We start from the raw sequence: 72,089 nt of genomic DNA, 5'->3' as shown, positions 1-72,089 counted from the left end.
TGAGACATTACTCCCATGGAGTAAAGTGCGCATGGTGACTGTTGTAATCAATCCCGATGGGATTTCTGTGTTTCATTAATACTCTGATAGTCCACAGATTGCAGAATGCCTCCAGATGTGCATCGGAAACCACTACTGGTCTTCCAGGGCACGATCAAAGCGTAGCCTGTGTGAGACATTACTCCAATGGAGGAAAGTGCGCTTGGTGACTGTTGTATTCAATCCCGAAGCAATTTCTGTGTTTCATCAACACTCTGATGGTCCACAGATTACAGAATGCCTCCAGATGTGCATCGTTAACTACTTTTGGTCTAACAGGGAACGATCGAAGCGTGGAATGTTTGAGACATTACTCCAATGGAGGAAAGTGCGCTTGGTGACTGTCGTATTCAATCACGATGCTATTTCTGTGTTTGATCAACACTTTGAAGGTCCACAGATTACAGAATGCCTCACGATATGCATCGGAAACTACTACGGGTCTTCGTGGAAACGATCAAAGCATAGACTGTTTGAGACATTACTCCCGTGGGGGAAAATGCGCATGGTGACTGTTGTATTCAATCCCGATGCAATTTCTGTGTTTCATCAACACTCTGATAGTCCACAGATTACAGTTTGCCTCCAGATGTGCATCGGAATCTACTACTGGTCTTCCAGAAAACGATCAAAGCATAGACTGTTTGAGGCATTACTCCCATGGAGGAAAATGCGCATGGTCACTGTTGTATTCAATCACGATGCAATTTCTGTGTTTCATCAACACTTTGAAGGTCCACAGAATACAGAATGCCTCCAGATGTGCTTCGGAAACTACTACTGGTATTCGAGGAAACGATCAAAGCATAGACTGTTTGAGACATTACTCCCGTGGAAGAAAGTGCGCATGGAGACTGTTGTATTCAATCCCGATGCAATTTCTGTGTTTCATCAACACTCAGTTAGTCCACAGATTACAGAATGCCTCCAGATGTGCATCGGAAACTACTACTGGTCTTCCAGGGAACGATCAAAGCGTAGACTGTTTGAGACATTACTCCCATGGAGGAAAATGAGAATGGTGTCTGTTGTATTCAATCCCGATGCAATTTCTGTGTTTCATCAACACTCTGATAGTCCACAAATTACAGAATGCCACCAGATGTGCATCGGAAACTACTACTGGTCTTACAGGGAACGATCAAAGCGTAGACTGTTTGAGACATAACTCCTATGTAGGAAAGTGCGCATGGTGACTGTTGTATTCAATCCCGATGCAATTTCTGTGTTTCATCAACACTCTGATAGTGCACAGATAACAGAATGATACCAGATGTGCATCGGAAATAACTACTGGTCTTCCAGGGAACGATCAAATCGCTGACTGTTTGAGACATTACTCCCGTGGAGGAAAGTGCACATGGTGACTGTTGTATTCAATCCCGATGCAATTTCTGTGTTTCATCAACACTCAGTTAGTCCACAGATTACAGAATGCCTCCAGATGTGCATCGGAAACTTCTACTGGTCTTCCAGGGAACGATCAAACCGTAGACTGTTTGAGACATTACTCCCATGGAGGAAAATGCGAATGGTGACTGTTAAATTCAATCCCGATGCAATTTCTGTGCTTCATCAACACTCTGATAGTCCACAAATTACAGAATGCCACCAGATGTGCATCGGAAACTACTATTGGTCTTACAGGGAACGATCAAAGCGTAGACTGTTTGAGACATTACTCCAGTGAAGGAAAGTGCGCATGGTGACTGTTGTATTCAATCACGATGCAATTTCTGTGTTTCATCAACACTCTGATAGTACACAGATAACAGAATGATACCAGATGTGCATCGGAAATAACTACTGGTCTTCCAGGGAACGATCAAATCGCAGACTGTTTGAGACATTACTCCCATGGAGGAAAGTGCGCATGGTGACTGTTGTATTCAATCCCGATGCAATTTCTGTGTTTCATCAACACTCAGTTAGTCCACAGATTACAGAATGCCTCCAGATGTGCATCGGAAACTACTACTGGTCTTCCAGGGAACGATCAAAGCGTAGACTGTTTGAGACATTACTCCCATGGAGGAAAATGCGAATGGTGTCTGTTGTATTCAATCCCGATGCAATTCCTGTGTTTCATTAACACTCTGATAGTCCACAAATTACAGAATGTCACCAGATGTGCATCGGAAACTACTACTGGTCTTACAGTGAACGATCAAAGCGTAGACTGTTTGAGACATTACTCCAGTGAAGGAAAGTGCGCATGGTGACTGTTGTATTCAATCCCGATGCAATTTCTGTGTTTCATCAACACTCTGATAGTCCACAGATGACGGAAAGCCTCCAGATGTGCATCGGAAACTACTACTGGTCTTCCAGGGAACGATCAAATCGTAGACTGTTTGAGACATTACTCCCATGGAGGAAAATGCGAATGGTGTCTGTTGTATTCAATCCCGATGCAATTTCTGTGTTTCATCATCACTTTGATGGTCCACATATTACAGAATGCCTCGAGATGTGCATCGGAAACTACTACTGGTTTTCCAGGGAACGTCAAAGTGTAGACTGTTTGAGATATTAATCCCGTGGAGGAAAGTGCGCATGGTTACTGTTGTATTCAATCCCGATGCAATTTCTGTGTTTCAACACTACTCTGATAGTCCATAGCTTACAGAATGCCACCAGATGTGCATCGGAAACAACTACTGGTCTTCCAGGGAACGATCAAGGCATAGACTGTTTGAGACATTACTCCAATGGAGGAAAGTGCGCATGGTGACTGTCGTATTAAATCCCGATGCAATTTCTGTGTTTCATCAACTCTTTGAAGGTCCACAGATTACAGAATGCCTCCAGATGTGCTTCGGAAACTACTACTGGTCTTCGAGGAAACGATCAAATCATAGACTGTTTGAGACATTACTCCCGTGGAAGAAAGTGCGCATGGTGACTGTTGTATTGAATCCCGATGCAATTTCTGTGTTTCATCAACACTCAGTTAGTCCACAGATTACAGAATGCCTCCAGATGTGCATCGGAAACTACTACTGGTCTTCCAGGGAACGATCAAAGCGTAGACTGTTTGAGACATTACTCCCATGGAGGAAAATGCGAATGGTGTCTGTTGTATTCAATCCCGATGCAATTTCTTTGTTTCATCAACACTCTGATAGTCCACAAATTACAGAATGCAACCAGATGTGCATCGGAAACTACTACTGGTCTTACAGGGAACGATCAAATCGCAGACTGTTTGAGACATTACTCCCGTGGAAGAAAGTGCGCATGGTGGCTGTTGTATTCAATCCCGATGCAATTTCTGTGTTTCATCAACACTCTGATAGTGCACAGATAACAGAATGATACCAGATGTGCATCGGAAATAACTGCTGGTCTTCCAGGGAACGATCAAATCGCAGACTGTTTGAGACATTACTCCCGTGGAGGAAAGTGCGCATGGTGACTGTTGTATTCAATCCCGATGCAATTTCTGCGTTTCATCAACACTCAGTTAGTCCACAGATTACAGAATGCCTCCAGATGTGCATCGGAAACTGCTACTGGTCTTCCAGGGAACGATCAAAAAGTAGACTGTTTGAGACATTACTCCCATGGAGGAAAATGCGAATGGTGACTGTTGTATTCAATCCCGATGCAATTTCTGTGTTTCATCAACACTCTGATAGTCCACAAATTACAGAATGCCACCAGATGTGCATCGCAAACTACTACTGGTCTTACAGGGAACGATCAAAGCGTAGACTGTTTGAGACATTACTCCAGTGAAGGAAAGTGCGCATGGTGACTGTTGTATTCAATCCCGATGCAATTTCTGTGCTTCATCAACACCCGGATAGACCACAAATTACAGAATGCCTCCAGATGTGCATTGGAAACTACTACCGGTCTTCAGGGAACGATCAAATCGATGACAGTTTGAGACGTTACTCTTATGGAGGAAAGTGCGCATGGTTACTGTTGTATTCAATCCCGATGCAATTTCTGTGTTTCATCATCACTTTGATGGTCCACCGATTACAGAATGCCTCGAGATGTGCATCGGAAACTACTACTGGTTTTCCAGGGAACGATCAAAGAGTAGACTGTTTGAGATATTACTCCCGTGGAGGAAAGTGCGCATGGTTACTGTTGTATTCAATCCCGAGCAATTTCTGTGTTTCAACACTACTCTGATAGTCCATAGCTTACAGAATGCCACCAGATGTGCATTGGAAACAACTACTGGTCTTCCAGGGAACGATCAAGGCATAGACTGTTTGAGACATTACTCCAATGGAGGAAAGTGCGCATGGTGACTGTCGTATTAAATCCCGATGCAATTTCTGTGTTTCATCAACACTTTGAAGGTCCACAGATTAGAGAATGCCTCCAGATGTGGATCTGAATCTTCTACTGGTCTTGCAGGGAAAGATCAAAGCGTAGACTGTTTGAGACATTACTCCCATGGAGGAAAGTGCGCATGGTGACTGTTGTATTCAATCCCGTTGCAAATAAAGTGTTTCAACAACACTCTGATAGTCCACTGATTACAGAATGCCTCCAGATGTGCATCGGAAACTACTACTGGTCTTACAGGGAACGATCAAAGCGTAGACAGTTTGAGGCGTTACTCCCATGGAGGAAAGTCCGCATGGTGACTGTTGTATTCAATCCCGGAGCAATTTCTGAGTTCACCAACACTCTGATAGTCCACAGATTACAGAATGCAACCAGATGTGCATCGGATTCTACAACTGGTCTTCCAGGGAGAGATCAAAGCGTAAACTGTTTCAGACATTACTCCCATGGAGGAAAGTGCGCATTTTGACTGTTGAATTCAATTCCGATGCAATTTCGGTGTTTCATCAATACTCTGATAGTCCACAGATTACAGTATGCTTCCAGATGTGCATCGGAAGCTACTAATGGTCTTCCAGGGAACGAACAAAGCGTAGACTGTTTGAGACATAACTCCTATGTAGGAAAGTGCGCATGCTGACTGTTGCATTAAATCCCGATGCAATTTATGTGTTTAATCAACACTCAGTTAGTCCACAGATTACAGAATGCCTCCAGATGTGAATCGGAAACTACTACTGGTCTTCCAGGAACGATCAAAGCGTAGACTGTTTGAGACATTACTCCCATGGAGGACAGTCCGCATAGTGACTGTTGTATTCAATCCCGAGGCAATTTCTGTGTTTCAACAACACTCTGATAGTAAACAGATAACAGAATGCCTCCAGATGTACATCGGAAGCTACTACTGGTCTTCCAGGGAACGATCAAAGCGTAGACTGTTGAGACATTACTTTCACGGAGGAAAGTGCGCATGGTGACTGTTGTATTCAATCCCGATGCAATTTCTGTGTTTCATCAACACTTTGAAGGTCCACAGATTACAGAATGCCTCCATATGTGAATCGAAACTACTACTGGTCTTCCAGGGAACGATCAAAGCGTAGACTGTTTGAGACATTACTCCCATGGACGAAAGAGGTCATGGTGACTGTTGTATTCAATGCCGATGCAATTTCTGTGTTTCATTAGCACTCGGATAGTCCACAGATTACAGAATGCTTCCAGATGTGCATCGGAAACTACTAATGGTCTTCCAGGGAACGAACAAAGCGTAGACTGTTTGCGACATTACTACAATGTAGGAAAGTGCGCATGGCGACTGTTGTATACAATCCCGATGCAATTTCTGTGTTTTATCAACACTCTGATAGTCCACAGTTTACAGAATGCCTCCAGATGTGAATCGGAAACTACTACTGGACTTCCAGGGAACGATCAAAGCGTAAACAGTTTGAGACATTACTCCCATGGAGGAAAGTGCGCATGGTGACTGTTGTATTCAATCCCGATGCAATTTCTGTGTTTCATTAGCACTCGGATAGTCCACAGATTACAGAAGGCCTCCAGATGTGCATCGGAAACTACTACTGGTCTTGAGGGAACGATCAATGCGATGACAGTTTGAGACATTACTCCAATGTAGAAATGTACGCATGGTGACTGTCGTATTAAATCCCGATGCAATTTCTGTGTTTCATAAACACTTTGAAGGTCCACAGATTAGAGAATGCCTCCAGATGTGGATCGGAAACTTCTACTGGTCTTCCAGGGAACGATCAAAGCGTAGACTCTTTGAGACATTACTCCCATGGAGGAAAGTCCGCATGGTGACTGTTGTATTCAATCCCGGAGCAATTTCTGAGTTCATCAACACTCTGATAGTCCACAGATTACAGAATGCAACCAGATGTGCATCGGATTCTACAACTGGTCTTCCAGGGAGAGATCAAAGCGTAAACTGTTTCAGACATTACTCCCATGGAGGAAAGTGCGCATTATGACTGTTGAATTCAATTCCGATGCAATTTCGGTGTTTCATCAATACTCTGATAGTCCACAGATTACAGTATGCTTCCAGATGTGCATCGGAAGCTACTAATGGTCTTCAGGGAACGAACAAAGCGTAGACTGTTTGAGACATTACTCCTATGTAGGAAAGTGCGCATGGTGACTGTTGTATTCAATCCCGATGCAATTTCTGTGTTTCATCAAAACTCTGATAGTCCACAGATTACAGAATGCCTCCAGATGTGCATCGGAAACTACTACTGGTCTTCCAGGAACGATCAAAGCGTAGACTGTTTGAGACATTACTCCCATGGAGGAAAGTCCGCATAGTGACTGTTGTATTCAATCCCGAGGCAATTTCTGTGTTTCAACAACACTCTGATAGTTAACAGATAACAGAATGCCTCCAGATGTGCATCGGAAACTACTACTGGTCTTCCATTGAACGATCAAAGCGTAGACTGTTGAGACCTTACTTCCACGGATTAAAGTGCGCATGGTGACTGTTGTATTCAATCCCGATGCAGTTTCTGTGTTTCATCAACACTTTGAAAGTCCACAGATTACAGAATGCCTCCATATGTGAATCGAAACTACTACTGGTCTTCCAGGGAACGATCAAAGCCTAGTACTGTTTGAGACATTACTCTCATGCAGGAAAGTGTGGATGGTGACTGTTGTATTACATCCCGATGCAATTTCTGTGTTTCAACAACATTCTGATAGTCCACAGATTACAGAATGCCACCAGATGTGCATTGGAAACTACTACTGGTCTTCCAGGGAACGATCAAAGCGTAGACTGTTTGACACATTACTCCCATGGAGGAAAGTGGTCATGGTGACTGTTGTATTCAATCCCGATGCAATTTCTGCGTTTCATTAGCACTCGGATAGTCCACAGATTACAGAATGCTTCCAGATGTGCATCGGAAACTACTAATGGTCTTCAAGGGAACGAACAAAGCGTAGACTGTTTGAGACATTACTCCAATGTAGGAAGGTGCGCATGGTGACTGTTGTATTCAATCCCGATGCAGTTTCTGTGTTTCATCAACACTCTGATAGTCCACAGATTACAGAATGCCTCCAGATGTGCATCGAAAACTACTACTGGACTTCCAGGTAACGATCGAAGCGTAAACAGTTTGAGACATTACTCCCATGGAGGAAAGTGCGCATGGTGACTGTTGTATTCAATCCCGATGCAATTTCTGTGTTTCATTAATACTCTGATAGTCCACAGATTACAGAATGCCTCCAGATGTGCATCGCAAACCACTAGTGGTCTTCCAGGGACCGATCAAAGCGTAGACTGTTTGAGACATTACTCCCATGGAGGAAAGTGCGCATGGTGACTGTTGTATTCAATCCCGAAGCAATATCTGTGTTTCATCAACACACTGATAGTCCACAGATTACAGAATGCCTCCAGTTGTGCATCGGAAACTACTACTGGTCTAACAGGGAACGATCAAAGCGTGGAATGTTTGAGACATTACTCCCATGGGGGAAAGTGCGCATGGTGACTGTTGTATTCAATCCCAAAGGAATTTCTGTGTTTCGTCAACACTCAGATAGTCCACAGATTACAGAATGCCTCCCGATGTTTATCGGAAACCACTACTGGTCTTCCAGGGAACGATCAAGGCGTAGACTGTTTGAGAATTACTCCCATGGAGGAAAGTGGTCATGGTGACTGTTATATTCAATCCCGATGCAATTTCTATGTTTCATCAACACTTTGAAGGTCCACAGATTACAGAATGCCTCCAGATGTTTATCGGAAACCACTACTGGTCTTCCAGGGAACGATCAAGGCGTAGACTGTTTGAGAATTACTCCCATGGAGGAAAGTGGTCATGGTGACTGTTATATTCAATCCCGATGCAATTTCTATGTTTCATCAACACTCTGAAGGTCCACAGATTACAGAATGCCTCCAGATGTGCGTCGGAAACCATTACTGGTCGTCCTGGGAACGATCAAAGCATAGACTGTTTGAGACATTACTCCCATGGAGGAAAGTGCGCATGGTGACTGTTGTATTCAATAACGATGCAATTTCTGTGTTTCATCAACACTTTGAAGGTCCACAGATTACAGAATGCATCCAGATGTGCATCGGATACTACTACTGGTCTTCCAGGGAACGATCAAAACTTAGACTATTTGAGACATTACTCCCATGCAGGAAAGTGTAGATGGTGACTGTTGTATTCAATCACGATGCAATTTCTGTGTTTCAACAACACTCTGATAGTCCACAGATTACAGAATGCCTCCAGATGTGCATCGGAAACTACTACTGGTCTTCCAGGGAACGATCAAAGCGTAGACCGTTTGAGACATTACTCCCATGGAGGAATGTGCGCATGGTGACTGTTGTATTCAATCCCGATGCAATTTCTTTGTTGCATCAACACTCTGACAGTCCACAGATCACAGAATGCCTCCAGATGTGCATCTGAAACTACTACTGGTCTTCCAGGGAACGATCAAAGCGTACTCTGCTTGAGACATTACTCCCATGGAGTAAAGTGCGCATGGTGACTGTTGTAATCAATCCCGATGGGATTTCTGTGTTTCATTAATACTCTGATAGTCCACAGATTGCAGAATGCCTCCAGATGTGCATCGGAAACCACTAGTGGTCTTCCTGGGCACGATCAAAGCGTAGACTGTTTGAGACATTACTCCAATGGAGGAAAGTGCGCTTGGTGACTGTTGTATTCAATCCCGAAGCAATTTCTGTGTTTCATCAACACTCTGATAGTCCACAGATTACAGAATGCCTCCAGATGTGCATCGTTAACTACTTTTGGTCTAACAGGGAACGTTCGAAGCGTGGAATGTTTGAGACATTACTCCAATGGAGGAAAGTTCGCTTGGTGACTGTTGTATTCAATCACGATGCAATTTCTGTGTTTGATCAACACTTTGAAGGTCCACAGATTACAGAATGCCTCCCGATATGCATCGGAAACTACTACTGGTCTTCGTGGAAACGATCAAAGCATAGACTGTTTGAGATATTACTCCCGTGGGGGAAAATGCGCATGGTGACTGTTGTATTCAATCCCGATGCAATTTCTGTGTTTCATCAACACCCTGATAGTCCACAGATTACAGTTTGCCTCCAGATGTGCTTCGGAAACTACTACTGGTCTTCGAGGAAGCGATCAAAGCATAGCCTGTTTGAGACATTACTCCCGTGGAAGAAAGTGCGCATGGTGACTGTTGTATTCAATCCCGATGCAATTTCTGTGTTTCATCAACACTCAGTTAGTCCACAGATTACAGAATGCCTCCAGATGTGCATCGGAAACTACTACTGGTCTTCCAGGGAACGATCAAAGCGTAGACTGTTAGAGACATTACTCCCATGGAGGAAAATGCGAATGGTGACTGTTGTATTCAATCCCGATGCAATTTCTGTGTTTCATCAACACTCTGATAGTCCACAAATTACAGAATGCCACCAGATGTGCATCGGAAACTACAACTGGTCTTACAGGGAACGATCAAAGCGTAGACTGTTTGAGACATTACTCCCGTGGAAGAAAGTGCGCATGGTGACTGTTGTATTCAATCCCGATGCAATTTCTGTGTTTCATCAACACTCAGTTACTCCACAGATTACAGAATGCCTCCAGATGTGCATCGGAAACTACTACTGGTCTTCCAGGGAAAGATCAAAGCGTAGACTGTTTGAGACATTACTCCCATGGAGGAAAATGCGAATGGTGTCTGTTGTATTCAATCCCGATGCAATATCTGTGTTTCATTAACACTCTGATAGTCCACAAACTACAGAATGACACCAGATGTGCATCGGAAACTACTACTGGCCTTACAGATAACGATCAAAGCGTAGACTGTTTGAGACATTACTCCAGTGAAGGAAAGTGCGCATGTTGACTGTTGTATTCAATCCCGATGCAATTTCTGTGCTTCATCAACACCCGGATAGACCATAAATTACAGAATGCCTCCAGATGTGCATTGGAAACTACTACCGGTCTTCAGGGAACGATCAAATCGATGACAGTTTGAGACGTTACTCTTATGGAGGAAAGTGCAGATGGTTACTGTTGTATTCAATCCCGATGCAATTTCTGTGTTTCATCATCACTTTGATGGTCCACAGATTACAGAATGCCTCGAGATGTGCATCGGAAACTACTACTGGTTTTCCAGGGAACGATCAAAGAGTAGACTGTTTGAGATATTACTCCCGTGGAGAAAAGTGCGCACGGTTACTGTTGTATTCAATCCCGATGCAATTTCTGTGTTTCAACACTACTCTGATAGTCCATAGCTTACAGAATGCCACCAGATGTGCATCGGAAACAACTACTGGTCTTCCAGGGAACGATCAAGGCGTAGACTGTTTGAGACATTACTCCAATGGAGGAAAGTGCGCATGGTGACTGTCGTATTAAATCCCGATGCAATTTCTGTGTTTCATCAACACTTTGAAGGTCCACAGATCAGAGAATGCCTCCAGATGTGGATCGGAATCTTCTACTGGTCTTGCAGGAAAAGATCAAAGCGTAGACTGTTTGAGACATTACTCCCATTCAGGAAAGTGCGCATGGTGACTGTTGTATTCAATCCCGATGCAATTTCTGTGTTTCAACAACACTCTGATAGTCAACAGATTACAGAATGCCTCCAGATGTGCATCGGAAACTACTACTGGTCTTCCAGGGAACGATCAAAGCGTAGACTGTTTGAGACATTACTCCCATGGAGGAAAGAGCGCATGGTGACTGTTGTATTCAATCCCGATGCAATTTCTGTGTTTCATTAGCACTCGGATAGTCCACAGATTACAGAAGGCCTCCAGATGTGCATCGGAAACTACTACTGGTCTTGAGGGAACGATCAATGCGATGACAGTTTGAGACATTACTCCAATGTAGAAATGTACGCATGGTGCCTGTTGTATTCAATCCCGACGCAATTTCTGCGTTTCATCAACACTTTGAAGGTCCACAGATTACGGAATGCCTCCAGATGTGCATCCGAATCTACTACTGGTCTTCCAGGGAACGATCAAAGCGTAGACTGTTTGAGACATTACTCCCATGGAGCAAAGTGCGCATGGTGACTGTTGTATTCAATCCCGTTGCAAATAATGTGTTTCAACAACACTCTAATAGTCCACTGATTACGGAATGCCTCCAGATGTGCATCGGAAACTACTACTGGTCTTACAGGGAACGATCAAAGCGTAGACAGTTTGAGGCGTTACTCCCATGCAGGAAAGTGCGGATGGTGACTGTTGTATTCAATCACGATGTAATTTCTGTGTTCCAACAACACTCTGATAGTCCACAGAATACAGAATGCCTCCAGATGTGCATTGGAAACTACTACTGGTCTTCCAGGCAACGATCAAAGCGTAGACTGTTTGAGACATTACTCCTAAGTAGGAAAGTGCGCATGGTGATTGTTGTATTCAATCCCGATGTAATTTCTGTGTTTCATCATCACTCTGATAGACCACAGATTACAGAATGCCTCCAGATGTGCATCGGAAACTACTACTGGTCTTCCAGGGAACGATCAAAGCGTAGACCGTTTGAGACATTACTCCCATGGAGGAATGTGCGCATGGTGACTGTTGTATTCAATCCCGATGCAATTTCTTTGTTGCAGAACACTCTGATAGTCCACAGATCACAGAATGCCTCCTGATGTGCATCTGAAACTACTACTGGTCTTCCAGGGAACGATCAAAGCGTACTCTGATTGAGACATCACTCCCATGGAGTAAAGTGCGCATGGTGACTGTTGTATTCAATCCCGAAGCAATTTCTGTGTTTCATCAACACTCTGATAGTCCACAGATTACAGAATGCCTCCGGATGTGCATCGGAAACTACTTTTGGTCTAACAGGGAACGATCGAAGCGTGGAATGTTTGAGACATTACTCCAATGGAGGAAAGTGCGCTTGGTGACTGTTGTATTCAATCACGATGCAATTTCTGTGTTTGATCAACACTTTGAAGGTCCACAGATTACAGAATGCCTCAGGATGTGCATCGGAAACGACTACTGGTCTTCGTGGAATCGATCAAAGCATAGACTGTTTGAGACATTACTCCCGTGGGGGAAAATGCGCATGGTGACTGTTGTATTCAATCCCGATGCAATTTCTGTGTTTCATCAACACTCTGATAGTCCACAGATTACATTTTGCCTCCAGATGTGCATCGGAAACTACTACTGGTCTTCCAGGGAACGATCAAAGCATAGACTGTTTGAGGCATTACTCCCATGGAGGAAAATGCGCATGGTTACTGTTGTATTCAATCACGATGCAATTTCTGTGTTTCATCAACACTCTGATAGTCCACAAATTACAGAATGCCTCCAGATGTGCATCGGAAACTACTACTGGACTTCCAGGGAACGATCGAAGCGTAAACAGTTTGAGACATTACTCCCATGGAGGAAAGTGCGCATGGTGACTGTTGTATTCAATCCCGATGCAATTTCTGTGTTTCATTAATACTCTGATAGTCCACAGATTACAGAATGCCTCCAGATGTGCATCGGAAACTACTACTGGTCTAACAGGGAACGATCAAAGCGTGGAATGTTGAGACATTACTCCCATGGGGGAAAGTGCGCATGGTGACTGTTGTATTCAATCCCAAAGGAATTTCTGTGTTTCGTCAACACTCAGATAGTCCACAGATTACAGAATGCCTCCAGATGTGCATCGGAAACCATTACTGGTCGTCTTGGGAACGATCAAAACATAGACTGTTTGAGACATTACTCCCATGGAGGAAAGTGCGCATGGTGACTGTTGTATTCAATAACGATGCAATTTCTGTGTTTCATCAACACTTTGAAGGTCCACAGATTACAGAATGCCTCCAGATGTGCATCGGAAACTACTACTGGTCTTCGAGGAAACGATCAAAGCATAGACTGTTTGAGACATTACTCCCGTGGAAGAAAGTGCGCATGGTGACTGTTGTATTCAATCCCGATGCAATTTCTGTGTTTCATCAACACTCAGTTAGTCCACAGAATACAGAATGCCTCCAGATGTGCATCTGAAACTACTACTGGTCTTCCAGGGAACGATCAAAGCGTACTCTGATTGAGACATCACTCCCATGGAGTAAAGTGCGCATGGTGACTGTTGTATTCAATCCCGAAGCAATTTCTGTGTTTCATCAACACTCTGATAGTCCACAGATTACAGAATGCCTCCGGATGTGCATCGGAAACTACTACTGGTCTTCCAGGGAACGATCAAAGCGTAGACCGTTTGAGACATTACTAACATGGAGGAATGTGCGCATGGTGATTGTTGTATTCAATCCCTATGCAATTTCTGTGTTTCGTCAACACTCAGATAGTCCACAGATTACTGAATGCCTCCAGATGTGCATCGGAAACCATTACTGGTCGTCCTGGGAACGATCAAAGCGTAGACAGTTTGAGGCGTTACTCCCATGCAGGAAAGTGCGGATGGTGACTGTTGTATTCAATCACGATGTAATTTCTGTGTTTCAACAACACTCTGATAGTCCACAGATTACAGAATGCCTCCAGATGTGCATTGGAAACTACTACTGGTCTTCCAGGCAACGATCAAAGCGTAGACTGTTTGAGACATTACTCCCAAGTAGGAAAGTGCGCATGGTGATTGTTGTATTCAATCCCGATGCAATTTCTGTGTTTCATTAATACTCTGATAGTCCACAGATTACAGAATGCCTCCAGATGTGCATCGGAAACTACTACTGGTCTAACAGGGAACGATCAAAGCGTGGAATGTTGAGACATTACTCCCATGGGGGAAAGTGCGCATGGTGACTGTTGTATTCAATCTCAAAGGAATTTCTGTGTTTCGTCAACACTCAGATAGTCCACAGATTACAGAATGCCTCCAGATGTGCATCGGAAACCATTACTGGTCGTCCTGGGAACGATCAAAGCGTAGACAGTTTGAGGCGTTACTCCCATGCAGGAAAGTGCGGATGGTGATTGTTGTATTCAATCCCGATGTAATTTCTGTGTTTCATCATCACTCTGATAGACCACAGATTACAGAATGCCTCCAGATGTGCATCGGAAACTACTACTGGTCTTCCAGGGAACGATCAAAGCGTAGACCGTTTGAGACATTACTCCCATGGAGGAATGTGCGCATGGTGACTGTTGTATTCAATCCCGATGCAATTTCTTTGTTGCATCAACACTCTGATAGTCCACAGATCGCAGAATGCCTCCTGATGTGCATCTGAAACTACTACTGGTCTTCCAGGGAACGATCAAAGCGTACTCTGATTGAGACATCACTCCCATGGAGTAAAGTGCGCATGGTGACTGTTGTATTCAATCCCGAAGCAATTTCTGTGTTTCATCAACACTCTGATAGTCCACAGATTACAGAATGCCTCCGGATGTGCATCGGAAACTACTTTTGGTCTAACAGGGAACGATCGAAGCGTGGAATGTTTGAGACATTACTCCAATGGAGGAAAGTGCGCTTGGTGACTGTTGTATTCAATCACGATGCAATTTCTGTGTTTGATCAACACTTTGAAGGTCCACAGATTACATTTTGCCTCCAGATGTGCATCGGAAACTACTACTGGTCTTCCAGGGAACGATCAAAGCATAGACTGTTTGAGGCATTACTCCCATGGAGGAAAATGCGCATGGTTACTGTTGTATTCAATCACGATGCAATTTCTGTGGTTCATCAACACTCTGATAGTCCACAAATTACAGAATGCCTCCAGATGTGCATCGGAAACTACTACTGGACTTCCAGGGAACGATCGAAGCGTAAACAGTTTGAGACATTACTCCCATGGAGGAAAGTGCGCATGGTGACTGTTGTATTCAATCCCGATGCAATTTCTGTGTTTCATTAATACTCTGATAGTCCACAGATTACAGAATGCCTCCAGATGTGCATCGGAAACTACTACTGGTCTAACAGGGAACGATCAAAGCGTGGAATGTTTGAGACATTACTCCCATGGGGGAAAGTGCGCATGGTGACTGTTGTATTCAATCCCAAAGGAATTTCTGTGTTTCGTCAACACTCAGATAGTCCACAGATTACAGAATGCCTCCAGATGTTTATCGGAAACCACTACTGGTCTTCCAGGGAACGATCAAGTCGTAGACTGTTTGAGAATTACTCCCATGGAGGAAAGTGGTCATGGTGACTGTTATATTCAATCCCGATGCAATTTCTATGTTTCATCAACACTTTGAAGGTCCACAGATTACAGAATGCCTCCAGATGTCCATCGGAAACCATTACTGGTCGTCCTGGGAACGATCAAAGCATAGACTGTTTGAGACATTACTCCCATGGAGGAAAGTGCGCATGGTGACTGTTGTATTCAATAACGATGCAATTTCTGTGTTTCATCAACACTTTGAAGGTCCACAGATTACAGAATGCCTCCAGATGTGCATCGGAAACTACTACTGGTCTTCGAGGAAACGATCAAAGCATAGACTGTTTGAGACATTACTCCCGTGGAAGAAAGTGCGCATGGTGACTGTTGTATTCAATCCCGATGCAATTTCTGTGTTTCATCAACACTCAGTTAGTCCACAGAATACAGAATGCCTCCAGATGTGCGTCGGAAACTACAACTGGTCTTCCAGGGAACGATCAAAACTTAGACTATTGGAGACATTACTCCCATGCAGGAAAGTGTAGATGGTGACTGTTGTATTCAATCACGATGCAATTTCTGTGTTTCAACAACACTCTGATAGTCCACAGATTACAGAATGCCTCCAGATGTTCATCGGAAACTACTACTGGTCTTCCAGGGAACGATCAAAGCGTAGACCGTTTGAGACATTACTCCCATGGAGGAATGTGCGCATGGTGACTGTTGTATTCAATCCCGATGCAATTTCTGTGTTTCATCAACACTCAGTTAGTCCACAGAATACAGAATGCCTCCAGATGTGCATCTGAAACTACTACTGGTCTTCCAGGGAACGATCAAAGCGTACTCTGCTTGAGACATTACTCCTATGGAGTAAAGTGCGCATGGTGACTGTTGTAATCAATCCCGATGGGATTTCTGTGTTTCATTAATACTCTGATAGTCCACAGATTGCAGAATGCCTCCAGATGTGCATCGGAAACCACTAGTGGTCTTCCTGGGCACGATCAAAGCGTAGACTGTTTGAGACATTACTCCAATGGAGGAAAGTGCGCTTGGTGACTGTTGTATTCAATCCCGAAGCAATTTCTGTGTTTCATCAACACTCTGATAGTCCACAGATTACAGAATGCCTCCAGATGTGCATCGTTAACTACTTTTGGTCTAACAGGGAACGTTCGAAGCGTGGAATGTTTGAGACATTACTCCAATGGAGGAAAGTGCGCTTGGTGACTGTTGTATTCAATCACGATGCAATTTCTGTGTTTGATCAACACTTTGAAGGTCCACAGATGACAGAATGCCTCCCGATATGCATCGGAAACTACTACTGGTCTTCGTGGAAACGATCAAAGCATAGACTGTTTGAGACATTACTCCCGTGGGGGAAAATGCGCATGGTGACTGTTGTATTCAATCCCGATGCAATTTCTGTGTTTCATCAACACTCTGATAGTCCACACATTACAGTTTGCCTCCAGATGTGCATCGGAAACTACTACTGGTCTTCCAGGGAACGATCAAAGCATAGACTCTTTGAGGCATTACTCCCATGGAGGAAAATGCGCATGGTCACTGTTGTATTCAATCACGATGCAATTTCTGTGTTTCATCAACACTCTGATAGTCCACAGATTACAGAATGCCTCCAGATGTGCTTCGGAAACTACTACTGGTCTTCGAGGAAACGATCAAAGCATAGACTGTTTGAGACATTACTCCCGTGGAAGAAAGTGCGCATGGTGACTGTTGTATTCAATCCCGATGCAATTTCTGTGTTTCATCAACACTCAGTTAGTCCACAGATTACAGAATGCCTCCAGATGTGCATCGGAAACTACTACTGGTCTTCCAGGGAACGATCAAAGCGTAGACTGTTAGAGACATTACTCCCATGGAGGAAGATGCGAATGGTGACTGTTGTATTCAATCCCGATGCAATTTCTGTGTTTCATCAACACTCTGATAGTCCACAAATTACAGAATGCCACCAGATGTGCATCGGAAACTACTACTGGTCTTACAGGGAACGATCAAAGCGTAGACTGTTTGAGACATTACTCCCGTGGAAGAAAGTGCGCATGGTGACTGTTGTATTCAATCCCGATGCAATATCTGTGTTTCATCAACACTCAGTTAGTCCACAGATTACAGAATGCCTCCAGATGTGCATCGGAAACTACTACTGGTCTTCCAGGGAAAGATCAAAGCGTACTCTGTTTGAGACATTACTCCCATGGAGGAGAATGCGAATGGTGTCTGTTGTATTCAATCCCGATGCAATTTCTGTGTTTCATTAACACTCTGATAGTCCACAAACTACAGAATGCCACCAGATGTGCATCGGAAACTACTACTGGTCTTACAGGGAACGATCAAAGCGTAGACTGTTTGAGACATTACTCCAGTGAAGGAAAGTGCGCATGGTGACTGTTGTATTCAATCCCGATGCAATTTCTGTGCTTCATCAACACCCGGATAGACCACAAATTACAGAATGCCTCCCGATGTGCATTGGAAACTCTTACCGGTCTTCAGGGAACGATCAAATCGATGACAGTTTGAGATGTTACTCTTATGGAGGAAAGTGCGCATGGTTACTGTTGTATTCAATCCCGATGCAATTTCTGTGTTTCATCATCACTTTGATGGTCCACAGATTACAGAATGCCTCGAGATGTGCATCGGAAACTACTACTGGTTTTCCAGGGAACGATCAAAGAGTAGACTGTTTGAGACATTACTCCCATGGAGGAAAGTGCGCATGGTGACTGTTGTATTCAATCCCGATGCAATTTCTGTGTTTCATTAGCACTCGGATAGTCCACAGATTACAGAAGGCCTCCAGATGTGCATCGGAAACTACTACTGGTCTTGAGGGAACGATCAATGCGATGACAGTTTGAGACATTACTCCAATGTAGAAATGTACGCATGGTGCCTGTTGTATTCAATCCCGATGCAATTTCTGCGTTTCATCAACACTTTGAAGGTCCACAGATTACGGAATGCCTCCAGATGTGCATCCGAATCTACTACTGGTCTTCCAGGGAACGATCAAAGCGTAGACTGTTTGAGACATTACTCCCATGGAGGAAAGTGTGCATGGTGACTGTTGTATTCAATCCCGTTGCAAATAATGTGTTTCAACAACACTCTGATAGTCCACTGGTTACAGAATGCCTCCAGATGTGCATCGGAAACTACTACTGGTCTTACAGGGAACGATCAAAGCGTAGACAGTTTGAGGCGTTACTCCCATGCAGGAAAGTGCGGATGGTGACTGTTGTATTCAATCACGATGTAATTTCTGTGTTTCAACAACACTCTGATAGTCCACAGATTACAGAATGCCTCCAGATGTGCATTGGAAACTACTACTGGTCTTCCAGGCAACGATCAAAGCGTAGACTGTTTGAGACATTACTCCTAAGTAGGAAAGTGCGCATGGTGATTGTTGTATTCAATCCCGATGTAATTTCTGTGTTTCATCATCACTCTGATAGACCACAGATTACGGAATGCCTCCAGATGTGCATCGGAAACTACTACTGGTCTTCCAGGGAACGATCAAAGCGTAGACCGTTTGAGACATTACTCCCATGGAGAAATGTGCGCATGGTGACTGTTGTATTCAATCCCGATGCAATTTCTTTGTTGCATCAACACTCTGATAGTCCACAGATCACAAAATGCCTCCAGATGTGCATCTGAAACTACTACTGGTCTTCCAGGGAACGATCAAAACGTACTCTGATTGAGACATCACTCCCATGGAGTAAAGTGCGCATGGTGACTGTTGTATTCAATCCCGAAGCAATTTCTGTGTTTCATCAACACTCTGATAGTCCACAGATTACAGAATGCCTCCAGATGTGCATCGGAAACTACTTTTGGTCTAACACGGAACGATCGAAGCGTGGAATGTTTGAGACATTACTCCAATGGAGGAAAGTGCGCTTGGTGACTGTTGTATTCAATCACGATGCAATTTCTGTGTTTGATCAACACTTTGAAGGTCCACAGATTACAGAATGCCTCAGGATGTGCATCGGAAACGACTACTGGTCTTCGTGGAATCGATCAAAGCATAGACTGTTTGAGACATTACTCCCGTGGGGGAAAATGCGCATGGTGACTGTTGTATTCAATCCCGATGCAATTTCTGTGTTTCATCAACACTCTGATAGTCCACAGATTACATTTTGCCTCCAGATGTGCATCGGAAACTACTACTGGTCTTCCAGGGAACGATCAAAGCATAGACTGTTTGAGGCATTACTCCCATGGAGGAAAATGCGCATGGTTACTGTTGTATTCAATCACGATGCAATTTCAGGGATTCATCAACACTTTGAAGGTCCACAGATTACAGAATGCCTCCAGATGTGCTTCGGAAACTACCACTGGTCTTCGAGGAAACGATCAAAGCATAGACTGTTTGAGACATTACTCCCGTGGAAGAAAGTGCGCATGGTGACTGTGGTATTCAATCCCGATGCAATTTCTGTGTTTCATCAACACTCAGTTAGTGCACAGATTACAGAATGCCTCCAGATGTGCATCGGAAACTACTACTGGTCTTCCAGGGAACGATCAAAGCGTAGACTGTTTGAGACATTACTCCCGTGGAAGAAAGTGCGCATGGTGACTGTTGTATTCAATCCCGATGCAATTTCTGTGTTTCATCAACACTCTGATAGTGCACAGATAACAGAATGATACCAGATGTGCATCGGAAATAACTACTGGTCTTCCAGGGAACGTTCAAATCGCAGACTGTTTGAGACATTACTCTTGTGGAGGAAAGTGCGCATGGTGACTGTTGTATTCAATCCCGATGCAATTTCTGTGCTTCATCAACACCCGGATAGACCACAAATTACTGAATGCCACCAGATGTGCATTGGAAACTACTACTGGTCTTCCAGGGAACGATCAAAGCGTAGACTGTTTGAGACATTACTCCCATGGAGGGAAGTGGTCATGGTGACTGTTGTATTCAATCCCGATGCAATGTCTGTGTTTCATCAAAACTCTGATAGTCCACAGATTAGAGAATGCCACCAGATGTGCATCGGAAACCACTACTGGTCTTCCTGGGAACGATCAAAGTGTAGACTGTTTGAGGTATTACTCCCATGGAGGAAAATGCGCATGGTGACTGTTGTATTCAATAACGATGCAATTTCTGTGTTTCAGCATCACTTTAAAGGTCCACAGATTACAGAATGCCTCCAGATGTGCATCGGAAACTACTACTGGTCTTCGAGGAAACGATCAAAGCATAGACTGTTTGAGACATTACTTCCGTGGAAGAAAGTGCGCATGGTGACTGTTGTATTCAATCCCGATGCCATTTCTGTGTTTCATCAACACCCGGATAGACCACAAATTACAGAATGCCTCCAGATTTGCATCGGAAACTACTACTTTTCTACCAGGGAACGATCAAGGCGTACACTGTTTGAGACATTACTCCCATGGAGGAAAGTTCGCATGGTGACTGTTGTATTCAATGCCGATGCAATTTCTGTGTTTCATCAACACCCGGATAGACCACAAATTACAGAATGCCTCCAGATGTGCATTGGAAACTACTACTGGTCTTCAGGGAATGATCAAATCGATGACAGTTTGAGACGTTACTCCCATGGAGGAAAGTGCGCATGGTGACTGTTTATTCAATCCCGATGCATTTTCTGTGTTTCATCAACACTTTGAAGGTCCACAGATTACAGAATGCCTCGAGATGTGCATCGGAAACTACTACTGGTTTTCCAGGGAACGATCAAAGAGTAGACTGTTTAAGATATTACTCCCATGGAGGAAAGTGTGCACGGTTACTGTTGTATTCAATCCCGATGCAATTTCTGTGTTTCAAGGCTACTCTGATAGTCCACAGCTTACAGAATGCCACCAGACGTGCATCGGAAACCACTACTGGTCTTCCAGGGAACGATAAAGGCGTAGAAAGTTTGAGACATTACTCCAATGGAGGAAAGTGCGCATGGTGACTGTCGTATTAAATCCCGATGCAATTTCCCTGTTTCATCAACACTTCGAAGGTCCACAGATTACAGAATGCCTCCATATGTGAATCGAAACTACTACTGGTCTTCCAGGGAACGATCAAAGCTTAGACTGTTTGAGACATTACTCCCATGGAGGAAAGTGCGCATGGTGACTATTGTGTTCAATCCCGATGCAATTTCTGTGTTTCATCAACACTCTGATAGTCCACAAATTAGAGAATGCCTCCAGATGTGCATCGGAAACTACTACTGGTCTTCCAGGGAACGATCAAAGCGTAGACTTCTTGAAACATTACTCCCATGGATGAAAGTGCGCATGGTGACTGTTGTATTCAATCCCGATGCAATTTCAGTGTTTCAACAACACTCTGATAGTCCACAGATTACAGAATGCCTCCAGATGTGTTCGGAAACTACTACTGGTCCTCCAGGGATCGATCAAAGCGTTGACTGTTTGAGACATTACTCCCATGGAAGGAAGTCCGCATGGTGACTGTTGTATTAAATCCCGATGCAATTTCTTTGTTTCAACAACACTCTGAAAGTAAACAGATAACAGAATGCCTAAAGACGTGCATCGGAAACTACTACTGGTCTTCCAGGGAACGATCAAAGCGTAGACTGTTGAGACATTACTCCTATGTAGGAAAGTGCGATGGTGACTGTTGTATGCAATCCCGATGCAATTTCTGTGTTTCATCAACACTCTGATAGTCCACAGATTACAGAATGCCTCGAGATGTGCATCGGAAACTACTACTGGTTTTCCAGGGAACGATCAAAGAGTAGACTGTTTAAGATATTACTCCCATGGAGGAAAGTGCGCACGGTTACTGTTGTATTCAATCCCGATGCAATTTCTGTGTTTCATCAACACTCTGATAGTCCACAAATTAGAGAATGCCTCCAGATGTGCATCGGAAACTACTACTGGTCTTCGAGGAAACGATCAAAGCATAGGCTGTTTGAGACATTACTTCTGTGGAAGAAAGTGCGCATGGTGACTGTTGTATTCAATCCCGATGCCATTTCTGTGTTTCATCAACACCCGGATAGACCACAAATTACAGAATGCCTCCAGATGTGCATTGGAAACTACTACTGCTCTTCAGGGAACGATCAAATCGATGACAGTTTGAGACGTTACTCCCATGGAGGAAAGTGCGCATGGTGACTGTTTATTCAATCCCGATGCATTTTCTGTGTTTCATCAACACTTTGAAGGTCCACAGATTACAGAATGCCTCGAGATGTGCATCGGAAACTACTACTGGTTTTCCAGGGAACGATCAAAGAGTAGACTGTTTAAGATATTACTCCCACGGAGGAAAGTGCGCACGGTTACTGTTGTATTCAATCCCGATGCAATTTCTGTGTTTCAAGACTACTCTGATAGTCCACAGCTTACAGAATGCCACCAGACGTGCATCGGAAACCACTACTGGTCTTCCAGGGAACGATAAAGGCGTAGAAAGTTTGAGACATTACTCCAATGGAGGAAAGTGCGCATGGTGACTATTGTATTCAATCCCGAAGCAATTTCTGTGTTTCATTAGCACTCGGATAGTCCACAGATTACAGAAGGCCTCCAGATGTGCATCGGAAACTACTACTGGTCTTGAGGGAATGATCAATGCGATGACAGTTTGAGACATTACTCCAATGTAGAAATGTACGCATGGTGCATGCTGTATTCAATCCCGATGCAATTTCTGCGTTTCGTCAACACTTTGAAGGTCCACAGATTACAGAATGCCTCCAGATGTGCATCGGAATCTACTACTGGTCTTCCAGTGAACGATCAAAGCGTAGACTGTTTGACACTTTACTCCCATGGAGGTATGTGCGCATGGTGACTGTTGTATTCAATCCCGATGCAATTTCTGTGTTTCATCAACACTGTGATAGTCCACAGATTACAGAATTCTTTCAGTTGTGCACCTGAACCTGCTACTGGTCTTCCAGGGCACGATCAAAGCGTAGACTGTTTGAGACATTACTCCTATGTAGGAAAGTGCGCATGGTGACTGTTGTATTCAATCCCGATGCAATTTCTGTGTTTCATCAACATTCTGATCGTCCACAAATTAGAGAATGCCTCCAGATGTGCATCGGAAACTACTACTGGTCTTCCAGGGAACGATCAAAGCGTAGACTTCTTGAGACATTACTCCCATGGATGAAAGTGCGCATGGTGACTGTTGTATTCAATCCCGATGCAATGTCAGTGTTTCAACAACACTCTGATAGTCCACAGATTACAGAATGCCTCCAGATGTGTTCGGAAACTACCACTGGTCTTCCAGGGATCGATCAAAGCGTTGACTGTTTGAGACATTACTCCCATGGAAGGAAGTCCGCATGGTGACTGTTGTATTAAATCCCGATGCAATTTCTGTGTTTCAACAACACTCTGATAGTAAACAGATAACAGAATGCCTAAAGACGTGCATCGGAAACTACTACTGGTCTTCCAGGGAACGATCAAAGCGTAGACTGTTGAGACATTACTCCTATGTAGGAAAGTGCGATGGTGACTGTTGTATGCAATCCCGATGCAATTTCTGTGTTTCATCAACACTCTGATAGTCCACAGATTACAGAATGCCTCCAGATGTGCATCGGAAACTACTACTGGTCTTCCAGGGAGCGATCAAAGCGTAGACTGTTTGAGGCATTACTCCCATTGGGGAAAGTGTGCATGGTAACTGTTGTATTCAATCCCGATGCAATTTCTGTGTTCATCAACACTCTTATAGTCCACAGATTACAAAATTCCTCCAGATGTGCATCGGAAACTACTACTGGTCTTCCATGGAACGATCAATGCGTAGACTGTTTGAGACATTACTCCCACGGAGAAAAGTGCGCATGGTGACTGTTGTATTCAATCCCGATGCAATTTCTTTGTTTCATCAACACTCTGATAGTCCACAGATTACAGAATGCCTCCAGATGTGCATCGGAAACTACTACTGGTCTTCCAGGGAACGATCAAAGCGTAAACTGTTTGAGACATTACTCCAATGGAGGAAAGTGCGCATGGTGTCTGTTGTATTCAATCCCGAAGCAATTTCTGTGATTCATCAACACTCAGATAGTCCACAGATTACAGAATGCCTCCAGAGGTGCATCGGAAACTACTACTGGTCTTCCATCGAACGATCAAGGCGTAGACTGTTTGAGATATACTCCCATGGAGGAAAGTGTGCATGGTGACTGTTGTATTCAATCCCGATGCAATTTCTGTGTTTCATCAACACTTTGAAGGTCCACAGATTACAGAATGCCTCCAGATGTGCATCGGAAACTACTACTGGTCTTCCTGGGAACGATCAAAGCATAGACTGTTTGAGACATAACTCCCATGTAGGAAAGTGACCATGGTGACTGTTGTATTCAATCACGATGTAATTTCTGTGTTTCATCAACACTTTGAAGGACACAGATTACAGAATGCCTCCAGATGTGTATCGGAAACTACTACTATCCTACGAGGGAACGTTCAAAGCATAGACTGTTTGAGACATTACTCCTGTGGAGGAAAGTGCGCATGGTGACAGTTGTATTCAATCCCGATGCAATTTCTGTGTTCATCAACACTCTTATAGTCCACAGATTACAAAATTCCTCCAGATGTGCATCGGAAACTACTACTGGTCTTCCATGGAACGATCAATGCGTAGACTGTATGAGACATTACTCCCACGGAGGAAAGTGCGCATGGTGACTGTTGTATTCAATCCCGATGCAATTTCTTTGTTTCATCAACACCCTGATAGTCCACAGATTACAGAATGCCTCCAGATGTGCATCGGAAACTACTACTGGTCTTCCAGGGAACGATCAAAGCGTAAACTGTTTGAGACATTACTCCAATGGAGGACAGTGCGCATGGTGACTGTTGTATTCAATCCCGAAGCAATTTCTGTGATTCATCAACACTCAGATAGTCCACAGATTACAGAATGCCTCCAGATGTGCATCGGAAACTACTACTGGTCTTCCATCGAACGATCAAGGCGTAGACTGCTTGAGACATAACTCCCATGTAGGAAAGTGACCATGGTGATTGTTGTATTCAATCACGATGTAATTTCTGTGTTTCATCAACACTTTGAAGGACACAGATTACAGAATGCCTCCAGATGTGTATCGGAAACTACTACTATCCTACGAGGGAACGTTCAAAGCATAGACTGTTTGAGACATTACTCCTGAGGAGGAAAGTGCGCATGGTGACAGTTGTATTCAATCCCGATGCAGTTTCTGTGTTTCATCAACACTCAGTTACTTCACAGATTATAGAATGCCTCCAGATGTGCATCGGAAACTACTATTGGTCTTCCTGGGAACCATCAAAGCGTAGATTGTTTGAGACATTAATCCCATGGAGGAAAGTGCGCATGGTGACTGTTGTATTTAATCCCGATGCAGTTTCTGTGTTTTGTCAACACTCTGATAGTCCACAGATTACAGAATGCCTCCAGATGTGCATCGGAAACTACTACTGGTCTTCCAGGGAACTATCAAAGCGTAAACTGTTTTGAGACATTACTCCCTTGGAGGAAAGTGCGCATGGTGACTGTTGTATTCAATCCCGATTCAATCTCTGTGTTTCCTTAACACTCTGATAGTAGACAAATAACAGAATGCCTAAAGACGTGCATCGGAAACTACTACTGGTACTCCAGGGAACGATCAAATCGTAGACTCTTTGAGTCATTACTCCCATGGAGGAAAGTACGCATATTGTGTGTTGTATTAAATCGCGATGTAATTTCTGTGTTTCATCAACACTCTGATAGTCCACAGATTACAGAATGCCTCCAGATGTGCATCGGAAACTACTACTGTTCTTCCAGGGAACGATCAAAGCGTAGACTGTTTGAGACATCACTCCCATGGGTTAAAGTGCGCATGGTGACTGTTGTATTCAATCCCGAGGCAAATTCTGTGTTTCATCAACACTTTGAAGGTCCACAGATTACAGAATGCCCCTAGATGTTCATCGGAAACTACTATTGGTCATCCAGGGAACGATCAAAGCGTAGACTGAGATATTACTCCCATGGAGGAAAGTGCGCATGGTTACTGTTGTATTCAATCCTGATGCAATTTCTGTGTTTCAACAACACTCTGATAGTCCACAGACTACAGAATGCCACCTGATATGCATCAGAAACAACTACTGGTCTTCCAGGGGACGATGAACCGGAGACTGTTTGAGACATTACTCCCATGGAGGAAAGTGCGCATGGTGACTCTTGTATTCAATCCCGCTGCAATTTCTGTGTTTCAACAACACTCTGATAGTCCACAGATTACAGAATGCCTCTAGATGTGCATCGGAATCTACTACTGGTCTTCCAGGGAACGATAAAAGAGTAGACTGCTTGAGACATTACTCCCATGGAGGAAAGTACCCATGGTGACTGTTGTATTCAATCCCGATGCAATGTGTGTGTTTGATCAACACTTTGAAGAACCACAGATTACAGAATGCCTCCAGATGTGAATCGAAATTACTACTGGTCTTCCAGGGAACGATCAAAGCGTAGACTGTTTGAGACATTACTCCAATGGAGGAAAGGGCGCATTGTGACTGTTGTATTCAATCCCGATGCAATTTCTGTCTTTCATCAACACCCAGATAGACCACAGATTACAGAATACCTCCGGATGTGCATCGGAAACTACTACTGGTCTTCGAGGGAACGATCAAATCATAGACTGTTTCAGACATTACTCCCATGGAGGAAAGTGCGCATGGTGACTGATGTATTCAATCACGATGCAATTTCTGTGTTTCATCAACACTTTGAAGGTCCACAGATTACAGAATGCCTCCAGATGTGCATCGAAAAATACTACTGGTCTTCGAGGGAACGATCAAATCATAGACTGTATGAGACATTACTCCCATGGGGGAAAGTGCGCATGGTAACTCTTGTATTCAATTACGATGCAATTTCTGTGTTTCATCGTCACTCTGACAGTCCACAGTTTACAGAATGCTTCCAGATGAGCATCGGAAACTACTACTGGTCTTAGAGGGAACGATCAAAGCGTAGACTGTTTGAGACATAACTCCTATGTAGGAAAGTGCGCATGGTGACTGTTGCATTCAATCCCGATGCAATTTCTTTGCTTCATCAACACTCTGATAGTCCACAGATTACAGAATGCCTCCAGATGTGCATCGGAAACTGCTACTGGTCTTCCAGGGAACGATCAAAGCGTAGACTGTTTGAGACATTACTCCCATGGATGAAAGTGCGAATGGTGACTGTTGTAATCAATCCCGATGCAATTTCTGTGTTTCATCAACACTCTGATAGTCCACAGATTACAGAATGCCTTCAGATGTGCATCGGAAACTACTACTGGTCATCGAGGAAACGATCAAAGCATAGACTGTTTGAGACATTACTCCCGTGGAAGAAAGTGCGCGTGGTGACTGTTGTATTCAATCCCGATGCAATTTCTATGTTTCATCAACACTCAGTTAGTCCACAGATTACAGAATGCCTCCAGATGTGCATCGGAAACTACTACTGGTCTTCCAGGGAACGATCAATGCGTAGACTGTTTGAGAATTACTCATATGGAGGAAAGTGGTCATGGTGACTGTTGTAATCAATCCCGATGCAATTTCTGTGTTTCATCAACACTTTGAAGGTCTACAGATTACAGAATGCCTCCAGTTGTGCATCGGAAACTACTACTGGTCTTCGAGGGAACGATCAAATCATAGACTGTTTCAGACATTCCTCCCATGGGGGAAAGTGCGCATGGTAACTGTTGTATTAAATCCCGATGCAATTTCTGTGTTTCAACAACACTCTGATAGTCCACAGACTACAGAATGCCTCCAGATGTGCATCGGAAACTACTACTGGTTTTCCAACGAACGATCAAAGCGTAGACTGTTTGAGACATTACTCCCACGGAGGAAATTGCGAATGGTGACTGTTGTATTCAATCCCGATGCAATTTCTGAGTTTCATCAACACTCTGATAGCCCACAGATTACAGATTGCCTCCAGATGTGCATCGGAAACTACTACTGGTCTTCTAGGGAACGATAAAAGCGTAGACTGTTTGAGACATTACTCCCATGGAAGGAAGTGCGAATGGTGACTGTTGTATTCAATCCCGGTGCAATTTCTGTGTTTCATCAACACCCTGATACTCCACAGATTACAGAATGCCTCCAGATGTGCATCGAAAAATACTACTGGTCTTTTAGGGAACGATCAAATCATAGACTGTATGAGACAATACTCCTATGGGGGAAAGTGCGCATGGTAACTGTTGTATTCAATCACGATGCAATTTCTGTGTTTCATCGACACTCTGATAGTCCACAGATTACACAATGCCTCCAGATGTGCATCGGAAACTACTACTGGTCTTCCAGGGTACGATCAAAGCGTAGACTGTTTGAGACATTTCTCCCATGGAGGAAAGTGCGCATGGTGACTGTTGTTTTCAATCCCGATGCAATTTCTTTGCTTCATCAACACTCTGATAGTCCACAGATTACAGAATGCCTCCAGATGTGCATCGGCAACTGCAACTGGTCTTCCAGGGAACGATCAAATCGTAGACTGTTTGAGACATTACTCCCATGGAAGGAAGTGCGAATGGTGACTGTTGTATTCAATCCCGGTGCAATTTCTGTGTTTCATAAACACTATGAAGGTCTACAGATTACAGCATGCCTCCAGATGTGCATCGGAAACTACTACTGGTCTTCGAGGGAACGATCAAATCATAGACTGTTTCAGACCTTACTCCCATGGGGGAAAGTGCGCATGGTAACTGTTGTATTCATTCCCGATGCAATTTCTGTATTCATCAACACTCTCATAGTCCACAGATTACAGAATGCTTCCAGATGTGCATCGGAAACTACTACTGGTCTTCCAGGGAACGACCAAACGTAGACTGTTTGAGACATTACTCCTATGTAGGAAAGTGCGCATGGTGACTGTTGTATACAATCCCGATGTAATTTCTGTTTTTCATCAACACTCTGATAGTCCACAGATTACAGAATGCCTCTAGATGTTCATCGGAAACTGCTATTGGTCTTCCAGGGAACGATCAAACCGTAGACTGTTTGAGACATTACTCCCATTGAGGAAAGTACGCATGGTGACTGTTGTATTCAATCCCAATGCTATTTCTGTGTTTCATCAACACTCAGATATTCATCAGATTACAGAATGCCTCCAGATGTGCATCGGAAACTACTACTGGTCTTCCAGGGAATGATCAAAGCGTAGACTGTTTGTGACATTACTCCCACGGAGGAAAGTGCCCATGGTGACTGTTGTATTCAATCCAGATGCAATCTCTGAGTTTCATCAACACTCAGATAGTCCACAGATTACAGAATGCCTCCAGATGTGCATCGGAAACTACTACTGGTCTTCCTGGGAACGATCAAAGCGTAGACTGTTTGTGACATTACTCCCACGGAGGAAAGTGCCCATGGTGACTGTTGTATTCAATCCAGATGCAATCTCTGAGTTTCATCAACACTCTGTTAGTCCACAGATTACAGAATGCCATCAGATGTGCATCGGAAACTACTACTGGTCTTCCAGGGTACGATCAAAGCGTAGACTGTTTGAGACATTTCTCCCATGGAGGAAAGTGCGCATGGTGACTGTTGTTTTCAATCCCGATGCAATTTCTTTGCTTCATCAACACTCTGATAGTCCACAGATTACAGAATGCCTCCAGATGTGCATCGGCAACTGCAACTGGTCTTCCAGTGAACGATCAAATCGTAGACTGTTTGAGACATTACTCCCATGGGGGAAAGTGCGCATGGTAACTGTTGTATTCATTCCCGATGCAATTTCTGTATTCATCAACACTCTCATAGTCCACAGATTACAGAATGCTTCCAGATGTGCATCGGAAACTACTACTGGTCTTCCAGGGAACGACCAAACGTAGACTGTTTGAGACATTACTCCTATGTAGGAAAGTGCGCATGGTGACTGTTGTATACAATCCCGATGTAATTTCTGTTTTTCATCAACACTCTGATAGTCCACAGATTACAGAATGCCTCTAGATGTTCATCGGAAACTGCTATTGGTCTTCCAGGGAACGATCAAACCGTAGACTGTTTGAGACATTACTCCCATTGAGGAAAGTACGCATGGTGACTGTTGTATTCAATCCCAATGCTATTTCTGTGTTTCATCAACACTCAGATATTCATCAGATTACAGAATGCCTCCAGATGTGCATCGGAAACTACTACTGGTCTTCCAGGGAATGATCAAAGCGTAGACTGTTTGTGACATTACTCCCACGGAGGAAAGTGCCCATGGTGACTGTTGTATTCAATCCAGATGCAATCTCTGAGTTTCATCAACACTCAGATAGTCCACAGATTACAGAATGCCTCCAGATGTGCATCGGAAACTACTACTGGTCTTCCTGGGAACGATCAAAGCGTAGACTGTTTGTGACATTACTCCCACGGAGGAAAGTGCCCATGGTGACTGTTGTATTCAATCCAGATGCAATCTCTGAGTTTCATCAACACTCTGTTAGTCCACAGATTACAGATTGCCTCCAGATGTGCATCGGAAACTACTACTGGTCTTCCTGGGAACGATCAAAGCGTAGACTGTTTGAGACATTACTCCCACGGAGGAAAGTGCGCATGGTGACTTTTGTATTCAATCCCAATGCAATTTCTGTGTTTCATCAACACTCAGATATTCATCAGATTACAGAATGCCTCCAGATGTGCATCGGAAACTACTACTGGTCCTCCAGGGAACGATCAATGAGTAGACTGTTTGAGACATTACTCCAAGGAGGAAAGATCGCATTGGTGACTGTTGTATTCAATGCCGATACACTTTCTGGGTTTCATCAACACCCGGATAGACCACAGATTACGGAGTGCTTCCAGATGTGCATCTGAAACTACTACTGGTCTTCAGGGAACGATCAAATCATAGACTGTATGAGACAATACTCCTATGGGGGAAAGTGCGCATGGTAAATATTGTATTCAATCACGATGCAATTTCTGTGTTTCATCAACACTCCGACAGTCCACAGTTTACACAATGCTTCCAGATGTGCATCGGAAACTACTACTGGTCTTCCAGGGAACGATAAAAGCGTAGACTGTTTGAGACATTACTCCCATGGAAGGAAGTGCGAATGGTGACTGTTGTATTCAATCCCGGTGCAATTTCTGTGTTTCATCAACACTCTGATACTCCACAGATTACAGAATGCCATCAGATGTGCATCGGAAACTACTACTGGTCTTCCAGGGTACGATCAAAGCGTAGACTGTTTGAGACATTTCTCCCATGGAGGAAAGTGCGCATGGTGACTGTTGTTTTCAATCCCGATGCAATTTCTTTGCTTCATCAACACTCTGATAGTCCACAGATTACAGAATGCCTCCAGATGTGCATCGGCAACTGCAACTGGTCTTCCAGTGAACGATCAAATCGTAGACTGTTTGAGACATTACTCCCATGGGGGAAAGTGCGCATGGTAACTGTTGTATTCATTCCCGATGCAATTTCTGTATTCATCAACACTCTCATAGTCCACAGATTACAGAATGCTTCCAGATGTGCATCGGAAACTACTACTGGTCTTCCAGGGAACGACCAAACGTAGACTGTTTGAGACATTACTCCTATGTAGGAAAGTGCGCATGGTGAATGTTGTATACAATCCCGATGTAATTTCTGTTTTTCATCAACACTCTGATACTCCACAGATTACAGAATGCCTCTAGATGTTCATCGGAAACTGCTATTGGTCTTCCAGGGAACGATCAAACCGTAGACTGTTTGAGACATTACTCCCATTGAGGAAAGTACGCATGGTGACTGTTGTATTCAATCCCAATGCTATTTCTGTGTTTCATCAACACTCAGATATTCATCAGATTACAGAATGCCTCCAGATGTGCATCGGAAACTACTACTGGTCTTCCAGGGAATGATCAAAGCGTAGACTGTTTGTGACATTACTCCCACGGAGGAAAGTGCCCATGGTGACTGTTGTATTCAATCCAGATGCAATCTCTGAGTTTCATCAACACTCAGATAGTCCACAGATTACAGAATGCCTCCAGATGTGCATCGGAAACTACTACTGGTCTTCCTGGGAACGATCAAAGCGTAGACTGTTTGTGACATTACTCCCACGGAGGAAAGTGCCCATGGTGACTGTTGTATTCAATCCAGATGCAATCTCTGAGTTTCATCAACACTCTGTTAGTCCACAGATTACAGATTGCCTCCAGATGTGCATCGGAAACTACTACTGGTCTTCCTGGGAACGATCAAAGCGTAGACTGTTTGAGACATTACTCCCACGGAGGAAAGTGCGCATGGTGACTGTTGTATTCAATCCCAATGCAATTTCTGTGTTTCATCAACACTCAGATATTCATCAGATTACAGAATGCCTCCAGATGTGCATCGGAAACTACTACTGGTCCTCCAGGGAACGATCAATGAGTAGACTGTTTGAGACATTACTCCAAGGAGGAAAGATCGCATTGGTGACTGTTGTATTCAATGCCGATACACTTTCTGGGTTTCATCAACACCCGGATAGACCACAGATTACAGAGTGCTTCCAGATGTGCATCTGAATCTACTACTGGTCTTCAGGGAACGAGCAAATCATAGACAGTATGAGACAATACTCCTATGGGGGAAAGTGCGCATGGTAAATGTTGTATTCAATCACGATGCAATTTCTGTGTTTCATCAACACTCCGACAGTCCACAGTTTACACAATGCTTAGAGATGAGCATCGGAAACTACTACTGGTCTTCCAGGGAACGATCAAAGCGTAGACTATTTGAGACATAACTCCTATGTAGGAAAGTGCGCATGGTGACTGTTGTATTCAATCCCGGTGCAATTTCTGTGTTTCATCAACACTCTGATAGTCCACAGATTACAGAATGCCTCCAGATGTGCATTGGAAACTACTACTCGTCATCGAGGAAACGATCAAAGCATAGACTGTTTGAGACATTACTCCCATGGAAGAAAGTGCGCGTGGTGACTGTTGTATTCAATCCCGATGCAATTTCTATGTTTCATCAACACTCAGTTAGTCCACAGATTACAGAATGCCTCCAGATGTGCATCGGAAACTACTACCGGTTTTCCAGGAACGATCAAGACGTAGACTGTTTGAGAATTACTCCCATGGAGGAAAGTGGTCATGGTGACTGTTGTATTCAATCCCGATGCAATTTCTGTGTTTCATCAACACTTTGAAGGTCTACAGATTACAGCATGCCTCCAGATGTGCATCGGAAACTACTACTGGTCTTCGAGGGAACGATCAAATCATAGAATGTTTCAGACATTACTCCCATGGGGGAAAGTGCGCATGGTAACTGTTGTATTCAATCCCGATGCAATTTCTGTATTCATCAACACTCTCATAGTCCACAGATTACAGAATGCTTCCAGATGTGCATCGGAAACTACTACTGGTCTTCCAGGGAACGATCAAAGCGTAGACTGTTTGAGACATTACTCCAATATAGGAAAGTGCGAATGGTGACTGTTGTATACAATCCCGATGTAATTTCTGTTTTTCATCAACACTCTGATAGTCCACAGAATACAGAATGCCTCTATAAGTGCATCGGAAACTACTATTGATCTTCCAGGGAACGATCAAACCGTAGACTGTTTGAGACATTACTCCCATTGAGGAAAGTACGCATGGTGACTGTTGTATTCAATCCCAATGCTATTTCTGTGTTTCATCAACACTCAGATATTCATCAGATTACAGAATGCCTCCAGATGTGCATCGGAAACTACTACTGGTCTTCCAGGGAACGATAAAATCGAAGACTGTTTGAGTCATTACTCCTATGGAGGAAAGTGCGCATGGTGTGTGTTGTATTAAATCGCGATGCAATTTCTGTGTTTCAACAACACTATGATAGTCCACAGATAACAGAAAAACTAAAGATGTGCATCGGAATCTACTACTGGTCTTCCAGGGAACGATCAAATCGATGACAATTGAGACATTACTCCCATGGAGGAAAGTGCTCATGGTGACCGTTGTATTCATCCCGATGTAATTTCTGTGTTTCATCAACACTCTGATAGTCCGCAGATTACAGAATGCCTCCAGATGTGCATCGGAAATTACTACTGTTCTTCCAGGCAACGATCAAAGCGTAGACTGTTTGAGACATTACTCCCGTGGAGGAAAGTGCGCATGGTGACTGTTGTATTCAATCCCGAGGCAAATTCTGTGTTTCATCAACACTTTGAAGGTCCACAGATTACAGAATGACTCAAGATGTTCATCGGAAACTACTATTGGTCTACCAGGGAACGATCAAAGCGTAGACTGAGATATTACTCCCATGGAGGAAAGTGCGCATGGTTACTGTTGTATTCAATCCTGATGCAATTTCTGTGTTTCAACAACACTCTGATAGTCCACAGACTACAGAATGCCACCTGATGTGCATCGGAAACAACTACTGGTCTTCCAGGGACGATGAAACCGTAGACTGTTTGAGACATTACTCCCATGGAGGAAAGTGCGCATGGTGACTGATGTATTCAATCCCGCTGCTATTTCTGTGTTTCAACAACACTCTGATAGTCCACAGATTACAGAATGCCTCCAGATGTGCATCGGAAACTACTACTGGTCTTCCAGGGATCGATCAAAGAGTAGACTGTTTGAGACATTACTCCCATGGAGGAAAGTACCCATGGTGACTGTTGTATTCAATCACGATGCAATTGCTGGGTTTCATCAACACTTTGATGAACCACAGATTACAGAATGCCTCCAGATGTGAATCGAAACTACTACTGGTCTTCCAGGGAACGATCAAAGCGTAGACTGTTTGAGACATTACTCCCATGGAGGAAAGTGCGCATGGTGACTGTTGTATTCAATCCCGATGCAATTTCTGTCTTTTATCAACACCCAGATAGACCACAGATTACAGAATATCTCTAGATGTGCATCGGAAACCGTTACTGGTCTTCGAGGGAACGATCAAATCATAGACTGTTTCAGACATTACTCCCATGGAGGAAAGTGCGCATGGTGACTGATGTATTCAATCACGATGCAATTTCTGTGTTTCATCAACACTTTGAAGGTCCACAGATTACAGAATGCCTCCAGATGTGCATCGAAAAATACTACTGGTCTTCGAGGGAACGATCAAATCATAGACTGTATGAGACATTACTCCCATGGGGGAAAGTGCGCATGGTAACTGTTGTATTCAATCACGATGCAATTTCTGTGTTTCATCAACACGCTGACAGTCTAAAGATTACAGAATGCTTCCAGATGAGAATCGGAAACTAATGCTGGTCTTCCAGGGAACGATCAAAGCGTAGACTGTTTGAGACATTACTCCCATGGAGGAAAGTGCGCATGGTGACTGTTGTATTCAATCCCAATGCAATTTCTGTGTTTCATCAACACTCAGATATTCATCAGATTACAGAATGCCTCCAGATGTGCATCGGAAACTACTACTGGTCTTCCAGCTAACGATCAAATCGTAGACTGTTTGAGTCATTACTCCCATGGAGGAAAGTGCGCATGGTGTGTGTTGTATTAAATCGCGATTCAATTTCTGTGTTTCAAGAACACTCTGATAGTCCACAGTTTACAGAATGGCTCCAGATGTGCATCGGAAACTACTACTGGTCCTCCAGGGAACGATCAAGGAGTAGACTGTTTGAGACATTACTCCAAGGAGGAAAGATCGCATTGGTGACTGTTGTATTCAATGGCGATACACTTTCTGGGTTTCATCAACACCCGGATAGAGCACAGATTACAGAGTGCTTCCAGATGTGCATCGGAAACTACGACTGGTCTTCAGGGAACGATCAAATCGATGACAATTGAGACATTACTCCCATGGAGGAAAGGGCGCATGGTGACCGTTGTATTCAATCCCGATGTAATTTCTGTATTTCATCAACACTCTGATAATCCACAGATTACAGAATGCCTCCAGATGTGCATCGGAAACTACTACTGTTCTTCCAGGCAACGATCAAAGCGTAGACTGTTTGAGACATTACTCCCGTGGAGGAAAGTGCGCATGGTGACTGTTGTATTCAATCCCGAGGCAAATTCTGTGTTTCATCAACACTTTGAAGGTCTACAGATTACAGAATGCCTCAAGATGTTCATCGGAAACTACTATTGGTCTTCCAGGGAACGATCAAAGCGTAGACTGAGATATTACTCCCATGGAGGAAAGTGCGCATGGTTACTGTTGTATTCAATCCCAATGCAATTTCTGTGTTTCATCAACACCCGGATGGACCACAGATTACAGTATGCATCCAGATGTGCATCGGAAACTACTACTGGTCTTCAGGGGACGATCAAACCGATGACAGTTTGAGACATTACTCCCATGGAGGATAGTGCGCATGGTGGCCGTTGTATTAAATCCCGATGTAATTTCTGTGTTTCATCAACACTCTGATAGTCCACAGATTACAGAATGCCTCCAGTTGTGCATCGGAAACTACTACTGTTCTTCCAGGGAACGATCAAAGCGTAGACTGTTTGAGACATTACTCCCATGGAGGAAAGTGCGCATGGTGACTGTTGTATTCAATCCCGAGGCAAATTCTGTGTTTCATCAACACTTTGAAGGTCCACAGATTACAGAATGCCTCAAGATGTTCATCGGAAACTACTAATGGTCTTCCAGGGAACGATCAAAGCGTAGACTGAGATATTACTCCCATGGAGGAAAGTGCTCATGGTTACTGTTGTATTCAATCCTGATGCAATTTCTGTGTTTCAACAACACTCTGATAGTCCACAGACTACAGAATGCCACCTGATGGGCATCGGAAACAACTACTGGTCTTCCAGGGACGATGAAACCGTAGACTGTTTGAGATAATACTCCCATGGAGGAAAGTGCGCACGGTGACTGTTGTATTCAATCCCAATGCAATTTCTATGTTTCATCAACACTCAGATATTCATCAGATTACAGAATGCCTAAAGATGTGCATCGGAAACTACTACTGGTCTTCCAGGGAATGATCAAATCGTAAACTGTTTCAGTCATTACTCCCATGGAGGAACGTGCACATGGTGTGTGTTGTATTAAATCGCGATTCAATTTCTGTGTTTCAACAACACTCTGATAGTCCACAGTTTGCAGAATGGCTCCAGATGTGCATCGGAAACTACTACTGGTCCTCCAGGGAACGATCAAGGAGTAGACTGTTTGAGACATTACTCCAAGGAGGAAAGGTCGCATTGGTGACTGTAGTATTCAATGCCGATACACTTTCTGGGTTTCATCAACACCCGTGTAGACCACAGATTACAGAGTGCTTCCAGATGTGCATCGGAAACTACTACTGGTCTTTAGGGAACGATCAAATCGATGACAATTGAGACATTACTCCCATGGAGGAAAGTGCGCATGGTGACCGTTGTATTCAATCCCGATGTAATTTCTGTGTTTCATCAACACTCTGATAGTCCACAGATTACAGAATGCCTCCAGATGTGCATCGGAAACTGCTACTGTTCTTCCAGTGAACGATCAAATCGTAGACTGTTTGAGACATTACTCCCATGGAGGAAAGTGGGCATGGTGACTGTTGTGTTCAATCCCGAGGCAAATTCTGTGTTTCACCAACACTTTGAAGGTCCACAGATTACAGAATGCCTCAAGATGTTCATCGGAAACTACTATTGGTCTTCCTGGGAACGATCAAATCGTAGACTGAGATATTACTCGCATGGAGGAAAATGCACGTGGTTACTTTTCTATTCAATCCTGATGCAATTTCTGTGTTTCAACAACACTCTGATAGTCCACAGACTACTGAATTCCACCTGATGTGCATCGGAAACAACTACTGGTCTTCCAGGGACGATGAAACCGTAGACTGTTTGAGACATTACTCCCATGGAGGAAAGTGCGCATGGTGACTCTTGTATTCAATCCCGCTGCTATTTCTGTGTTTCAACAACAATCTGATAGTCCACAGATTACAGAATGTCTCCAGATGTGCATCGGAAACTACCACTGGTCATCCAGGGAACGATAAAAGAGTAGACTGTTTGAGACATTACTCCCATGGAGGAAAGTACCCATGGTGACTGTTGTATTCAATCACGATGCAATTTCTGGGTTTCATCAACACTTTGATGAACCACAGATTACAGAATGCCTCCAGATGTGCATCGAAAAATACTACTGGCCTTCGAGGGAACGATCAAATCATAGACTGTATGAGACATTACTCCCATGGGGGAAAGTGCGCATGGTAACAGTTGTATTCAATCACGATGCAATTTCTGTGTTTCATCAACACTCTGACAGTCCACAGATTACAGAATGCTTCCAGATGAGCATCGGAAACTAATACTGGTCTTCCAGGGAACGATCAAAGCGTAGACTGTTTGAGACATAACTCCTATGTAGGAAGGTGCGCATGGTGACTGTTGTATTCAATCCCGATGTAATTTCTGTGTTTCATCAACACTCTGATAGTCCACAGATTACACAATGCCTCCAGATGTGCATCGGAATCTACTACTGGTCTTCCAGGGTACGATCAAAGCGTAGACTGTTTGAGACATTTCTCCCATGGAGGAAAGTGCGCATGGTGACTGTTGTATTCAATCCCGATGCAATTTCTTTGCTTCATCAACACTCTGATAGTCCACAGATTACAGAATGCCTCCAGATGTGCATCGGAAACTGCTACTGGTCTTCCAGGGAACGATCAAAGCGTAGACTGTTTGAGACATTACTCCCATGGATGAAAGTGCGAATGGTGACTGTTGTATTCAATCCCGATGTAATTTCTGTGTTTCATCAACACTCTGATAGTCCACAGATTACAGAATGCCTCCAGATGTGCATCGGAAACTACTACTGGTCATCGAGGAAACGATCAAAGCATAGACTGTTTGAGACATTACTCCCGTGGAAGATAGTGCGCGTCTTGACTGTTGTATTCAATCCCGATGCAATTTCTATGTTTCATCAACACTCAGTTAGTCCACAGATTACAGCATGCCTCCAGATGTGCATCGGAAACTACTACTGGTCTTCCAGGGAACGATCAAGTCGTAGACTGTTTGAGAATTACTCCCATGGAGGAAAGTGGTCATGGTGACTGTTGTATTCAATCCCGATGCAATTTCTGTGTTCATCAACACTTTGAAGGTCTACAGATTACAGAATTCCTCCAGATGTGCATCGGAAACTACCACTGGTCTTCGAGGGAACGATCAAATCATAGACTGTTCAGACATTACTCCCATGGGGGAAAGTGCGCATAGTAACTGTTGTATTCAATCCCGATGCATTTTCTGTGTTCATCAAAACTCTCATAGTCCACAGATTACAGAATGCTTCCAGATGTGCATCGGAAACTACTACTGGTCTTCCAGGGAACGATCAAAGCGTAGACTGTTTGAGACATTACTCCTATGTAGGAAAGTGCGCATGGTGACTGTTGTATACAATCCCGATGTAATTTCTGTGTTTCATCAACACTCTGATATTCCACAGATTACAGAATGCCTCCAGATGTGCATCGGAAACTACTATTGGTCTTCCAGGGAACGATCAAACCGTAGACTGTTTGAGACATTACTCCCATGGAGGAAAGTACGCATGGTGACTGTTGTATTCAATCCCGAAGCAATTTTTGTGTTTCATCGACACTCTGATAGTCCACAGATTACAGAATGCCTCCAGATGTCCATTGGAAACTACTACAGTTCTTCCAGGGAACGATCAAAGCGTAGACTGTTTGAGACATTACTCCCATGGAGGAAAGAGCGCATGGTGACTGTTGTATTCAATCCCGAGGCAAATTCTGTGTTTCATCAACACTTTGAAGGTCCACAGATTACAGAATGCCTCAAGATGTTCATCGGAAACTACTAATGGTCTTCCAGGGAACGATCAAAGCTTAGACTGAGATATTACTCCCATATAGGAAAGTGCACATGGTTACTGTTGTATTCAATCCTGATGCAATTTCTGTGTTTCAACAACACTCTGATAGTCCACAGACTACAGAATGCCACCTGATGTGCATCGGACACAACTACTGGCCTTCCAGGGACGATGAAACCGTAGACTGGTTGAGATATTACTCCCATGGAGGAAAGTGCGCATGGTGACTGTTGTATTCAATCCCAATGCAATTTCTGTGTTTCATCAACACTCAGATATTCATCAGATTACATAATGCCTCCAGATGTGCATCGGAAACTACTACTGGTCTTCCAGGGAACGATCAAATCGTAGACTGTTTGAGTCATTACTCCCATGGAGGAAAGTGCACATGGTGTGTGTTGTATTAAATCGCGATTCAATTTCTGTGTTTCAACAACACTCTGATAGTCCACAGTTTACAGAATGGCTCCAAATGTGCATCGGAAACTACTACTGGTCCTCCAGGGAACGATCAAGGAGTAGACTGTTTGAGACATTACTCCAAGGAGGAAAGATCGCATTGGTGACTGTTGTATTCAATGGCGATACACTTTCTGGGTTTGATCAACACCCGGATGGACCACAGATTACAGTATGCATCCAGATGTGCATCGGAAACTACTACTGGTCTTCAGGGGACGATCAAACCGATGACAGTTTGAGACATTACTCCCATGGAGGATAGTGCGCATGGTGACCGTTGTATTAAACCCCGATGTAATATCTGTGTTTCATCAACACCCTGATAGTCCACAGATTACAGAATGCCTCCAGATGTGCATCGGAAACTACTACTGTTCTTCCAGGGAACGATCAAAGCGTAGACTGTTTGAGACGTTACTCCCATGGAGGAAAGTGCGCATGGTGACTGTTGTATTCAATCCCGAGGCAAATTCTGTGTTTCATCAACACTTTGAAGGTCCACAGATTACAGAACTCCTCAAGATGTTCATCAGAAACTACTATTGGTCTTCCAGGGAACGATCAAAGCGTAGACTGAGATATTACTCCCATGGAGGAAAGTGCTCATGGTTACTGTTGTATTCAATACTGATGCAATTTCTGTGTTTCAACAACACTCTGATAGTCCACAGACTACAGAATGCCATCTGATGGGCATCGGAAACAACTACTGGTCTTCCAGGGACGATGAAACCGTAGACTGGTTGAGATAATACTCCCATGGAGGAAAGTGCGCATGGTGACTGTTGTATTCAATCCCAATGCAATTTCTGTGTTTCATCAACACTCAGATATTCATCAGATTACAGAATGCCTCCAGATGTGCATCGGAATCTACTACTGGTCTTCCAGGGAACGATAAAAGAGTAGACTGTTTGAGACATTACTCCCATGGAGGAAAGTACCCATGGTGACTGTTGTATTCAATCACGATGCAATTTCTGGGTTTCATCAACACTTTGATGAACCACAGATTACAGAATGCCTCCAGATGTGCATCGAAAAATACTACTGGTCTTCGAGGGAACGATCAAATCATAGACTGTATGAGACATTACTCCCATGGGGGAAAGTGTGCATGGTAACTGTTGTATTCAATCACGATGCAATTTCTGTGTTTCATCAACACTCTGACAGTCCACAGATTACAGAATGCTTCCAGATGAGCATCGGAAACTACTACTGGTCTTTTAGGGAACGATCAAAGCGTAGACTGTTTGAGACATTACTCCTATGTAGGAAAGTGGGCATGGTGACTGTTGTATACAATCCCGATGTAATTTATGTGTTTCATCAACACTCTGAGATATTCCACAGATTACAGAATGCCTCCAGATGTGCATCGGAAACTACTATTGGTCTTCCAGGGAACGATCAAACCGTAGACTGTTTGAGACATTACTCCCATGGAGGAAAGAGCGCATGGTGACTGTTGTATTCAATCCCGAGGCAAATTCTGTGTTTCATCAACACTTTGAAGGTCCGCAGATTACAGAATGCCTCAAGATGTGCATCGGAAACTACTACTGGTCTTCCAGGGAACGATCAAATCGTAGACTGTTTGACTCATTACTCCCATGGAGGAAAGTGCACATGGTATGTGTTGTATTAAATCGCGATTCATTTTCTGTGTTTCAACAACAAACACTCTGATAGTCCACAGTTTACAGAATGGCTCCAGATGTGCATCGGAAACTACTACTGGTCCTCCAGGGAACGATCAAGGAGTAGACTGTTTGAGACATTACTCCAAGGAGGAAAGATCGCATTGGTGACTGTTGTATTCAATGGCGATACACTTTCTGGGTTTGATCAACACCCGGATGGACCACAGATTACAGTATGCATCCAGATGTGCATCGGAAACTACTACTGGTCTTCAGGGGACGATCAAACCGATGACAGTTTGAGACATTACTCCCATGGAGGATAGTGCGCATGGTGACCGTTGTATTAAACCCCGATGTAATATCTGTGTTTCATCAACACCCTGATAGTCCACAGATTACAGAATGCCTCCAGATGTGCATCGGAAACTACTACTGTTCTTCCAGGGAACGATCAAAGCGTAGACTGTTTGAGACGTTACTCCCATGGAGGAAAGTGCGCATGGTGACTGTTGTATTCAATCCCGAGGCAAATTCTGTGTTTCATCAACACTTTGAAGGTCCACAGATTACAGAACTCCTCAAGATGTTCATCAGAAACTACTATTGGTCTTCCAGGGAACGATCAAAGCGTAGACTGAGATATTACTCCCATGGAGGAAAGTGCTCATGGTTACTGTTGTATTCAATACTGATGCAATTTCTGTGTTTCAACAACACTCTGATAGTCCACAGACTACAGAATGCCATCTGATGGGCATCGGAAACAACTACTGGTCTTCCAGGGACGATGAAACCGTAGACTGGTTGAGATAATACTCCCATGGAGGAAAGTGCGCATGGTGACTGTTGTATTCAATCCCAATGCAATTTCTGTGTTTCATCAACACTCAGATATTCATCAGATTACAGAATGCCTCCAGATGTGCATCGGAATCTACTACTGGTCTTCCAGGGAACGATAAAAGAGTAGACTGTTTGAGACATTACTCCCATGGAGGAAGGTACCCATGGTGACTGTTGTATTCAATCACGATGCAATTTCTGGGTTTCATCAACACTTTGATGAACCACAGATTACAGAATGCCTCCAGATGTGCATCGAAAAATACTACTGGTCTTCGAGGGAACGATCAAATCATAGACTGTATGAGACATTACTCCCATGGGGGAAAGTGTGCATGGTAACTGTTGTATTCAATCACGATGCAATTTCTGTGTTTCATCAACACTCTGACAGTCCACAGATTACAGAATGCTTCCAGATGAGCATCGGAAACTACTACTGGTCTTCCAGGGAACGATCAAAGCGTAGACTGTTTGAGACATTACTCCTATGTAGGAAAGTGGGCATGGTGACTGTTGTATACAATCCCGATGTAATTTATGTGTTTCATCAACACTCTGAGATATTCCACAGATTACAGAATGCCTCCAGATGTGCATCGGAAACTACTATTGGTCTTCCAGGGAACGATCAAACCGTAGACTGTTTGAGACATTACTCCCATGGAGGAAAGAGCGCATGGTGACTGTTGTATTCAATCCCGAGGCAAATTCTGTGTTTCATCAACACTTTGAAGGTCCGCAGATTACAGAATGCCTCAAGATGTGCATCGGAAACTACTACTGGTCTTCCAGGGAACGATCAAATCGTAGACTGTTTGACTCATTACTCCCATGGAGGAAAGTGCACATGGTATGTGTTGTATTAAATCGCGATTCATTTTCTGTGTTTCAACAACAAACACTCTGATAGTCCACAGTTTACAGAATGGCTCCAGATGTGCATCGGAAACTACTACTGGTCCTCCAGGGAACGATCAAGGAGTAGACTATTTGAGACATTACTCCAAGGAGGAAAGATCGCATTGGTGACTGTTGTATTCAATGGCGATGCACTTTCTGGGTTTGATCAACACCCGGATAGACCACAGATTACAGAGTGCTTCCAGATGTGCATCGGAAACTACGACTGGTCTTCAGGGAACGTTCAAATCGATGACAATAGAGACATTACTCCCATGGAGGAAAGGGCGCATGGTGACCGTTGTATTCAATCCCGATATAATTTCTGTGTTTCATCAACACTCTGATAGTCCACAGATTACAGAATGCCTCCAGATGTGCATCGGAAACTACTACTGTTCTTCCAGGCAACGATCAAAGCGTAGATTGTTTGAGACATTACTCCCGTGGAGGAAAGTGCGCATGGTGACTGTTGTATTCAATCCCGAAGCAAATTCTGTGTTTCATCAACACATTGAAGGTCCACAGATTACAGAATGCCTCAAGATGTTCATCGGAAACTACTGTTGGTCTTCCAGTGAACGATCAAAGCGTAGACTGAGATATTACTCCCATGGAGGAAAGTGCGTATGGTTACTGTTGTATTCAATCCCAATGCAATTTCTGTGTTTCATCAACACCCGGATGGACCACAGATTGCAGTATGCATCCAGATGTGCATCGGAAACTACTACTGGTCTTCCAGGGAACGATAAAAACGTAGACTGTTTGAGTCATTACTCCCATGGAGGAACGTGCACATGGTGTGTGTTGTATTAAATCGCGATTCAATTTCTGTGTTTCAACAACACTCTGATAGTCCACAGTTTACAGAATGGCTCCAGATGTGCATCGGAAACTGCTACTGGTCTTCCTGGGAACGATCAAACAATAGACTGTTTGAGACATTACTCCAATGGAGGGATGTGCGCAAGGTGACTTGTATTCAATCACGATGCAATTTCTGTGTTTCATCAACACTTTGAAGGTCCACAGATTACAGAATGCCTCCAGATGTGCATCGGAAACTACTACTGGTCTTCCTGGGAACGATCAAACATAGACTGTTTGAGGTATTACTCCCATGGAGGAAAGTGCGCATGGTGACTGTTGTATTCAATCCCGATGCAATTTCTGTGTTTCACCAACACTCAGTTAGTCCACTGATTACAGAATGACTCCAGATGTGCGTCGGAAACTACTACTGGTCTTCCAGGGAACGATCAAAGCATAGACTGTTTGAGGTATTACTCCCATGGAGGGAATTGCGCTTGGTGACTGTTGTATTAAATCGCGATGCAATTTCTGTGTTTCATCAACACTTTGAAGCTCCACAGATTACAGAATGCCTCCAGATGTGCATTGGAATCTTCTACTGGTCTTCCAGGGAACGATCAAGCCGTAGACTGTTTGAGATATTACTCCCATGGAGGAAAGTGCGCATGGTTACTGTTGTATTCAATCCCGATGCAATTTCTGTGTTTCATCAACACTCTGATAGTCCACAGATTACAGAATGCCTCCAGATGTGCATCGGAAACTAATACTGGTCTTCGAGGGAACGATCAAAGCATAGACTGTTTAAGACATTACTCCCGTGGAGGAAAGTGCGCATGGTGACTTTTGTATTCAATCCCGAGGCAATTTCTGTGTTTCGTCAACACTCATTTAGTCCACAGATTGCAGAATGCCTCCAGATGTGCATCGGAAACTACTACTGGTCTTCCAGGAAACGATAAAAGAGTAGACTGTTTGAGACATTACTCCCATGGAGGAAAGTGCGCATGGTGACTGTTGTATTCAATCCCGATGCAATTTCTGTGTTTCATCAACACTCAGTTAGTCCACAGATTACAGAATGACTCCAGATGTGCATCGGAAACTACTACTGGTCTTCCTGGGAACGATCAAAGCATAGACTGTTTGAGGTATTACTCCCATGGAGGGAAGTGCGCTTGGTGACTGTTGTATTAAACCGCCATGCAATTTCTGTGTTTCATCAACACTTTGAAGCTCCACAGATTACAGAAGGCCTCCAGATGTGCATTGGAATCTTCTACTGGTCTTCCAGGGAACGATCAAGCCGTAGACTGTTTGAGATATTACTCCCATGGAGGAAAGTGCGCATGGTTACTGTTGTATTCAATCCCGATGCAATTTCTGTGTTTCATCAACACTCTGATAGTCCACAGATTACAGAATGCCTCCAGATGTGCATCGGAAACTAATACTGGTCTTCGAGGGAACGATCAAAGCATAGACTGTTTAAGACATTACTCCCGTGCAGGAAAGTGCGCATGGTGACTTTTGTATTCAATCCCGAGGCAATTTCTGTGTTTCGTCAACACTCATTTAGTCCACAGATTACAGAATGCCTCCAGATGTGCATCGGAAACTACTACTGGTCTTCCAGGAAACGATCAAAGCGTAGACTGTTTGAGACATTACTCCCATGGAGGAAAGTGCGCATGGTGACTGTTGTATTCCATCCCGATGCAGTTTCTGGGTTACATCAACACTCTGATAGTCTACAGATTACACAATGCCTCCAGATGTGCATCGGAAACTTCTACTGGTCTTCCAGGGAACGATCAAAGCGTAAACTCTATGAGACATTACTCCCATGGAGGAAAGTGCGCACGGTGACTGTTGTATTCATTCCCGATTCAATTTCCGTGTTTTATCAACACTCTGATAGTCCACAGATTACAGAATGACTAAAGAAGTGCATCGGAGATTACTACTGGTCTTCCAGGGAACGATCAAATCGTAGACTGTTTGAGACATTACTCCCATGGAGGGAAGTGCGCATGGTGACTGTTGTATTCAATCCCGATGCAATTTCTGTGTTTCATCAACACTCTGATAGTCCACAGTTTACAGAATGCCTCCAGATGTGCATCGGAACCTACTACTGGTCTAACAGGGAACGATCAAAGGGTAGAACGTTTCAGACAATAATCCCACGTGGGAAAGTGTTTATGGTGACTGTTGTTTTCAATCCCGATGCAATTTCTGTGTTTCATCAACACTCAGATAGTCCACAGATTACAGAATGCCTCCAGATGTGCATATGAAACTACTACTGGTCTTCCTGGGAACGATCAAAGAGTAGACTGTTGTGACTTTACTCCCATGGAGGAAAGTGCGCATGGTGACTGTTGTATTCAATCCCGATGCAATTTCTGAGTTTCATCAACACTCTGATAGTCCATAGATTACAGATTGCCTCCAGATGTGCATCGGAAACTGCTACTGGTCTTCCTGGGAACGATCATACAATAGACTGTTTGAGACATTACTCCCATGGAGGGAGGTGCGCATGGTGACTTGTATTCACTCACGATGCAATTTCTGTGTTTCATCAACACTTTGAAGGTCCACAGATAACAGAATGCCTCCAGATGTGCATCGGAAACTACTACTGGTCTTCCAGGGAACGATAAAAGAGTAGACTGTTTGAGACATTACTCCCATGGAGGAAAGTGCGCATGGTGACTGTTGTATTCAATCCCGATGCAATTTCTGTGTTTCATCAACACTCAGTTAGTCCACAGATTACAGAATTACTCCAGATGTGCATCGGACACTACTACTGGTCTTCCTGGGAACGATCAAAGCGTAGACTGTTTGAGGTATTACTCCCATGGAGGGAAGTGCGCTTGGTGACTGTTGTATTAAACCGCGATGCAATTTCTGTGTTTCATCAACACTTTGAAGCTCCAGAGATTACAGAATGCCTCCAGATGTGCATTGGAATCTTCTACTGGTCTTCCAGGGAACGATGAAGCCGTAGACTGTTTGAGATATTACTCCCATGGAGGAAAGTGCGCATGGTTACTGTTGTATTCAATCCCGATGCAATTTCTGTGTTTCAACAACACTCTGATAGTCCACAGCTTACAGAATGCCACCAGATGTGCATCGGAAACAACTACTGGTCTTCTAGGGAACGATTAAAGCGAAGATTGTTTGACTCCCATGGAGAAAATTGTGCATGGTTACTGATGTATTAAATCCCGATGCAAATTCTGTGTTTCATCAACACTTTGAAGGTCCACGGATTACAGAATGCCTCGAGATGTGCATCGGAATCTTCTACTGGTCTTCCAGGGAACGATCAAACCGTAGACTGTTTGAGACATAACTCCCATTGAGGAAAGAGCGCGTGGTGACTATTGTATTCAATCCCGATGCAATTTCTGTGTTTCAACAACACTCTGATAGTCCACAGATTACAGAATGCCTCCAGATGTGCATCGGAAACCAGTACTGGTCTTCCAGTGAACGATCAAAGCGTAGACTGTTTGAGACACTACTCCCATGGAGGAAAGTCCGAATGGTGACTGTTGTATTCAATCGCGAGGCAATTTCTGTGTTTCAACACCACTCCGATGGTAAACAGATAACAGAATGCCTACAGATGTGCATCGGAAACTACTACTGGTCTTCCAGGGAACGATCAAAGCGTTGACTGTTTGAGACATTACTCCCATGCAGGAAAGTGCGGACAGTGACTGTTGTATTCAATCCCGATGCAATTTCTGTGTTTCATCAACATTCTGATAGTCCACAGATTACAGAATGCCTCCAGATGTGCACCGGAAAATACTACTGGTCTTCCAGGGAGCGATCAAAGCGTAGACTGTTTGAGACAATACTCCCATGGGGGAAAGTGCCCATGGTAACTGTTGTATTCAATCCCGATGCAATTTCTGTGTTCATCAACACTCTCATAGTCCTCAGATTACAGAATGCCTCCAGATGTCCATCGGATACTACTACTGGTCTTCCAGGGAACGATCAAAGCGTAATCTGTTTGAGACATTACTCTCATGGAGGAAAGTGCGCATGGTGACTGTTGTATTCAATCCCGATGCAATTTCTGTGTTTCATCAACACTCTGATAGTCCACAGATTACAGAATGCCTCCAGATGTGCATGGGAAACTACTACTTTTCTTCCAGGGAACGATCATGGCGTAGACTGTTTGAGACATTACTCCCATGGAGGAAAGTGCGCATGGTGGCAGTTATATTCAATCCCGATACAGTTTCTGTCTTTCATCAACACTCTGATAGTCCACACAGTACAGAATGCCTCCAGATGTGCATGGGAAACTACTACTTTTCTTCCAGGGATCGATCAAGGCATAGACTGTTTGAGACATTACTCCCATGGAGGAAAGTGCGCATGTTGACTGTTGTATTCAATCACGATGCAATTTTTGTGTTTCATCAACACTTTGAAGGTCCACAGATTACAGAATGCCTCAAGATGTGCATCGGAAACTACTACTGGTCTTCGAGGAAACGATCAAAGCATAGACTGTTTGAGACACTACTCCCGTGGAAGAAAGTGCGCATGGTGACTGTTGTATTCAATCCCGATGCAATTTCTGTGTTTCATCAACACTTTGATATTGCACAGATTACAGAATGACACCAGATGTGCATGGGAAATAACTACTGGTCTTCCAGGGAACGATCAAATCGTAGACTGTTTGAGACATTACTCCCGTGAGGAAAGTGCGCATGGTGACTGTTGTATTCAATCCCGATGCAATTTCTGTGTTTCGTAAACACCCGGATGGAAAACAAATTACAGAATTCCTTTAGATGTGCATCGGAAACTACTACTGTTCTTCAGGGAACGATCAAAGCGTAGACTGTTTAAGATATTACTCCAGTGGAGGGAATTGCACATGGTAACTGTTGTATTCAATCCCGATGCAATTTCTGTGTTTCATCAACACTCTGATATTGCACAGATTACAGAATGACACCAGATGTGCATCGGAAATAACTACTGGTCTTCCAGGGAACGATCAAATCGTAGACTGTTTGAGACATTACTCCCGTTGAGGAAAGTGCGCATGGTGACTGTTGTATTCAATCCCGATGCAATTTCTGTGTTTCATAAACACCCGGATAGAAAACAAATTACAGAATTCCTTTAGATGTGCATCGGAAACTACTACTGTTCTTCAGGGAACGATCAAATCGATGACAGTTTGAGATATTACTCGCATGTAGGAAAGTGCGCATATTGACTGTTGTATTAAATCACGATGCAATTTCTGTGTTTCATCAACACTTTGAAGGTCCACAGATTACAGAATGCCTCCAGATGTGCATCGGAAACTACTACTGGTCTTCCAGGGAACGATGAAAGCGTAGACTGTTTGAGACATTACTCCCATGGACGAAAGTCCGTCATAGTGACTGTTGTATTCAATCCCGATGCAATTTCTGTGTTTCAACAACACTCTGATAGTAAACAGATTACAGAATGCCTCCAGATATGCATCGGAAACTACTACTGGCCTTCCAGGGAACGATCAAAGCGTAGACTGTTTGAGACATTACTCCCATAGAGGGAAGTGCGCATGGTGACTGTTGTATTCCATCGCGATGCAGTTTCTGTGTTTCATCAACACTCTGATAGTCCACAGATAACAGAATGACTAAAGATGTGCATCGGAAACTACTACTGGTCTTCCAGGGAACGATCAAAGCGTAGACTATTTGAGACATTACTCCCATGGAGGGACGTGCGCATGGTGACTGTTGTATTCCATCCCGATGCAGTTTCTGTGTTTCATCAACACTCTGATAGTCCACAGATTACACAATGCCTCCAGATGTGCATCGGAAACTTCTACTGGTCTTCCAGGGAACGATCAAAACGTAAACTCTTTGAGACATTACTCCCATGGAGGGAAGTGCGCATGGTGACTGTTGTATTCAATCCCGATTCAATTTCCGTGTTTTATCAACACTCTGATAGTCCACAGATAACAGAATGACTAAAGATGTGCATCGGAAAGTACTACTGGTCTTCCAGGGAACGATCAAAGCGTAGACTGTTTGAGACATTACTCCCATGGAGGGAAGTGCGCATGGTGACTGTTGTATTCAATCCCGATGCAATTTCTGAGTTTCATCAACACTCTGATAGTCTACAGATTACATATTGCCTCCAGATGTGCATCGGAAACTGCTACTGGTCTTCCTGGGAACGATCAAACAATAGACTCTTTGAGACGTTACTCCTATGGAGGAAAGTGCGCATGTTGGCTGTTGTATTCAATCCCGATGCAATTTGTGTGTTTCATCAACACTCTGATAGTCCACAGATTACAGAATGCCTCCAGATGTGCATCGGAACCTACTACTGGTCTAACAGAGACGATCAAAGGGTAGAATGTTTCAGACAATACTCCCATGGGGGAAAGTGTGCATGGTGACTGTTTTTTTCAATCCCGATGCAATTTCTGTGTTTCATCAACACTCAGATAGTCCACAGATTACAGAATGCCTCCAGATGTGCATCTGAAACTACTACTGGTCTTCCTGGGAACAATCAAAGAGTAGACTGTTTGTGACATTACTCCCACGGAGGAAAGTGCGCATGGTGACTGTTGTATTCAATCCCGATGCAATTTCTGAGTTTCATCAACACTCTGATAGTCTACAGATTACAGATTCCCTCCAGATGTGCATCGGAAACTGCTACTGGTCTTCCTGGGAACGATCAAACAATAGACTCTTTGAGACGTTACTCCTATGGAGGAAAGTGCGCATGTTGACTGTTGTATTCAATCCCGATGCAATTTGTGTGTTTCATCAACACTCTGATAGTCCACAGATTACAGAATGCCTCCAGATGTGCATAGGAAACTACTACTGGTCTTCCAGGGAACGATCAAAGCGTAAACTGTTTGAGACATTACTTCCGTTGAGGAAAGTGGGCATGGTGACTGTTGTATTCAATCCCGATGCAATTTCTGCGTTTCATCAACACACTGATAGTCCACAGATTACAGAATGCCACCAGATGTGAATCGGAAACTACTACTGGTCTTCGAGGGAACGATCAAAGCATAGACTCTTTGAGACATTACTCCCTTGGAGGAAAGTGCGCATGGTGACTGTTGTATTCAATCCCGATGCAATATCTGTGTTTCATCAACACTCAGTTAGTCCACAGATTACGGAATGCCTCCAGATGTGCATCGGAAACTACTACTGGTCTTCCAGGAAACGATCAAAGCGTAGACTGTTTGAGACATTACTCCCATGGAGGAAAGTGCGCATGGTGACTGTTGTATTCCATCCCGATGCGGTTTCTGTGTTTCATCAACACTCTGATAGTCCACAGATTACACAATGCCTCCAGATGTGCATCGGAAACTACTACTGGTCTTCCTGGGGACGATCAAAGCGTAAACTGTTTGAGACATTACTCCCAAGGAGGAAAGTGCGCATGGTGACTTTTGTATTCAATCCCGATTCAATTTCCGTGTTTTATCAACACTGAGATAGTTCACAGATAACAGAATGACTAAAAATGTGCATTGGAATCTACTACTGGTCTTCCAGGGAACGATCAAATCGTAGACTGTTTGAGACATTACTCCCATGGAGGAAAGTGCGCATGGTGACTGTTGTTTTCAATCCCGATGCAATTTCTGTGTTTCATCAACACTCAGATACTCATCAGATTACAGAATGCCTCCAGATGTGAATCGGAAACTACTACTGGTCTTCCAGGGAACGATCAAAGCGTAGACTGTTTGAGTCATTACTCCCATGGAGAAAATTGCGCGTGGTGACTGTTGTATTAAGTCGCGATGCAATTTCTGTGTTTCAAGAACACTCTGCTAGTCCACAGACTGCAGAATGCCGCCAGATGTGCATCGGACGCTACTACTGGTCTTCCAGGGATCGATCAAAGCGTAGACTGTTTGAGACATTACTCCCATGGAGGAAAGTGCGCATGGTGACTGTTGAATTCAATCCCGATGCAATTTCGGTGTTTCATCAACACTCTGATAGTCCACAGGTTTCAGAATGCCTCCAGATGTGCATCGGAAACTACTACTGGTCTTCCAGGGAACGATCAAAGCGTAGACTGTTTGAGACATTACTCCCATGGAGGAAAGTGCGAATGGTGACTGTTGTATTCAATCCCGATGCAATTTCTGTGTTTCATCAACACTCTGATAGTCCACAGATTACAGAATGCCGCCAGATGTGCATCGGAAACTACTACTGGTCTTCCAGGGAACGATCAAAGCGTAGACTGTTTAAGATATTACTCCAGTGGAGGAAAGTGCGCATGGTGACTGTTGTATTCAATCCCGATGCAATTTCTGTGTTTCATCAACACTTTGAAGGTCTACAGATTACAGAATGCCTCAAGATGTGCATCGGAAACTACTACTGGTCTTCCAGGGAACGAACAAAGCGTAGACTGTTTGAGATATTTCTCCCATGGAGAAAAGTGCGCATGGTTACTGTTGTATTCAATCCCGATGCAATTTCTGTGTTTCAACAACACTCTGATAGTCCACAGATTACAGAATGATACCAGATGTGCATCGGAAACTACTAATGGTCTCCCAATGAACGATCAAATCGTAGACTGTTTGAGACATTACTCCCATTGACGAAAGTCCGCATAGTGACTGTTGTATTCAATCCCGATGCAATTTCTGTGTTTCATCAACACTCTGATAGTCCACAGATTACAGAATGCCTCCAGATGTGCATCGGAAACTAATACTGGTCTTCGAGGGACGGATCAAAGCATAGACTGTTTGAGACATTACTCCCGTGGAGGAAAGGGCGCATGGTGACTTTTGTATTCAATCCCGATGCAATTTCTGTGTTTCGTCTACACTCTGATAGTCCACAGATTACACAATGCCTCCAGATGTGCATCGGAAACTACTACTGGTCTTCCAGGGAACGATCAAAGCGTAAACTCCTTGAGACATTACTCCAATGGAGGAAAGTGCGTATGGTAACTGTTGTTTCAATCCCGATATAATTTCTGTGTTTCATTAATACTCTGATAGTCCACAGGTTACAGAATGCCTCCAGATGTGCATCGGAAACTACTACTGGTCTAACAGGGAACGATCAAAGCGTAGACTGTTTGAGACATTACTCCCATGGAGGAAAGTGCGCATGGTGACTGTTCTATTCAATCCCATTGCAATTTCTGTGTTTCATCAACACTCAGTTAGTCCACAGATTACAGAATGCCTCCAGATGTGCATCTGAAACTACTACTTGTCTTCCTGGGAACGATCAAAGCGTAGACTGTTTGAGACATTACTCCCATGGAGGAAAGTGCGCATGGTGACTGTTGCATTAAATCCCGATGCAATTTATGTGTTTAATGAACACTCAGTTAGTCCACAAATTACAGAATGCCTCCAGATGTTCAACGGTAACTACTACTGGTCTTCCGGGGAACGATCAAAGCGTAGTCTGTTTGAGACATTACTCCCATGGAGGAAAGTGCGCATGGTGACTGTTCTATTCAATCCCATTGTAATTTCTGTGTTTCATCAACACTCAGTTAGTCCACAGATTACAGAATACCTCCAGATGTGCATCGGAAACTACTACTGGTCTTCCAGGGAACGATCAAAGCGTAGACTGTTTGAGACATTACTCCCATGGAGGAAAGTGCGCATGGTGACTGTTGTATCCAATCCCGATTCAATTTCCTTGTTTTATCAACACTCTGATAGTCCGCAGATAACAGAATGACTAAAGATGTGCATCGGAAACTACTACTGGTCTTCCAGGGAACGATCAAAGCGTAGACTGTTTGAGACATTACTCCCATGGAGGGAAGTGCGCATGGTGACTGTTGTATTCAATCCCGAAGCAATTTCTGTGTTTCATCAACACTCTGATAGTCCACAGTTTACAGACTGCCTCCAGATGTGCATCGGAACCTACTACTGGTCTAACAGAGAACGATCAAAGGGTAGAATGTTTCAGACAATACTCCCATGGGGGAAAGTGTGCATGGTGACTGTTGTTTTCAATCCCGATGCAATTTCTGTGTTTCATCAACACTCAGATAGTCCACAAATTACAGAATGCCTCCAGATGTGCATCTGAAACTACTACTGGTCTTCCTGGGAACGATCAAAGAGTAGACTGTTTGTGACATTACTCCCACAGAGGAAAGTGCGCATGGTGACTGTTGTTTTCAATCCCGATGCAATTTCTGAGTTTCATCAACACTCTGATAGTCTACAGATTACAGATTGCCTCCAGATGTGCATCGGAAACTGCTACTGGTCTTCCTGGGAACGATCAAACAATAGACTCTTTGAGACTTTACTCCTATGGAGGAAAGTGCGCATGTTGACTGTTGTATTCAATCCCGATGCAATTTGTGTGTTTCATCAACACTCTGATAGTCCACAGGTTACAGAATGCCTCCAGATGTGCATAGGAAACTACTACTGGTCTTCCAGGGAACGATCAAAGCGTAAACTGTTTGAGACATTACTTCCGTTGAGGAAAGTGGGCATGGTGACTGTTGTATTCAATCCCGATGCAATTTCTGCGTTTCATCAACACACTGATAGTCCACAGATTACAGAATGCCACCAGATGTGAATCGGAAACTACTACTGGTCTTCGAGGGAACGATCAAAGCATAGACTGTTTGAGACATTACTCCCTTGGAGGAAAGTGCGCATGGTGACTGTTGTATTCAATCCCGATGCAATATCTGTGTTTCATCAACACTCAGTTAGTCCAAAGATTACGGAATGCCTCCAGATGTGCATCGGAAACTACTACTGGTCTTCCAGGAAACGATCAAAGCGTAGACTGTTTGAGACATTACTCCCATGGAGGAAAGTGCGCATGGTGACTGTTGTATTCCATCCCGATGCGGTTTCTGTGTTTCATCAACACTCTGATAGTCCACAGATTACACAATGCCTTCAGATGTGCATCGGAAACTACTACTGGTCTTCCTGGGAACGATCAAAGCGTAAACTGTTTGAGACATTACTCCCATGGAGGAAAGTGCGCATGGTGACTTTTGTATTCAATCCCGATTCAATTTCCGTGTTTTATCAACACTGAGATAGTTCACAGATAACAGAATGACTAAAAATGTGCATCGGAATCTACTACTGGTCATCCAGGGAACGATCAAATCGTAGACTGTTTGAGACATTACTCCCATGGAGGAAAGTGCGCATGGTGACTGTTGTTTTCAATCCCGATGCAATTTCTGTGTTTCATCAACACTCAGATACTCATCAGATTACAGAATGCCTCCAGATGTGAATCGGAAACTACTACTGGTCTTCCAGGGAACGATCAAAGCGTAGACTGTTTGAGTCATTACTCCCATGGAGAAAATTGCGCGTGGTGACTGTTGTATTAAGTCGCGATGCAATTTCTGTGTTTCAAGAACACTCTGCTAGTCCACAGACTGCAGAATGCCGCCAGATGTGCATCGGACGCTACTACTGGTCTTCCAGGGAACGATCAAAGCGTAGACTGTTTGAGACATTACTCCCATGGAGGAAAGTGCGCATGGTGACTGTTGAATTCAATCCCGATGCAATTTCGGTGTTTCATCAACACTCTGATAGTCCACAGGTTTCAGAATGCCTCCAGATGTGCATCGGAAACTACTACTGGTCTTCCAGGGAACGATCAAAGCGTAGACTGTTTGAGACATTACTCCCATGGAGGAAAGTGCGAATGGTGACTGTTGTATTCAATCCCGATGCAATTTCTGTGTTTCATCAACACTCTGATAGTCCACAGATTACAGAATGCCACCAGATGTGCATCGGAAACTACTACTGGTCTTCCAGGGAACGATCAAAGCGTAGACTGTTTAAGATATTACTCCAGTGGAGGAAAGTGCGCATGGTGACTGTTGTATTCAATACCGATGCAATTTCTGTGTTTCATCAACACTTTGAAGGTCTACAGATTACAGAATGCCTCAAGATGTGCATCGGAAACTACTACTGGTCTTCCAGGGAACGATCAAAGCGTAGACTGTTTGAGATATTTCTCCCATGGAGAAAAGTGCGCATGGTTACTGTTGTATTCAATCCCGATGCAATTTCTGTGTTTCAACAACACTCTGATAGTCCACAGATTACAGAATGATACCAGATGTGCATCGGAAACTACTACTGGTCTCCCAATGAACGATCAAAGCGTAGACTGTTTGAGACATTACTCCCATTGACGAAAGTCCGCATAGTGACTGTTGTATTCAATCCCGATGCAATTTCTGTGTTTCAACAACACTCTGATAGTAAACAGATTACAGAATGCCTCCAGATATGCATCGGAAACTACTACTGGCCTTCCAGGGAACGATCAAAGCGTAGACTGTTTGAGACATTACTCCCATGGAGGAAAGTGGTCATGGTGACTGGTGTATTCAATCCCGATGCAATTTCTGTGTTTGATTAGCACTCGGATAGTCCACAGATTACAGAATGCCTCCAGATGTGCATCGGAAACTACTACTGGTCTTCCAGGGAACGATCAAAGCGTAGACTTTTTGAGACATTACTCCTGTGGAGGAAAGTGCGAATGGTGACTGTTCTATTCAATCCCGATGCAATTTCTGTGTTTCATCAACACTCTGATAGTCCACAGATTACAGAATGCCTCCAGATGTGCATCGGAAACTAATACTGGTCTTCGAGGGAACGATCAAAGCATAGACTGTTTGAGACATTAGTCCCGTGGAGGAAAGTGCGCATGGTGACTTTTGTATTCAATCCCGATGCAATTTCTGTGTTTCGTCAACACTCAGTTAGTCCACAGATTACAGAATGCCTCCAGATGTGCATCGGAAACTACTACTGGTCTTCCAGGAAACGATCAAAGCGTAGACTGTTTGAGACATTACTCCCATGGAGGAAAGTGCGCATGGTGACTGTTGTATTCCATCCCGATGCAGTTTCTGTGTTTCATCAACACTCTGATAGTCCACAGATTACACAATGCCTCCAGATGTGCATCGGAAACTACTACTGGTCTTCCAGGGAACGATCAAAGCGTAAACTCCTTGAGACATTACTCCAATGGAGGAAAGTGCGTATGGTAACTGTTGTTTCAATCCCGATATAATTTCTGTGTTTCATTAATACTCTGATAGTCCACAGGTTACAGAATGCTTCCAGATGTGCATCGGAAACTACTACTGGTCTTCCAGGGAACGATCAAAGCGTAGACTGTTTGAGACATTACTCCCATGGAGGAAAGTGCGCATGGTGACTGTTCTATTCAATCCCATTGCAATTTCTGTGTTTCATCAACACTCAGTTAGTCCACAGATTACAGAATGCCTCCAGATGTGCATCTGAAACTACTACTGGTCTTCCTGGGAACGATCAAAGCGTAGACTGTTTGAGACATTACTCCCATGGAGGAAAGTGCGCATGGTGACTGTTGCATTAAATCCCGATGCAATTTATGTGTTTAATGAACACTCAGTTAGTCCACAAACTACAGAATGCCTCCAGATGTTCAACGGTAACTGCTACTGGTCTAACAGGGAACGATCAAAGCGTAGTCTGTTTGAGACATTACTCCCATGGAGGAAAATGCGCATGGTGACTGTTCTATTCAATCCCATTGTAATTTCTGTGTTTCATCAACACTCAGTTAGTCCACAGATTACAGAATACCTCCAGATGTGCATCGGAAACTACTACTGGTCTTCCTGGGAACGATCAAAGCGTAGACTGTTTGAGACATTACTCCCATGGAGGAAAGTGCGCATGGTGACTGTTGCATTAAATCCCGATGCAATTTATGTGTTTAATCAACACTCAGTTAGTCCACAGATTACAGAATGCCTCCAGATGTGAATCGGAAACTACTACTGGTCTTCCAGGGAACGATCAAAGCGTAGACTGTGTGAGACATTACTCCCATGGAGGAAAGTGCGCATGGTGACTGTTGTATTCAATCCCGAAGCAATTTCTGTGTTTCATCAACACTCTCATAGTCCACAGATTACAGAATGCCTCCAGATGTGCATCGGAAACTACTACTGGTCTAAAAGGGAACGATCCAAGGGTAGAATGTTTCAGACAATACTCTCATGGAGGAAAGTGCGCATGGTGACTGTTGTATTCCATCCCGATGCAATTTCTTTGTTTCATCAACACTCTGATAGTCCATCAGATTACAGAATGCCTCCAGTTGTGCACCGGAATCTACTACTGGTCTTCCAGGGAACGATCAAAGCGCAAACTCTTTGAGACATTACTCCCACGGAGGAAAGTGCGTATGGTGACTGTTGTATTCAATCCCGATGGAATTTCTGTGTTTCATTAATACTCTGATAGTCCACAGATTACAGAATGCCTCCAGATGTGCATCGGAAACCACTACTGGTCTTCCAGTTAACGATCAAAGCGTAGACTGTTTGAGACATTACTCCCATGGAGGAAAGTGCGCATGGCGACTGTTGTATTCAATCCCGAAGCAATTTCAGTGTTTCATCAACACTCTGATAGTCCACAGATTACAGAATGAAATCAGATGTGCATCGTAAACTACTACTGGTCTAACAAGGAACGATCAAAGCGTAGAATGTTTGACACATTACTCCCATGGGGGAAAGTGCGCATGGTGACTGTTGTATTCAATAACGATGCAATTTCCGTGTTTCATCAACACTCTGATAGTCCACAGATTACAGAATGCCTACAGATGTGCATCGGAAACTATTACTGGTCTAACAGGGAACGATCAAAGGGTAGAATGTTTGAGACATTACTCACATAGAGGAATGTGCGCATGGTGACTGTTGTATTCAATCCCGAAGCAATTTCTGTGTTTCATCGACACTCTGATAGTCCACAGATTACAGAATGACTTCAGATGTGCATCGGAAACCATTACTGTTCTAACAGTTAACGATCAAAGCGTAGATTGTTTGAGACATTACTCCCATGGGGGAAAGTGTGCATGGTGACTGTTGTATTCAATCCCGATGCAATTTCTGAGTTTCATCTACACTCTGATAGTCCACAGATTACAGATTGCCTCCAGATGTGCATCGGAAACTAGTACTGGACTTCCAGGGAACGATCAAAGCGTAGACTGTTTGAGACATTACTCCCATGGAGGAAAGTGCGCATGGTGACTGTTGCATTAAATCCCGATGCAATTTATGTGTTTAATGAACACTCAGTTAGTCCACAAATTACAGAATGCCTCCAGATGTTCAACAGTAACTACTACTGGTCTAACAGGGAACGATCAAAGCGTAGTCTGTTTGAGACATTACTCCCATGGAGGAAAGTGCGCATGGTGACTGTTCTATTCAATCCCATTGTAATTTCTGTGTTTCATCAACACTCAGTTAGTCCACAGATTGCAGAATACCTCCAGATGTGCATCGGAAACTACTACTGGTCTTCCTGGGAACGATCAAAGCGTAGACTGTTTGAGACATTACTCCCATGGAGGAAAGTGCGCATGGTGACTGTTGCATTAAATCCCGATGCAATTTATGTGTTTAATCAACACTCAGTTAGTCCACAGATTACAGAATGCCTCCAGATGTGAATCGGAAACTACTACTGGTCTTCCAGGGAACGATCAAAGCGTAGACTGTTTGAGACATTACTCCCATGGAGGAAAGTGCGCATGGTGACTGTTGTATTCAATCCCGAAGCAATTTCTGTGTTTCATCAACACTCTGATAGTCCACAGATTACAGAATGCCTACAGATGTGCATCGGAAACTATTACTGGTCTAACAGGGAACGATCAAAGGGTAGAATGTTTCAGACAATACTCTCATGGAGGAAAGTGCGCATGGTGACTGTTGTATTCCATCCCGATGGAATTTCTGTGTTTCATTAATACTCTGATAGTCCACAGATTACAGAATGCCTCCAGATGTGCGTCGGAAACCACTACTGGTCTTCCAGTTAACGATCAAAGCGTAGACAGTTTGAGACATTACTCCCATGGAGGAAAGTGCGCATGGCGACTGTTGTATTCAATCCCGAAGCAATTTCTGTGTTTCATCAACACTCTGATGGTCCACAGATTACAGAATGAATTCAGATGTGAATCGTAAACTACTACTGGTCTAACAAGGAACAATCAAAGCGTAGAATGTTTGACACATTACTCCCATGGGGGAAAGTGCGCATGGTGACTGTTGTATTCAATAACGATGCAATTTCTGTGTTTCATCAACACTCTGATAGTCCACAGATTACAGATTGCCTCCAGATGTGCATCGAAAACTACTACTGTTCTTCCTGGGAACGATCAAAGCATAGAGTGTTTGAGACATTACTCCCGTGGAGGAAAGTGCGTTTGGTGACTGTTGTATTCAATCCCGATGCAATTTCTGTGTTTCATCAACACTCAGTTAGTCCACAGATTACAGAATGCCTTCAGATGTGCATCGGAAACTGCTACTTTTCTTCCAGGGAACGATCAAAGCGTAGACTGTTTGAGACATTACTCCCATGGAGGAAAGTGCGCATGGTGACTGTTGTATTCCATCCCGATGCAGTTTCTGTGTTTCATCAACACTCTGATAGTCCACAGATTACACAATGCCTCCAGATGTGCATCGGAAACTACTACTGATCTAACAGGGAACGATCAAAAGGTAGACTGTTTGAGACATTACTCACATGGAGGAAAGTGCGCATGGTGACTGTTGTATTCAATCCCGAAGCAATTTCTGTGTTTCATCGACACTCTGATAGTCCACAGATTACAGAATGACTCCAGATGTGCATCGGAAACTACTACTGGTCTTCCAGGGAACGATCAAAGCGTAGACTGTTTGAGACATTATTCACATGGAGGAAAGTGCGCATGGTGACTGTTGTATTCAATCCCGATGCAATTTCTGTGTTTCATCAACACTTTGAAGGTCTACAGATTACAGAATGCCTCAAGATGTGCATCGGAAACTACTACTGGTGTTCCAGGGAACGATCAAAGCGTAGACTGTTTGAGATATTTCTCCCATGGAGAAAAGTGCGCATGGTTACTGTTGTATTCAATCCCGATGCAATTTCTGTGTTTCAACAACACTCTGATAGTCCACAGATTACAGAATGAAACCAGATGTGCATCGGAAACTACTACTGGTCTCCCAATGAACGATCAAAGCGTAGACTGTTTGAGACATTACTCCCATTGACGAAAGTCCGCATAGTGACTGTTGTATTAAATCCCGATGCAATTTCTGTGTTTCAACAACACTCTGATAGTAAACAGATTACAGAATGCCTCCAGATATGCATCGGAAACTACTACTGGCCTTCCAGGGAACGATCAAAGCGTAGACTGTTTGAGACATTACTCCCATGGAGGAAAGTGGTCATGGTGACTGGTGTATTCAATCCCGATGCAATTTCTGTGTTTCATTAGCACTCGGATAGTCCACAGATTACAGAATGCCTCCAGATGTGCATCGGAAACTACTACTGGTCTTCCAGGGAACGATCAAAGCGTAGACTGTTTGAGACATTACTCCTGTGGAGGAAAGTGCGAATGGTGACTGTTCTATTCAATCCCGATGCAATTTCTGTGTTTCATCAACACTCTGATAGTCCACAGATAACAGAATGCCTCCAGATGTGCATCGGAAACTACTACTGGTCTTCCAGGAAACGATCAAAGCGTAGACTGTTTGAGACATTACTCCCATGGAGGAAAGTGCGCATGGTGGCTGTTGTATTCCATCCCGATGCAGTTTCTGTGTTTCATCAACACTCTGATAGTCCACAGATTACACAATGCCTCCAGATGTGCATCGGAAACTACTACTGGTCTTCCAGGGAACGATCAAAGCGTAAACTCCTTGAGACATTACTCCAATGGAGGAAAGTGCGTATGGTAACTGTTGTTTCAATCCCGATATAATTTCTGTGTTTCATTAATACTCTGATAGTCCACAGGTTACAGAATGGTTCCAGATGTGCATCGGAAGCTACTACTGGTCTTCCAGGGAACGATCAAAGCGTAGACTGTTTGAGACATTACTCCCATGGAGGAAAGTGCGCATGGTGACTGTTCTATTCAATCCCATTGAAATTTCTGTGTTTCATCAACACTCAGTTAGTCCACAGATTACAGAATGCCTCCAGATGTGCATCGGAAACTACTACTGGTCTTCCTGGGAACGATCAAAGCGTAGACTGTTTGAGACATTACTCCCATGGAGGAAAGTGCGCATGGTGACTGTTGCATTAAATCCCGATGCAATTTATGTGTTTAATGAACACTCAGTTAGTCCACAAATTACAGAATGCCTCCAGATGTTCAACGGTAACTACTACTGGTCTAACAGGGAACGATCAAAGCGTAGTCTGTTTGAGACATTACTCCCATGGAGGAAAGTGCGCATGGTGACTGTTCTATTCAATCCCATTGTAATTTCTGTGTTTCATCAACACTCAGTTAGTCCACAGATTACAGAATACCTCCAGATGTGCATCGGAAACTACTACTGGTCTTCCAGGGAACGATCAAAGCGCAAACTCTTTGAGACATTACTCCCATGGAGGAAAGTGCGTATGGTGACTGTTGTATTCAATCCCGATGGAATTTCTGTGTTTCATTAATACTCTGATAGTCCACAGATTACGGAATGCCTCCAGATGTGCATCGGAAACCACTACTGGTCTTCCAGTTAACGATCAAAGCGTAGACTGTTTGAGACATTACTCCCATGGAGGAAAGTGCGCATGGCGACTGTTGTATTCAATCCCGAAGCAATTTCAGTGTTTCATCAACACTCTGATAGTCCACAGATTACAGAATGAAATCAGATGTGCATCGTAAACTACTACTGGTCTAACAAGGAACGATCAAAGCGTAGAATGTTTGACACATTACTCCCATGGGGGAAAGTGCGCATGGTGACTGTTGTATTCAATAACGATGCAATTTCCGTGTTTCATCAACACTCTGATAGTCCACAGATTACAGATTGCCTCCAGATGTGCATCGAAAACTGCTACTGGTCTTCCTGGGAACGATCAAAGCATAGAGTGTTTGAGACATTACTCCCATGGAGGAAAGTGCGCATGGTGACTGTTGTATTCAATCCCGATGCAATTTCTGTGTTTCATCAACACTCAGTTAGTCCACAGATTACAGAATGCCTTCAGATGTGCAACGGAAACTGCTACTGGTCTTCCAGGGAACGACCAAAGCGTAGACTGTTTGAGACATTACTCACATGGAGGAAAGTTCGCATGGTGACTGTTGTATTTAATCCCGAAGCAATTTCTGTGTTTCATCGACACTCTGATAGTCCACAGATTACAGAATGACTCCAGATGTGCATCGGAAACTACTACTGGTCTTCCAGGGAACGATCAAAGCGTAGACTGTTTGAGACATTACTCACATGGAGGAAAGTGCGCATGGTGACTGTTGTATTCAATAACGATGCAATTTCTGTGTTTCATCAACACTCTGATAGTCCACAGATTACAGATTGCCTCCAGATGTGCATCGAAAACTACTACTGGTCTTCCTGGGAACGATCAAAGCATAGAGTGTTTGAGACATTACTCCCATGCAGGAAAGTGCGCATGGTGATCGTTGTGTTCCATCACGATGTAATTTCTGTGTTTCATCAACACTTTGAAGGTCCACAGATTACAGAATGCCTCCAGATGTGCATCGGAAACTACTACTGGTCCTCAAGGGAACGATCAAAGCATAGACTGTTTGAGACATTACTCCCGTGGAGGAAAGTGCGCATGGTGACTGTTGTATTCCTTCCCGATGCAGTTTCTGTGTTTCATCAACACTCTGATAGTCCACAGATTACACAATGCCTCCAGATGTGCATCGGAAACTACTACTGGTCTAACAGGGAACGATCAAAAGGTAGACTGTTTGAGACATTACTCACATAGAGGAATGTGCGTATGGTGACTGTTGTATTCAATCCCGAAGCAATTTCTGTGTTTCATCGACACTCTGATAGTCCACAGATTACAGAATGACTCCAGATGTGCATCGGAAACCATTACTGTTCTAACAGTTAACGATCAAAGCGTAGATTGTTTGAGACATTACTCCCATGGGGGAAAGTGTGCATGGTGACTGTTGTATTCAATCCCGATGCAATTTCTGAGTTTCATCTACACTCTGATAGTCCACAGATTACAGATTGCCTCCAGATGTGCATCGGAAACTAGTACTGGACTTCCAGGGAACGATCAAAGCGTAGACTGTTTGAGACATTACTCCCATGGAGGAAAGTGCGCATGGTGACTGTTGCATTAAATCCCGATGCAATTTATGTGTTTAATGAACACTCAGTTAGTCCACAAATTACAGAATGCCTCCAGATGTTCAACGGTAACTACTACTGGTCTAACAGGGAACGATCAAAGCGTAGTCTGTTTGAGACATTACTCCCATGGAGGAAAGTGCGCATGGTGACTGTTCTACTCAATCCCATTGTAATTTCTGTGTTTCATCAACACTCAGTTGGTCCACAGATTACAGAATACCTCCAGATGTGCATCGGAAACTACTACTGGACTTCCAGGGAACGATCAAAGCGTAGACTGTTTGAGACATTACTCCCATGGAGGAGAGTGCGCATGGTGACTGTTGCATTAAATCCCGATGCAATTTATGTGTTTAATCAACACTCAGATAGTCCACAGATTACAGAATGCCTCCAGATGTGAATCGGAAACTACTACTGGTCTTCCAGGGAACGATCAAAGCGTAGACTGTTTGAGACATTACTCCTATGGAGGAAAGTGCGCATGGTGACTGTTGTATTCAATCCCGAAGCAATTTCTGTGTTTCATCAACACTCTGATAGTCCACAGATTACAGAATGCCTCCAGATGTGCATCGGAAACTATTACTGGTCTAACAGGGAACGATCAAAGGGTAGAATGTTTCAGACAATACTCTCATGGAGGAAAGTGCGCATGGTGACTGTTGTATTCAATCCCGATGGAATTTCTGTGTTTCATTAATACTCTGATAGTCCACAGATTACAGAATGCCTCCAGATGTGCATCGAAACCACTACTGGTCTTCCAGTTAACGATCAAAGCGTAGACTGTTTGAGACATTACTCCCATGGAGGAAAGTGCGCATGGCGAATGTTGTATTCAATCCCGAAGCAATTTCTGTGTTTCATCAACACTCTGATGGTCCACAAATTACAGAATGAATTCAGATGTGAATCGTAAACTACTACTGGTCTAACAAGGATCGATCAAAGCGTAGAATGTTTGACACATTACTCCCATGGGGGAAAGTGCGCATGGTGACTGTTGTATTCAATAACGATGCAATTTCTGTGTTTCATCAACACTCTGATAGTCCACAGATTACAGATTGCCTCCAGATGTGCATCGAAAACTACTACTGTTCTTCCTGGGAACGATCAAAGCATAGAGTGTTTGAGACATTACTCCCGTGGAGGAAAGTGCGCATGGTGACTGTTGTATTCAATCCCGATGCAATCTCTGTGTTTCATCAACACTCAGTTAGTCCACAGATTACAGAATGCCTTCAGATGTGCAACGGAAACTGCTACTTTTCTTCCAGGGAACGATCAAAGCGTAGACTGTTTGAGACATTACTCCCATGGAGGAAAGTGCGCATGGTGACTCTTGTATTCCATCCCGATGCAGTTTCTGTGTTTCATCAACACTCTGATAGTCCACAGATTACACAATGCCTCCAGATGTGCATCTGAAACTACTACTGGTCTAACAGGGAACGATCAAAAGGTAGACTGTTTGAGACATTACTCACATGGAGGAAAGTGCGCATGGTGACTGTTGTATTCAATCCCGAAGCAATTTCTGTGTTTCATCGACACTCTGATAGTCCACAGAATACAGAATGACTCCAGATGTGCATCGGAAACTACTACTGGTCTTCCAGGGAACGATCAAAGCGTAGACTGTTTGAGACATTACTCACATTGAGGAAAGTGCGCATGGTGACGGTTGTATTCAATAACGATGCAATTTCTGTGTTTCATCAACACTCTGATAGTCCACAGATTACAGATTGCCTCCAGATGTGCATCGAAAACTACTACTGGTCTTCCTGGGAACGATCAAAGCATAGAGTGTTTGAGACATTACTCCCATGGAGGAAAGTGCGCATGGTGACTGTTGTGTTCAATCACGATGTAATTTCTGTGTTTCATCAACACTTTGAAGGTCCAGAGATTACAGAATGCCTCCAGATGTGCATCGGAAACTACTACTGGTCTTCAAGGGAACGATCAAAGCATAGACTGTTTGAGACATTACACCCGTGGAGGAAAGTGCGCATGGTTACTGTCGTATTCCTTCCCGATGCAGTTTCTGTGTTTCATCAACACTCTGATAGTCCACAGATTACACAATGCCTCCAGATGTGCATCGGAAACTACTACTGGTCTAACAGGGAACGATCAAATGGTAGACTGTTTGAGACATTACTCACATAGAGGAATGTCCGCATGGTGACTGATGTATTCAATCCCGAAGCAATTTCTGTGTTTCATCGACACTCTGATAGTCCACAGATTACAGAATGCCTCCAGATGTGCATCGGAAACCATTACTGTTCTAACAGTTAACGATCAAAGCGTAGATTGTTTGAGACATTACTCCCATGGGGGAAAGTGTTCATGGTGACTGTTGTATTCAATCCCGATGCAATTTCTGAGTTTCATCTACACTCTGATAGTCCACAGATTACAGATGGCCTCCAGATGTGCATCGGAAACTAGTACTGGACTTCCAGGGAACGATCAAAGCGTAGACTGATTGAGACATTACTCACATGGAGGAAAGTGCGCATGTTGACTGTTGTATTCAATCCCGATGCAATTTCTGTGTTTCATCGACACTCTGACAGTCCACAGATTACAGAATGCCTCCAGATGTGCATCGGAAACCACTACTGGTCTAATAGGGAACGATCAAATCGTAGATTGTTTGAGACATTACTCCCATGGGGGAAAGTGTGCATGGTGAATGTTGTATTCAATCCCGATGCAATTTCTGAGTTTCATCAACACTCTGATAGTCCACAGATTACAGAATGCCTCCAGATGTGCAACGGAAAATACTACTGGTCTTCCAGGGAACGAACGAAGCGTAGACTGTTTGAGACATTACTCATATGTAGGAAAGTGGGCATGGTGACTGTTGTATTCAATCCCGATGGAATTTCTTTGTTTCATCAACACTCTGATAGTCCTCAGATTACAGAATGCTTCCAGATGTGCATCTGAAACTACTACTGGTCTTCCAGGGAACGATCAAAGCGTAAACTCTTTGAGACATTACTCCAATGGAGGAAAGTTCGAATGGTGACTGTTGTTTCAATCCCGATGGAATTTCTGTGTTTCATTAATACTCTGATAGTCCACAGGTTACAGAATGCATCCAGAGGTGCATCGGAAACTACTACTGGTCTTCGAGGGAACGATCAAAGCATAGACTGTTTGAGACATTACTCCCGTGGAGGAAAGTGGGCATGGTGACTGTTGTATTCAATCCCGATGCAATTTCTGTGTTTCTTCAACACTCAGTTAGTCCACAGATTACAGAATGCCTCCAGATGTGCAACGGAAACTGCTACTGGTCTTCCAGGGAACGATCAAAGCGTAGACTGTTTGAGACATTACTCCCATGGAGGAAAGTGCGCATGGTGACTGTTGCATTAAATCCCGATTCAATTTCCGTGTTTTAACCACACTATGATAGTTCACAGATAACAGAATGACTAAAGATGTGCATCGGAATCTACTACTGGTCTTCCAGGGAACGATCAAATCGTAGACTGTTTGAGACATTACTCCCATGGAGGAAAGTGCGCATGGCGACTGTTGTATTCAATCCCGAAGCAATTTCTGTGTTTCACCGACACCCTGATAGTCCACAGATTACAGAATGCCTCCAGATGTGCATCGGAAACCACTACTGGTCTAACAGGGAACGATGAAAGCGTAGATTGTTTGAGACATTACTCCCATGGGGGAAAGTGTTCATGGTGACTGTTTTATTCAATCCCGATGCAATTTCTGAGTTTCATCAACACTCTGATAGTCCACAGATTACAGAATGCCTCCAGATGTGCATCGGAAACTACTACTGGTCTAACAGGGAACAATCAAAGGGTAGAATGTTTCAGACAATACTCCCATGGAGGAAAGTGCGCATGGTGACTGTTGTATTCCATCCCGATGCAATTTCCTTGTTTCATCAACACTCTGATAGTCCATCAGATTACAGAATGCCTCCAGATGTGCATCGGAAACTACTACTGGTCTAACAGGGAACGATCAAAGGGTAGAATGTTTCAGACAATACTCCCATGGAGGAAAGTGCGCATGGTGACTGTTGTATTCAATCCCGATGGAATTTCTGTGTTTCATTAATACTCTGATAGTCCACAGATTACAGAATGCCTCCAGATGAGCATCGGAAACCACTACTGGTCTTCCAGGGAACGATCAAAGCGTAGACTGTTTGAGACATTACTCCCATGGGAGAAAGTGCGCATGGTGACTGTTGTATTCAATCCCGAAGCAATTTCTGTGTTTCATTAATACTCTGATAGTCCACAGATTACAGAATGCCTCCAGATGTGCATCGGAAACCACTACTGGTCTTCCAGGGAACGATCAAAGCGTAGACTGTTTGAGACATTACTCCCATGGAGGAAAGTGCGCATGGTGACTGTTGTATTCAATCCCGAAGCAATTTCTGTGTTTCATCAACACTCTGATAGTCCACAGATTACAGAATGAATTCAGATGTGCATCGGAAACTACTACTGGTCTAACAAGGAACGATCAAAGCATAGAGTGTTTGAGACATTACTCCCATGGAGGAAAGTGCGCATGGTGACTGTTGTATTCAATCACGATGTAATTTCTGTGTTTCATCAGCACTTTGAAGGTCCACAGATTACAGAATGCCTCCAGATGTGCATCGGAAACTACTACTGGACTTCAAGGGAACAATCAAAGCATAGACTGTTTGAGACATTACTCCTGTGGAGGAAAGTGCGCATGGTGACTGTTGTATTCAATCGCGATGCAATTTCTGTGTTTCATCAACACTCAGTTAGTCCACAGATTACAGAATGCCTCCAGATGTGCAACGGAAACTGCTACTGGTCTTCCAGGGAACGATCAAAGCGTAGACGGTTTGAGACATTACTCCCATGGAGGAAAGTGAGCATGGTGACTGTTGTATTCCATCCCGATGCGGTTTCTGTGTTTCATCAACACTCTGATTGTCCACAGATTACACAATGCCTCCAGATGTGCATCGGAAACTACTACTGGTATAACAGGGAACGATCAAATGTAGACTGTTTGAGACATTACTCACATGGAGGAAAGTGCGCATGGTGACTGTTGTATTCAATCCCGAAGCAATTTCTGTGTTTCATCGACACTCTGATAGTCCACAGATTACAGAATGACTCCAGATGTGCATCGGAAACTACTACTGGTCTTCCAGGGAACGATCAAAGCGTAGACTGTTTGAGACATTACTCACATGGAGGAAAGTGCGCATGGTGACTGTTGTATTCAATCCCGAAGCAATTTCTGTGTTTCATCGACACTCTGATAGTCCACAGATTACAGAATGCCTCCAGATGTGTATCGGAAACCACTACTGTTCTAACAGTTAACGATCAAAGCGTAGATTGTTTGAGACATTACTCCCATGGGGGAAAGTGTGCATGGTGACTGTTGTATTCAATCCCGATGCAATTTCTGAGTTTCATCTACACTCTGATAGTCCACAGATTACAGATTGCCTCCAGATGTGCATCGGAAACTAGTACTGGACTTCCAGGGAACGATCAAAGCGTAGACTGTTTGAGATATTACTCACATGGAGGTAAGTGCGCATGGTGACTGTTGTATTCAATCCCGAAGCTATTTCTGTGTTTCATCGACACTCTGATAGTCCACAGAGTACAGAATGCCTCCAGATGTGCATCGGAAACCACTACTGGTCTAACAGGGAACTATCAAAAGCGTAGATTGTTTGACACATTACTCCCATGGGGGAAAGTGTGCATGGTGACTGTTGTATTCAATCCCGATGCAATTTCTGAGTTTCATCAACACTCTGATAGTCCACAGATTACAGATTGCCTCCAGATATGCATCGGAAACTACTACTTGACTTCCAGGGAACGATGAAAGCGTAGACTGTTTGAGACATTACTCCAATGTAGGAAAGTGCGCAATGTGACTGTTGTATTCAATCCCGATGCAATTTCTGTGTTTCATCAACACTCAGTTAGTCCACAGATTACAGAATGCCTCCCGATGTGCATCGGAAACTACTACTGGTCCTCCTGGGAACGATCAAAGCGCAGACTGTTTGAGACAATACTCCCATGGAGGAAAGTGCGCATGGTGACTGTTGCATTAAATCCCGATGCAATTTATGTGTTTAATCAACACTCAGTTAGTCCACAGATTACAGAATGCCTCCAGATGTGAATCGGAAACTACTACTGGTCTTCCAGGGAACGATCAAAGCGTAGACTGTTTGAGACATTACTCCCATGGGGGAAAGTGCGCATAGTTACTGTTGTATTCCATCCCGATGCAGTTTCTGTGTTTCATCAACACTCTGATAGTCCACAGATTACACAATGCCTCCAGATGTGCATTTGAAACTACTACTGGTCTTCCAGGGAACAATCAAAGCGTAAACTGTTTGAGACATTACTCCCATGGAGGAAAGTGCGCATGGTGACTGTTGT

Source organism: Schistocerca gregaria, unplaced genomic scaffold (assembly GCF_023897955.1).
Source record: "Schistocerca gregaria isolate iqSchGreg1 unplaced genomic scaffold, iqSchGreg1.2 ptg000169l, whole genome shotgun sequence".
Classification (NCBI taxonomy): Eukaryota; Metazoa; Arthropoda; class Insecta; order Orthoptera; family Acrididae; genus Schistocerca; species Schistocerca gregaria.
The sequence above is the reverse complement of the archived record's forward strand: the minus strand, read 5'-3'. Positions refer to the sequence as shown.